The sequence below is a fragment of the Pseudophryne corroboree genome, chromosome 6 (genome assembly GCF_028390025.1).
Source record: "Pseudophryne corroboree isolate aPseCor3 chromosome 6, aPseCor3.hap2, whole genome shotgun sequence".
Lineage (NCBI taxonomy): Eukaryota > Metazoa > Chordata > Amphibia > Anura > Myobatrachidae > Pseudophryne > Pseudophryne corroboree.
In genome coordinates, this window is record NC_086449.1 from 448,100,458 (window position 1) to 448,172,546 (window position 72,089).

Here is a 72,089-nt window from a genome sequence, read left to right on the forward strand (position 1 = left end):
CCAATCAGCTCCTAACTGCCATGTTACATGCTGTGTTTGAAAAATGACTGTTAGGAGATGGTTGGTTGGGACTTTATCACCACACACTTTATCTCCATCCAAGGCTCAGTAAATAGACCCCTTAATCTCGAGTGATGGACGTGTAAGAAAGTTTGCACACTCCAAGTTGCACACAAAGTGGATGTAGTTGTAGGCAGCTGAAATCAACTATTTAATGAAAATACCAATCCAGCCAATTTATGTCTGACACAGAATAGGATGGACATATGCTAAAATCCAAAAAGTTGCTTCTGCACATGAACTGTATGCAAAAACTTGTTAATTGCATCTGTTAAAGAGATCCGTGCAACTCAGAATTGGCACCTAAAAGTAACAGATCCCTCACAAGTCATGATTTCGTTGTATGCCTTATTCCTGTGAATGCATTTTTATTAGAACACAACATGTAAATAGTACTTATTATCAGGACAAATTTAGTTTTAAGTTATGTTTCATTTAAAATAAATGTCATAGCCTGGTCTACAGAAAAGATTTAATAAATAAAGAAAAACAAATATTAAAATCATTGAATATTCAATCTGTACAACAAACTTAATGAAGTACAGTAAATAAAACCAAATTCAAGCTTGGTATTGGCATCTTCACTCTCACCCTGTCTGTGGAGTTGACAAGGGTTATGGCTATTCCTCAATTCTCTCTTTACCTAAGAGATTTTATATGACTTGACTTTTATGTATTCAAATAGCTGCTATTCTGTGTCCTGGGGAGGGGGGGGGAGATAGTTTATGCTCTTCTTTGGAGTCAGGGAGCAGATATCAATCTTGTGCCAGTCGTAAAAAGTTGTGTGTTAAAAGCTTCATGCCTCACTCTAAAAATACCAGAACTATCATCCAGGTCTCCTACGCAAGAGAGGTATCTGACTAGTGGTCCCTGCAGACACCTGATTTACATCTAAGCAAGTCTTGTGGGAAAAAAGGAATTTCTTGCTCAGTCTGGAGGGTGAGGGCTATGGAGGAAAGTGGGCTTGTGGAACCATATCTCCTAGCAAGAGATGCTGCTGGGTGTTCACTCTTCAAGGGATAACTTTCAGGCTAGGTGTGCTTCCATCTTTCTGTTTTCCAGTGGTCTCCCTGCAGTCAGACAACCTGAGCTCAGCATAAGATTGTTAGGTTTTTCTGACTTTTTATTTTTATTTACTTGAAGCTGACTGTGCATACCATAATTGGGTGTCTTGCTTATTACCTATTTTCTAACTCTGGTGATATTTCTCAATAAATCTAAAAACTTTATTAGCATCTCTCTGTACCTTTTATGAATTCATGTTCTTGGAAAAGACGCATGCTACATGTATGTAATAATTGTGTATCTACATTATATATTATACCTTTACATGTATAAGTGTGATTTATGTGTTTTGCAAATTCAGGAATGCTGTTCTAATACTCTTTGTGGTGTCAGTTGAAGTAAGCCATTTCATGACTGCACGTCTACATCAGCTTAATGTATCTGAGCGCAGGCTGGGGTGGGGTGATGTGACACTGCCCATTACAGCCCCAATACTGGCTCCCTATTTGTCGCAACTTATATTTGTTATGAGTACAAACTGCAGCCAAAAATAGGCAAAACTCGTATTTATGACCAGCTCTGAATAAGGCACCTAAGGTTCACATAGAGCAGGCATGTCCAAACTGCAGCCCTCCAGCTGTTGAGAAACTACACATCCCAGCATGCCCTGACACAGCTTTAGCATTCTCTGACAGCAAAACTATGTCAGGGCATGCTGGGATATGTAGTTTCACAACAGCTGGAGCGCCGCAGTTTGGACATGCCTGACATAGAGTCTTAATCAGTATCAATAGCTCACAATCTTAAATACTGTACTAATGCTATGAAGGATTAGCTCTTTCCAATGGAGTAGGTTGCAATATATAGAATAATGCATTGAGTAAAACAAGCACTATCAGAGCGGGTGAATCTAACAATAGAAAATAAAAATAGTTAGGGATGTGCTGCTTCCACTAATCACATTCAATTAACAAGCAACACTCTGAGCGGTCATGTGTTATAAACTAAAAACTTATTTAATCTCACATAAAAGCAGCAGATAACACTAATAAGAAATAATTAAATTCGAAAGAATAATAATCCATCAGCAGGTTGGCGCATATCGTGTTTTATTATATATATATTCTTTGAAACTAACAAAATCTATCAGTTAGGCATCTATTTGACTATAAATCAGGAGACTTATATTTTTGGAGCTTTATTATACTGTACATAGGCATTGGAAAACAGTGTTAGGAAAACAAATTGTACTTTGGGCTTGTTTTTAACAGAGCCTTAGAAGCACATTCATCAAACGATCCCTGCAGCATAGTGTAATAAGTATTTAGTAAGCATTACCACAGAATTCCTTTGTATTTTACCTAGTATTAACACTTCTCAATGCTACAGGCCTCCTCAAACTTGACATAAATCAAATTGAACTCTAGCAGAAAGTTTGTACATATAAGTCCACTCACTTTGGTATATTACTTTTATGTTTTTACTGGCAGGCAAAAGGCACATTTAATAACTTTAAGAACTTGTGGTAAATTTGGAAAATGAACAGCCATTATATTACATATAAAGGGGGGAGTTCAATTAAACTCACTATTGAATAGCACCAGGAAGAGTGCCCAGAACTACTTAATTAGCTTCGGATTTCTGCTCATACCCTCCTGTAATGTGAACAGAAATCCAACAAAAATAGTGATGCAGTGTAAGTTGTGGGCTTTCCGTCTGCGCTAAAGTCAGAGGGTTATATTTACTAAAGTGCAGGTCATGAAATCTCTCCCTATGCAAAGTGTTGTAGCTGGAATCAGGAGCTCAGAGTGCAGAGAAGGAGCAGGATGCACACCTAGTAACAACATTGCAGCGGGAACCCAACAAATGGAAATTGCGATGGTGGATCCACCTTTGAGTGCCACTGGTGTATTTGTAATGGGTGCAGTGTATGCGGTGCACACTTGCCCCTGAGTCCAGGAGCATTCACACTACACATTATACCCATTTTTCTAATACTTAACCTCCGGAGTGCCACGCTGCAGTGCTAGCACTGCAGAAATCACAGGAAAAATGGCCACCGTGACATTTTTCCGGAGATATGTGCATGTGTATTAGGGTCTGAGCAGTCTGAGACTTGGGAGCCCAGATGGAGGAGGCTGCACATGGGCCTTCTCTTTTCTCAAAATGCTCCTGCCGAGGGCATCATGTGCTCTGTGTGGTGGCACTGACCACATCACCTTAGTTATGGCTCTGGTAGTGTGTCTTCCTAAAAATAGGATTTTGGTACTTACCAGGTAAATCCTTTTCTTTGAATCCATAGGGGGCACTGGAGTACTCTAGGGATATGGACGACTTCCGCAGGAACAAGGCACTGAATAAATTAAAATTTAGAACTCTCCTCCCCTCCATATCCCAGAGTACCTCAGTGTTTTTTACTGAGCCGAACAGGAGCTATAGAGAGGTTGACAATGGAGAATTACATATAACATAATGGACAACAATAAAGTTGACACATAACATGACTGACAACTAAACAGTTGGCACTATAACCGCTAGAACTTGAAACTTTGAACCAGTCGGTGAGAATGTGTTACCATAAGATCCACTGAACTTACCAGAAACCAGGTAAAAACTGCTCTGGGTGCCCTCTATGGATTCAAAGAAAAGGATTTACCTGGTAAGTACCAACATTCTATTTTCTTTTTAATCCACTAGGGGTCACTGGAGTACTCTTGGGACGTACCAAAGCATTCCCCGTGGGTGGGAGAGCAGCTTGGCACCTGAAACACTAGGCGGCCAAAGCTAGATGCTGATGCCGCAAACGTATCAAATTTGTAAAAGCGCACAAACGTGTGCACTGATGACCACGTAGCCGCACGGCAAAGCTGCGTCGTAGAAGCCCCACGACCAGCTGCCCACAAAGTTCCCACAGAACGTGTGGAATGAGCTGTTACTGATGTGGGCGGCTGTAACCTAGCATGAAGGTAAGCCTGATGTATGGTCAGTTTAATCCATCTGGATAAGGTCTGCTTAGAAGCTGGCCAACCCCTCTTGGCAGCATCATAGAGAATAAACAACGTATCCATCTTACGAACTGTAGACGTTCGGGATACATAAACGCGTAATGCTCGTACCACATCCAAGGTTACAGAATTTCCTGTCAACACAGGAACTACTATTAGTTGATTGATGTGAAAAGATGACACTACCTTTGGTAAGAAAGCGGGATTCGTCTGAAGTTCCGCTCTGTCATCATGAAACACCAAATACGGTGGCTTGCATGACAAGGCACCCAAATCTGAAACACGCCTCGCCGAAGCTAAAGCTAGTAGAAAAATTGTTTTCCAAGTGAGACACTTAATATCCACTTGTTGTAAAGGTTCAAAATATGAAGACTGTAAGAAACCTAAAACCAGATTCAAGTCCCATGGCGCTATAGGTGGAATGAATGGAGGCTGTACTCTGAGGACACCTTGCAGAAAAGTGTGTACCGACGGCAATATAGCCAATCGTCTTTGAAAGTAAATTGACAACGCAGATACCTGCACCTTTAGTGTAGATAAACGCAGTCCTCCATCTAACCCCGTCTGTAGAAATAACAAAAGATGGGATAGCTTGAAAGATGATGTCGGAAACTTATGATCTTCACACCAAGCTATATAGGCACGCCAAATTCTGTAATAATGAGCTGCCGTAACCGGCTTCCTAGCTCGTAACATGGTTGGTATAACCGATTCTGGAATGCCCTCTTTTCTTAAGAGGGCGGTCTCAACAGCCACCCAGTCAAATGCAGCCGCGCTAAATCGGGGTAAAGGAACGGACCCTGTTGTAACAGGTCCGTACGTAGTGGGAGCGGCCAAGGATTGTCTGCGAGTAGTCCTCGGAGATCCAAGAACCAAGCTCTCTGCGGCCAATGAGGCGCCACTAGTATGACTGTGGCGGACTCTCTTTTGATCCGTTTTAGCAACAGAGGGAGCAGCGGAAACGGTGGAAACAGGTACACGAGGCTGTATGGCCACGCGATGGTTAGAGCATCCACCGCCACTGCCTTTGGATCTCGCGTTCTGGACACATACTGGGGCGTTTTGTGATTGTGGCGAGATGCCATCAGGTCCACTTGAGGGTAACCCCACCTTTGGACCAATATGTGAAACACTTCTGGATTTAATGCCCATTCTCCTGGATGAAAATCCCAACGGCTGAGATAATCTGCCTACCAGTTGTCCACTCCCGGAATGAACACTGCCGACAATATCACTTGGTGACGCTCGGCCCAATTGAGGATTCGAGCTACTTCCCGCATTGCCATGCGGCTTCTCGTTCCTCCTTGTTTGTTGATGTATGCGACCGCCGTCGCATTGTCTGACTGCACTTGAACAGTCTGAGACCGAAGCATGTGCACTGCTTGTCGTAGCGCATTGTAAATTGTCTGGAGTTCCAGTACATTTATACAGCAATCTTTCGTGATCCGTCCAGAGACCCTGGAGCTGACAATTTTGAACTACAGCTCCCCAACCTCTGAGGCTCGCATAGTCGTTAGAATTATCCAATTCCAGGCGCCGAACCGTTTCCCTGTGGTTAGATTGTGTACTTTGAGCCACCAGAGTAGAGACACTCTGGCCCGTGGTGACAAACTCACCCTGTGGTGAATCTGCAGATACGAGCCCGAACACTGTGCGAGCACATACAGTTGAAAAGGACGTGAGTGAAATCTCCCGATCTGATGTGCTTCGAAAGCCGCCACCATTGTGCCTAAGAGGCGAATGCACAAATGTACCGAGACTGTGCGTGGCCTGAGCACTAATTGTACCAGATGACGAATGACCTGCACTTTCTGTTCTGGTAGGTAAATTCTTTGATTTACCGTATCGAAAATCATACCTAGGAATTGAAGTCGTTGAGATGGAATCAGATGTGATTTCTTGAAGTTGACAATCCAACCGTGCTGAACCAGTACATTGTACATTAGCAACGCATGTTGGAGGAGCATCTGTTGAGACGGAGCTTTGATGAGCAGATCGTCCAAGTACGGAACTATTATAACTCCCAGGGATCTGAGATGAGCTATCATCACAGACATCTCCTTGGTGAATACCCGAGGCACTGACGAGAGGCCAAATGGTAGAGCCTGAAACTGATAATGGTTTTGCCATATTGCAAACCGCAAAAAACTCTGATGAGGTGGCCAAATCGGAATGTGTAAGTATGCATCCTTGAGATCCAGTGCAATCATGAATTCCTGTGGCTCTAAACCTGCAATTACTGATTGCAGAGATTCCATCTTGAATCTGTAGTAAGTGACGTACTGATTGAGACCCTTTAAGCCATCCGGCATTGGTACCACAAACAGACTGGAATAATAACCCTGACCTTGTTGGTGTACAGGGACCGGAATCAAAACTGCTGAATCCAGCAGAGACTGAATGGCAATTTGCAGAACCGCCCTCTTGTCGTCCGACAGAGGCAGTCCTGTCTTGATAAACTGCAGTGGCGGGAGACATTCGAACTCTATTTTGTAACCTTTTAACACTAAATTGCGGATCCACCCATCTGTGGACGTCTGGAGCCACGCCAACTGGAACGTCTGAAGGAGTGCTCCCACAATTGGAGATCCGAGATGGGCTGGGAGCCCGTCATGCCACTGGCTTGTCAGTGACCTTAGCGTCCTGACGACTGGTGTTGGTTTGTTGGAAACCACGTCCACGACCTCGTTTACCAGGCGTGGCTGTTCCTCTGCCACGCCCGTGAAAGGACTGAGGTCTAAAGGATTTGAACGCCGGTCCAGAGTATCTCCATCTAGGTACTGTTGGAGGCAATGGTAAGAAAACAGATTTTCCTGCCGTGGCCTCAGAAATCCATTTGTCCAATTCAGGACCAAACAACTTCTCGCCACCGTAAGGTAACGCCTCTATACCTTTTTTGACCTCCGCCTCCACTTGCCAAGACCGCAGCCAGAGTGCTCATCGTGCTGTAACTAGCGAGGATGAAAGGCGAGAAGTGAGCTGACAGACATCAGTAGAAGCTGTACATAGATTATCAGCAGCTTCCCAGATTTGATCAGCGAGAAGTATAAGGTGATCGTCACATAAGGCAGACTTGAGTTCTGTTATCCATACCAATAACGCCTTAGTTACCCAAATGCCAACCAACCCAGGTCTAAGCAACACTCCTGCTGCTGTATACATGGACTTTAGCACAGCTTCTATTTTACGGTCCTACGGGTCTTTAAGCGTAGTAGCAGTTGGTACTGGTATGGTTAATTTCTTTGTAAGTTTAGACACAGACGAATCCATCAATGGCGGATTCTTCCATGTAGCTGTCACAGACTCTGGAAACAGGTAACTAGACTTAAATCTGTGAGGTATAGAAAACCATTTATCCAGATTCTATCGTGTTTCTAATAACATCTTATTAAGAGATTCCGAAACAGGAAAACACATTGGAGTTCTCTGTCGTTTAGTAAAGACGACCTCATCATTTGTCAGCGGCTCCTCAGTTTCTGTAAACTTCAGAGACTGACACACCGCTCTGATGAGATTATCAATGCCCGGGCTGTCAAAATCGTCACTATCTGACTGCTGGTCTACTTCGCCCTCCTCCCTGTCATCTTGCGCAAAGAGGTCTGGCATAGAATCGTCAGAATGCAACATAGCAGAAACTGGTAAATCATAAGACAAATAAAATTTATCCTTTCTCCCCAAAGTGGACTTGGACTTTTGGCAAGGCTGAGACCCCTCCGGTAGTTCTAGCGGTCTCACCCTAGACTCAGATCTTGCCGCTTCCCGCTCTTGTTGAGCGGTGGCCAATTCTGATTGCAATCCAGCCATAACCTGTGTTAGCATAGCCCATGGAGGGTCCGGGGATGAAACCGGCTTTTTAACCGGAGCCGAACTTGTATTCGTAGCTGAATCCACAAAACATACTGTACATGTGGTAGATCCATCTGGTAACACATTCTTACAGACATGGCAGTGAAACTGCTTTTTTGTTTTTGCTGATGCCTTACTCATTATGCAGACAGACAACACAAAATCCAAAGACAGACAACTTGCATGACTTAGTAAAATTGTACTAAGGTGTCTCTCTATATATATATCTGGCCAAGTGCAGTGCACGCCAGTCTATATGAAATCTGATCCCAAATTCCCACTAACACCCCTGTGCCTTCTGTGGAGTAGAGATGTAGTACAGGAACATCTGGAATCACAACAGGAAAAACAGCATGGATAAAATGCCCCCACCATGCTTACAGTATAAACAAAGTGCAGATTATAATTCCCAATCAGACATAATCAGTGCATTTCCTGTTAAAAAAGGCTTAATAGCCTCTCTATCTAAAAACCCATGCAGCGTTCTGCTGCTGCTATGGGTACACTCTCCCCTCCTAATGTGTGTGCTTCCCCCTCCCCCCCCCGTACTCCGTGTACTCTATTACACAGAGCCAGGGATTACCTGTGGGGAGCTGCTTGGGGGAGCCGGGGAGCTGCTGGGGGGAGCCGTGGAGCGCGCTGCATAGAGCCGTGGAGCGGCGGCGATGCACAGTGAATGTGGCCGGCGCGGCTCTATGAGCGGCGGGAGATAGCACAGCGGTGACTAGGTAGCGGCAGCGGGCCATCACGCGGCGGTGTCCTGGAAGCGGCGGAGCGCTCGGCAATTCAACACAGTGTCCCCACACAGCGGGGCGGCAGCGTGAGCTGACCGCCCCGTCCCCCAACATACCTGGACGCTTGTAATGAGGGCTGCGACGGGGCTCCTTCTACAAGCTCCGTCCAGCTTCTCCTGCAGGTAGTCCTGCACGTGGCTGTGAAGGAGCTCTTTTTAGAGAGGCCCGACACGCCAGTAGCTGCTTGTAAGCAGCTTCCACTATCCCGGACCCACACCTATTGGAAGGGGGGAAGGAATGTGGAAAATGTTCAAAAGAAAAGCAAAAATAAAAATATTCAAAAGAAGTGTGGATAATCCACACAAGCCTTGTTGCTACAATGAGCACAGAAAAAACACTGAGGTACTCTGGGATATGGAGGGGAGGAGAGTTCTAATTTTTTATTTATTCAGTGCTTTGTTCCTGCGGAAGTCGTCCATATCCCAAGAGTACTCCAGTGACCCCTAGTGGATGAAAAAGATAGTGTTATCAGCTGGTTTTTTGAAAATACTGTAGAGGGAAACCCACACCACTTTCCCCCTTATTTTCTAATACCAGCCCAGGCTGGGAAGTCCAGAGCTGGTTATAAATTTGGTAGGAAGGTGACACAAAGTATTTATTTTTAAATGAAACCATATATATACTTTTTTTAAATAAAAAAGCCTGCTTATATCATACAGTCAAACTTGCCTGCCACAGGCAGGTCATTTTTTTGTATTGTTTTGCTGGGATGTTTCAGTCAATTTTCCTGGAGGTCGGGATCATGGCGTTCAGCATACAGATGCTGAAACCCTGACACCTGACAATGCCACCAGCAGAAATCCTGATGCACCAGGGCTGTTCCTACTTGTGGGTGTCCACGACACCCATAGAGTGGGAATAGATCCTGTGGTGACCACAGCGAGCCTGTAAGGGGACTCTTAGCACTCACCCTGCTGCTGGCATTCTGGCAGGCGGGATGCCGCAGGATATGGACAGTTGGCATCCCATCCACTAGTAATACATACCGAACATGTTTCAGCTTATGTACTGAAGATATGTGTGCTGTGTGTGTGGTGTGGGCCCCCATAACTGAGGGGACCATGTGCACCACACACTGCATCCATTATAGAAATAGCATTATATATCTTCACATCCTTTTGATTTACTATACATGCAATGAGTATCCTTCCTAAATTATTCATGAATCTATTTATATTTCTTACTACCTCCTTAAACATTTTTTTCTCACTATAAACTGTGGTTTCATGTGTTGTATTGCACATAAAAATATAGATAAAATAATTATTATCATTATTGGTGGTGGGTTTTGCTATATTTTAACTTTTATTGTCTTACTGTCTGATTTTTCTTAATATTTAGTGGCAAGGACAGTTTAACCAAAGTTAAAATCAGGCGTAAGATGGGCTAGTGTTCTAATTTTAACAGCTGCTATGGGTGGTCATTCCGAGTTGTTCGCTTGCTGCCATTTTTTGCAGAATTGCGATCAGGCAAAAAAACGGCAGTTCTGCACATGTGTATGGGCCGCAGGGCGCACGCACTAAGTTATTTCACACAAAACTATGCAATTTTACACACGGCCGAGCAACGCTTTTCAGTCGCTCTGCTGATCGGTGAGTGATTGACAGGAAGTGGGTACTTCTGGGTGGTAACTGAGCGTTTTCTGGGAGTGTGCTAAAAAACGCAGGCATGCCAGGCAAAAATGCAGGAGTGGCTGGAGAAACGGGGGATTGGCTGACCGAACGCAGGGCGTGTTTGTGATGTCAAACCAGGAACTAAACTGACTGCAGTGATCGCAAGATAGGAGTAGGTCTGGAGCTACTCAGAAATGGCATGAAATATTTTAGTAGCAATTCTGCTACTCTTTCGTTCGGACTTCTGCTATGCTAAGATACACTCCCAGAGGGCGGCGGCTTAGTGTGTGTACTGCTGCTAAAAGCAGCTAGCGAGCGAACAACTCGGAATGAGGGCCATAAATCAGGATTAGTCAATCCTGTGTGGACTAAAAACAATATACAACAAACAAGATAGCAACGTTTTGCAATAAATGATGTTAAATGTATAAATTTAATATAATACAATGGAGCTAATTGAGGCACGTGGAGATGAGTGGATTCAACGTGGAAAAAACAAAATTATTTAATAACATGAATAAAAATACAGACAACGTATTTCAATAAAATTTAAAACAACCACAATCACCATTGGGGCTGCTAGTAATAACAGTGTCCGTTCCTTAATTTAAGTGGACTGCAGATGAATATATGGAGAAAAAAATAAATAAGGGCTGATGGCATAGTCCTGATTGCAATATTATCACAGTGGTTGCCGCTGGAGGAAGGGGTCCCCTGGATAGCGTCCCTTTATATGGATGGAATCATTGGGATCCTATATCCTCACCAGTTTGCAGTGTCCTCAATGCTGGGTGGGTTTGCAATATCACCAGTAGGTAAGTCTATTCGCCAAATCAATCTGCAATTTATTTTTTTTTTTTTTTTTTAAAGAGTCCACTAAAGGTCCGGATGTAGCACAGGCAGCTTCCAGTAAATAGTAGGTGATCTGGGTTAAACAACTGACGCGTTTCGCTGCAGGACCTGCAGCTTTTTCAGTATTTTTATTCATGTTATTAAATAATTTTATTTTTTCCACCTTCAATCCATTCATCTCCACGTGCCTCAATTAGCTCCATTGTATTATATTCAATTTATACATTTAACATCATTTATTGCAAAGCACTGCTATCTTGTTTGTTGTATATTTTCTTAATATTTGCCTATGAGTGGCCTGTTAGCCAATCAGCAGTCTGGTTATTGATTGGCATACATGCCACTCACAGCCAATAAGCGGCCTGTTACCATGGTAAAGGCCACTGATTTGCTGGTGGCCATAGAAGGGACACGTAGGTTCCGCCACTTTTGGCAGCCATGCTGTATGTACAGCATGTACATATAGCGCAGCTACAGTATTTCCAGCATGGATCAGATCATGTTGTTTTGTATTTTTTAACCCTTGGGATGCCTACTGGAGAAGAGGACTGACCAGCGCCAAGGGTTAGGTAAGTATGTATATTTTAATTTTAATCCATGCAGTGGCAAGGTGAGTATACTGTAGATGTAAGACTACTGCCTTTATTTTAATATTTCTTTTACAGGTGAACTATAGGTACTATCAACCTTGCACCCACTGTAAATGGGTGTGAGGGGAAAGCCCTAAGCTTCAGACCAGGCCTGGGCTACACTGGAGAGGGATCACCCCTTTATTTGTGTGGCCCCACTTCCTGAAAAAACCCTGGCCTCGGCTGACTAATTAAGGGAGAGTAATTATTTAGCCAGAAGACCCCATCGAGTGTGTTCCTTGTCTGTGGCCTTACCCCCATGCTAGTGGAGTGTAGTGTTCATTCATTAAATATGGGGGACCCCCTACACATTTTTTCCCCTGTATTTTTGTACCCGGGTCAGCTTAAAGAATATGGGGCTGGTTATGCTTTTGGCTAGGCTTGAATCTTCCTATTGGCCAGGATGGTACTTGCCATGGGCATTGGCCAAGGGGGGGCCACACCCGGCAGTGCCACCTACACCAGGGGGTAGAATGACATAGTAGTTCTCACAGACCACATCCCTTAGCAGAGCTCATCCTCTGCCGGACTCTCAGAAGCCTATTGCACTCTGACACTCTCTGTGACTGTGATTACAGTCACAATGATGGTGAATATAGCCAGGGAGTGGGGCACTTCCAGGTATGGGGAGGGGCGAGACACCTCCTCTTCCTCATCCGCTCCTCTTCTCATTGGTAGCATGCAGTCTGTCACCAAACACCAGCCATTACAATCAGCACCAGTCAGCAGTGCAGCCATGAGCATACCTGTAAATTTTCTGCGGTACCATAGCTGCACTGTATGGCCTATCCTGGCAGTCTGGATCACAGCTTACAAAGAGCTCTGTATGGAGAGGTATCTAGACCATTGACTGCCTGTCCAGCTGTGTTGAGACTACAAGTCCCAGCACACTTTGTCAACTGGATTTGCTGAGACATGTAGTGCCATCACACCTAGTCAGGGGTTTTTAACTGTATGTATGTGTGCATATATCCCCTCGGTGTCCCTGCCTGCACCCTCCTTGCAAGTCCTCCTCAGTGTTCCTGCCCGCACCATCCCTGTAACTGCCCCGTCAGTGACCCTGCTCATACACTCATGTAATTCCCTCTCAGTGTCCCTGCCCACACCATACCCATAATTCCCCCTCAGTATCCCTGCCCTCACCCTCCCCGTAATTCCCTCTCAGTGTCCATACCCACACCCTAACCATAATTCCCCCTCAGTGTCCCTGCCCGTACCCTCCCTGTAATTGCCCCTCAGTGTCCCTGCCTGCACACTCCTGTAATTTCCCCTGTGTTCCTACCCACACCCTCCCTGTAATTCTCTCTCAGTGTTCCAGACCTCAGCCTCCCTGTGACTCCCCCCTCATTGTCCCTGCCCCATCAGTGTTCCTGCCCGCACACTCCTGTAATTCCCTCTATGTCCCCTCCCACACCCTTCCCATAATTCCCCCTCAGTGTCCTTGACCTCAGCCTACCTGTAGCCCCTCCCTCTCATTTTCACTACCTGAACCCTCCCTGTAATTCCCCCTTAGTGTCCCTGACCTCAGCCTCCCTGTGACTCCCCCTCAGTGTTCCTGCCCACACCCTCCCCGTAATTCCCCCTCAGTGTCCCTGCCTGCACACTCCTATAAATTCCCCTGTGTCCCTACCCGCACCCTCTCTGTAATTCTTCCTCAGTGTTCCTGACTTCAGCCTCCCTGTGATTCCCCCCTCATGTCCCTGCCCCCTCAGTGTCCCTGCCCACACACTCCTGTAATTCTCTCTATGTCCCTTCCCACACCCTCCCTGTAATTGCCCCTCAGTGTCCTTGACCTCAGCCTCCCTGTAGCCCCTCCCTCTCATTTTCCCTATCCGAACCCTCCCTGTAATTCCCCCTTAGGGGGGGTACACAAAGAGAGATCCATGTTTAAAATCTAAGCAATCTGACTAGATTGCTTAGATTTTAAGCACGAATCTGCCGTGTGTATGCCCCCCAGTGATAAGGATGCGCGGCCCCACACATCGCTATCGCTGGTGCTAGATTGAGCCTGCATGCAGGCTCATTCTAGTGGGTCGCTCACTTCAGTGCTGTGTGAAGTGAGCAGCCCCCCCCTGTTGTCATCCCCCCTCGTTCAGCACATTGTGCTGTGCTGAGCAGGGGGAGAGATGTGTGCTGAGCGGTCTGTGTTAAGATTGCTCAGCACACATCTCTCCCATCAGTACCCCCCTTTAGTATCCCTGACCTCAGCCTCCCTGTGACTCCCCCCTCAGTGTCCCTGCCCACACCCTCCTGTAATTCCACCTCAGTGTCTCTGCCCATACCCTCCATGTAATTGCCCCTCAGTGTCCCTGCCCGCACACTCCTGTAATTTCCCCTGTGTCCCTACCCGCACCCTCCCTGTAATCCTCCCTCAGTGTCCCTGACCTCAGCCTTACTCCCCCCTCTGTGTCCCTGGGTGGGGGAGGTGGGGGGCACCAGTTCCTTACTTTGCCATGGGTGCTCAGACCCCTAGATACACCCCTGCTTTTGGCACACATTTATTTTTTTGAGTTTTAGTTATTTATTTATTTTACAAAGAGAAGCACTGCACATATAACATAGGCTTCTGCAAACACACTATTCTCAGGAACATATAGAAAAGTGTATCTTGTCCTGAATTTGCTCCATGTTTTTAAACATGTTTCTTTGTAAATTTCTGTGTTGGATTCTTTTCTTTTGAAAGTATTTATGAGTTGGTTTAATTGTGTATTGATTTCTATGTTCAGATTTGTCCATGTTTTGCAGTACAAAACATAATTTTACTCTCAGGTTTGCCTTTAGTAAATCTCAGAATAAAATTTAAAAAAAAAAGACTAAATACGCCCGAGGAGTCTAACATGTGCAAACACAATTCTTACCATACACAAACACCAGAAGAAGAAGAAAGAAGACTTCTTTTTTGGCGCTCTCTTAGGAAATCAAAAGAAATATCTTATGTAATTAAAACATCACTTTGAACTTTTGTTATTAAAATATAATCTCCAAACATACAAACAAGGATAGAAATCTTATGGGCGGTAAGAGTTGCAATAAAAAAAGAATATTTCTCACTCAATATAACATCAATGTCCTATTTTGGACAATCTGTAGCGGGAGATTAATAATAATAGTCTTGAATTGGGCTATACTCAGCGTGACTTAGGTTATTACAGCAGCTCCTATAAAAAAAACTTCATATATGGAGTAGACTGGTGATGGCAAAATCTGCATGTAAGGTGGCAAAAGGGAGATTAATAAGGTAAGGATGAGAACAAGCGTAGAGTGAATCTGCTGTCACCGTTAGACTGGAGTAAGGTGATGGACCTACTCCACCTGGTATTCCCTGGAGGTTCCCCACCAGGTACTGACATGGCCTACTCCTGAATGGCTTCCAAGATCAAATGGGATTGGGCATTTACAGAGGAGTGTGACAGTAGGTCCCAATGCTGCCTTGACACCTCTCCTGAATCGATGATGAGAGTTCACGAAAAAGAGTTTAGCTGAAAAAGAAGTAAGGGGTGAATCTGCTTTTGGCATTAGACAGAGGACCAAATCCCACCAGTTGGAAAACTACTGTGAGAAAGGAAGGAATTTATATATACAATATGAGTATTATATCATGGGGCATAGCTACCATAGGTGCAGGGAGTATATTAGAACATGAGGACATTCACTGAAATTGGAGGGAGGTAGGTTCAGGGAAAATTTTAGGGAAAATTACTTCACAGAAAGAGTATTGGACAAGTGGAATAGCCTCCCATCAGAGGTGGTAGATGCTTAGAGAGCAGAGCAATTTAAACATGCATGGGATAGACATAAGGATCAAATAAGATTTGAGGTAAAAATATAATAAAAAAAGGGAAGACTAGATGGGCCAAGTGGTTCTTATCTGCAGTCACATTCTATGTTTCTATGCCATGAGGTCAGAGCTGAGAGGGACCAACCTTCCCTGTCATAGTTACATGTGTTATACACAAGGGTGTAGCTGCCATAGGTTCCGGGAGTGAAGCTGCTATGGGGCACAGAGCCGAGAAGGGCCCACTTTCCTTATCACAGATACATGTGTTATATACATTTTCATCATTGGGTGGTACATAGGGACCCTTACAAACTTTTGCTTTGGGTCTTGCAATATATTTAGGTATGCCCCTGGACATACTCATTGCAGTGTGGTATAAAATTAACTGGAGGGCATTATAATGTCACATAATATGAAATGGAGACACTATATTGAGGCACATTATGAAGTGGAGACACTACAGTGTGGCATAATATGATCTGGGGACACTGTATGTCATATTATGAAGTGGGGACACTGTGTGGAATAATGTGTAGTGCAGCTCTACAGTATGACATAACATGAACTAGGGCACTACTATGGTTCAGAAAGTAAACTAGGGAGCTACTATGTGGCATATAATGAACTGCTGCAGATAGGTGTCTCTCTAGAAGCATTGGAAAATGTAGCTGTGGGGCCCACAAAGGATCTGGCTATGCCCCTGCATTATATAAAATAGGTAAATGTACACATCATAAAAATTCAGTAGTCTAATTTTTCTTGTGAGTAGTCTTACTTTGATGAACAATTCTACTGTACTTTTCATCAAATAACATTTGTTAGCAGTTTAAATACTACTCAGCTGCTGACCATCATCATATAAATCTTTCAATCTGCTGGAAAGAATATGTTTTTCTGTTCACAAATAAACATTAAATAGAATAAGTTGGCTTATACGTTCCAATATTATGCCAATGTGGTTACTATTCATGTTGGGTCATTAACATGTCATAATATCAACATTCAGAAGGGACTCAGTGGCATGTTGGGGGACCTGATATAACACATAACACAGCTTCAGCCATACACAGGCTGTGTCCTAATTTGTGTGAGCCTGTGTACATCGTTGGCCCCCATGGTAAAGCAAAAAGCTGTGAAAGTGGAGGGGGTATGTTTTTGTTATCTAAAGCTATAGAATAATCTTACATAGCAAAGTCAAATGCAAAACTGAGTTGAAATCAATCTCCACCTCAAAATGAATTCAAGCAATCTAAATCAGCAAGATTTGTTTTTCCAAGTTACACTATTTAAATACATAAAAATGTTATGTCCTATGTATTGTGTGTGTATCAATGTGATGAGATAACTCAAACATGACAAAAACTGAATATCAGCAGCTGCACATCACTGCTCCAGTACAGTGTGCTGCAACCCAACATAATTAGTCCCTGCCACCATTTATAGCTAAATACATAATTCAAACTGTATGCTATGTATAACTTGTGACTGTGACTAGTCCAGCATACTGTAATAACTGGAGGTTGTTTTCTCACAATTATACAATTATAATATGGTAAGGTCCCAACATATTACAGTCAGGCATGGCTGCAACTAGAGGGGGATAAGGGGGCATGCGCCCTGGGAGCAGAATCTGAGAGGATGCAGAGATGGGTACCCAGCCTCCCCTCCTTTCTCTCAGCCCTAAGGGGCTACCTTCTGCCAGGTCCAAGATCCCTTGCTGCAGGTACCTACTCCCCAGCACCACCAATGTGGACTCCTAGGAAACTTACCCCTCCCATGGCAACTGGAACACTAATGAATGGGGCAGGAGGGTGACCATGGACTCTCCAGCTGCCCCCTTTCATTTCCTGAGCGCTGGTCTCTGGCCGCTCACACATTCCTGTGCCTGTGTAAGCGATGTCTGCCCCCAGTACTGTCCCCCAGTGCCTCCCCCTTCCTGCAGCTCCACCAGAGGAGAACAGGGCCTTAAGACACTACCTACTGCCAGGTCCCAGACAGAACCCTTGCTGCAGGTCTCTGCTCCTCAGTAACACCAATGTGGACTCCCCAAGAAACTACCGGCGGCACCTCTATATGTCAGAACAGCTGCTGCCTCCCAAAGAGTGGTCCTAGGTCCAACTTGCATGCAGGGCTTTGTAGTCCTACAGCAGTTGGCCAGTTGGAGTAAAACCCTACCCCCCTTCCCCCATGTGTCTGATACAGTGACTGCATGGCTTATATCAAGTATATATCACCAGCCAGTCCTAGGGACTCCTCCCTGCAGCCAGGATGCCCCACATTTTTTATCCCCCCTCCCCAGAAAATTGGTACTCCTCCTCTTTAATTGGCCATAGGTCCTGACTGGCATACTGGGCTATGTAGTCATACAGCAGTTGGTCAGTCAGAGTCCCCCACAATACTGTGTCTGAGGTGCATGTTAGTTTTCTTGTGTGTGCGCGTGCATGGGGGGTGCCAAATTACTGCCTTGCCCCGGGTGCCAAAAATCCTAGTTTCAGCCCTGGTCAGGGACTAGTTGAGGTTTGTACTCACAGTATCTGCAATATCAGTCTTAAAAGGTGTAATCTAGAGGGACATTTCTTATAAAATGTATGTATCTGCTTTCAAGTAAGACCTTAAAAAGGCCTCTAGTAGGATTTAAAAGCATGTAAATAAAGATCTTAAAAAGGGTATCTTACTGAAATCCGTTTTGCTTTATATCTAATATTAAATTTTTCTGTTGGAGTAAGCTTTGTATATTGTAATGATCATATACTTATTATATATTAACAATGAAGGAGAATATTATAGCTTTGAGTAGTGTGGACCAATAGGAGAAACAATGAGCTGATCAGTAAGTGTGGAAGTAGTGCTATTGGCAAAACAAAGCTTCAGTACCATTGATACAGAAATTCCTGACACATGTAAAGTAGTATTTTTTATAGATGGTTGTTGTACAAATTTAAACTTGAATACTTAGGATTAACACATGATAGAAGTGTAGTGTAAATTGCACATAAAAGGTGAAATTGTGTAACTGAAAACATTATTATTTATTTGTTTTTTATGTTCAACATATTTGCCATCTTTGCTAACATTTATCACACAGCTGATCTTTTTGTCTATTGCCAGAACTTTTAATCAGTTGATCAATTTATTAAAAATAAATATCAAAATTGCTTAATCAAAAATTAGTATCACTAATATATAATAAAATATATAACAAACCACTGCAGGAATTTACCTTGTTATATTGTTTACAATGAGCTTCAATTATGTCTACTATAGATGTACTGGTTGTTATCATTGGGGGATGTAGTTATGGAGACCGCCAGTCATACATACCACACCCCTGAAGGTACAGACATATTTCTGATGGTCAGTTGTTTAAGATTAATTTTGCTCAAATGTTAGAAGAGTAAAAGTATGGCGCAGAGTCTTTGCAAAATCAATCCCATTGTTAAAAACATTGGTAATGCCAGGCTAAAGTTCTGCAGGGAGTGGCACATATACTGCTACTCCAGCCTGACAAGTCTAAAAAGGTACAGGTTTACATGCTAATGAATGTAGCTGATGTTGAGACTGTGGATAAATCAGACACTTTTTTTGCAAAGATGGAAAATAATGAGTATCCTGAAATTCTGAAAGGAAGTATAATGGAATTTGTCTGCCTGTAAAAATATAATTATGGATAGGCAAACGGGATCAGTATGAAATACCTCCAATAAAAATCCCGACGGTCAAAATCCCGACAGCAATTGACTGATGGTCAAAATCCCAACAAGGTCAAAATCCTGTAGGTGTCTGTCTCTATATGCTACACCACTGGATCAAAAATAGGGAAAAGAAAAAAAGAGAAGAAGAAAAGAAAAAAAGAGAGGTAGAAATGGAAAGCCTCTCTCCTAAAACTTAACTTTTATTATATCCATAAATATAAAAATTTAGAGAATACATTATCTTTATCTAAAAAGGCGAAATATTGACACACTACATATAATACAACATGTAACAAGATAAAAGGTACAGGTTTTTGGGATCTCCAATGGGCCTTAGCCCTCCCAGTTAATGAAAAATATATTTATGAATGACCCTATTGAAGAATCAGTCAAGACCTTTGGGGCATTTTTCTTGGTTCTGCTGCCTCGTATGTGCTATTGCATTATATACGTAGGTGAGAGACCCTTATTTGTGCCAGTCTCTAGAGTCATAAACAACACCAGAGCTTTAGTGGAGAGTGTCTCATTCACTTCTACTTTTGGTTGATAACCATGGGGTCAGTGCAGCCAATGAGAGAGCTACTGACACTTAACCTGCTCTGGTGTTGAGAAAAGAGTACAGAGTGTATAATAGGCAAGACTATATTGCAAATTTTGTGGTTCTGCTGCCATGCATGTGCTTAAGCATTATATGCATGGTGAGAGACCATTACTAATGCTAGTCAATGGAAATGAAGATACAACCAGACAGTATGCACCGTGTCCCATTCGCCTTAGATACTGGCTGATAATACTATGATCAGTGCAGCCAGTTCGCAGGTTACTGACACTTTACTACTGAGGTGTTGAAAGTATAGAGGCAATATAATTTTCTTCCATAATTACCTGTCACATATTAACACAAAAAATATACATTTATTATTATTCACCGAGCAAATAATACTCTCTCAGCACCTAGCATTGGTGTTTGCTCAAATTATGTTTCATGTGCATAGATAAGTGACAGATATAGTTTTGAAGCCTCTATTATTTCAGACTGTGGCTTCAATGTCCTACTTGCCTATTTATCTCTTTCTCTTATATGGCTACCAAAAATGTATCTATAGACATTCCTCAATTGGATAACACTTGTTTTTTTGTGGTGTAAATCTTGGCTGCATAACACAGAATTTCTTATAAGTATATACCAAAGTAGCCTGTTGCTCCCGGCAACAGTTTTTATAGTGTTACCCTGAGCATATATGATACTTTAGGGTTGATCCCAGATATATGCTCAATCAGAGAGGATTTTAGTAATCAATTATAGCATGCCTATATAATGAATTAATTCTTCTGGATTTATGCCATAATATTTAAGCATCAGGGTTATTCAAAAAATGATTTTTTCGGGAGACATGGAAAAATTTAACGGGATTTTGACCTTGTCGGGATTTTGACCGTCAGTCAATTGCTGTCGGGATTTCGACCGTCTGGATTTTGATTGAAGGTAAATTGACTGCATCCCAGGTAAATATTCTATACAACAGTGAAAGAACCCAGTGAAATCAGGAGTCATATGCTGCATGACACAAGCTGCTGGCAAAAAAAATTGGTAGATAAATTTTTGGTAGCCATATAAGAGAAAGAGATATATAGGCAAGTAGGACATTGAAGCCACAGTCTGAAATAATAGAGGCTTCAAAACTATATCTGTCACTTATCTATGCACATGAAACATAATTTGAGCAAACACCAATGCTAGGTGCTGAGAGAGTATTATTTGCTCGGTGAATAATAATAAATGTATATTTTTTGTGTTAATATGTGACAGGTAATTATGGAAGAAAATTATATTGCCTCTATACTTTCAACACCTCAGTAGTAAAGTGTCAGTAACCTGCGAACTGGCTGCACTGATCATAGTATTATCAGCCAGTATCTAAGGCGAATGGGACACGGTGCATACTGTCTGGTTGTATCTTCATTTCCATTGACTAGCATTAGTAATGGTCTCTCACCATGCATATAATGCTTAAGCACATGCATGGCAGCAGAACCACGAAATTTGCAATATAGTCTTGCCTATTATACACTCTGTACTCTTTTCTCAACACCAGAGCAGGTTAAGTGTCAGTAGCTTTCTCATTGGCTGCACTGACCCCATGGTTATCAACCAAAAGTAGAAGTGAATGAGACACTCTCCACTAAAGCTCTGGTGTTGTCTATGACTCTAGAGACTGGCACAAGTAAGGGTCTCTCACCTACGTATATAATGCAATAGCACATACGAGGCAGCAGAACCAAGAAAAATGCCCCAAAGGTCTTGACTGATTCTTCAATAGGGTCATTCATAAATATATTTTTCATTAACTGGGAGGGCTAAGGCCCATTGGAGATCCCAAAAACCTGTACCTTTTATCTTGTTACATGTTGTATTATATGTAGTGTGTCAATATTTCGCCTTTTTAGATAAAGAGAATGTATTCTCTAAATTTTTATATTTATGGATATAATAAAAGTTAAGTTTTAGGAGAGAGGCTTTCCATTTCTACCTCTCTTTTTTTCTTTTCTTCTTCTCTTTTTTTCTTTTCCCTATTTTTGATCCAGTGGTGTAGCATATAGAGACAGACACCTACAGAGTGCCCCACTTTAGGAGAGTTCTCGTTTACCTTTCTTGGTAAAGTCTTGTATAAAAATTGAACCCAACTCTCAGGGAGCACCCCCCATCATCCTCAAATAAAACATTGGCACAGTAGTGCAGGATACAGAAATTTGGGGTAATAGGTGTCATTTACTTACAATCTCCAGGTTGTCCTCATATAGTGGAAGAAATATTGTCCTTAAGACTGTGCGGCCAGCAAACTTTCCTTTTTCTTCACGACTTGTTATCGAGTGTATCTCGAATTCCTGCTAACCAGAACGTCACATAGGACATATAAGTGACACAACCAATAATAGGACATCAGTTTAACACATAAAGCTATATTGTGCCATCTGGATCATTGAGTATTACTGTCTAATAGGGAATCCTCTATATTTCTGTCATGTCCAACTTCAGCTTGAAGAATGAACTTATTAGCAAACATAAGACACAAGAAGACCTTAGTAATATATTTCCTGAGGAGCTTACAGATTCTATACCCAACACAAATTGGGAAGAAGATTTCAAAAAACTCAAGTTTAATTTGCAGAAACAGCTGCGTACTAATTGGGATTTAACCACCCTTGAAAATTATCAAAGGCAGAAAATTTCACCAAGAGGATTGAGACCTAAATTGTTCCCTAACTTTGAGCTTATTACGGATAACCTTCAGAAAGAGTGGGAAACTACATTATTAAAATGCTCACAAGATATCATCACAATCCTCATTAAACATAATTTACTTGTATTAGAAGGATGTGAGAAATAAATAGACACATTGGGCAAAAAATTACAGGATTGGGAACAGGATCATCAATTCCAAAAGTGTTTTGAACGAAACAAAAAGGATTTAGAGACCTATGAAAAGGAGATTATAGAACGGAAGCGAATTAAATTCGTACGAGACAAAAAAGATTTTGCCTCTGGTAATATATTTAGATGGAAGCGTAATATAAAGAACAAGACAGGTGCCCAGAGGGACTATCATTACTCTTCCTCAGACACAGATCTGTCGGAGGTAGAGGAAGATACTGAGTCCCGTGTATATAATAGAAATTCACCATCTACTTCCTCACGAGGTGACTTTATCCCCAATTCATCCTTGAATTATTCATCCTCCTCATCTGCTACTTTTTTAGAACAAAATCAAGGTACCAGGAGAGGGTACCAAAGAGGAGGAAGACAAGGAGGGGGAAAAGGACAAGGAAGAGGAAGGGGATGACAGACATGGGACACTCCACTACCGCAGAGGCAATCCGTACGGAACAGACAGAGAATCTAAACATGGATGTCAGATTGGATGAGCTGAGGATTATCAATCTGTCAGATATAGAGTTGTCTGCTACTCAAGAAAGTCTATTGAAGAAAGGTTTATCATTCTCACCAACCTCACACTTTGATAGATTTGAATGGGAGAAGGATTTGCAACTATACGGGAGGAAGCTACTCCTCAAAAAGTTTTTTGCGAATCAAGAACGTATAAAGAAGGAAGCAGAACTGTCATCTATGGCATCAATACCTCCCACACTAGTAACAATATCACTAACTCAGTCTGATAGAGAGACCTTACATACTCTAGAAGATCTCCTTGAAGAAACAGGTGAGATACAAACCTTTTGGACGGACACCCATAGACCAATCTGTAAACCCAAATCAGTATTTTTTCCTCAAAGTAGTACATGTCCACCAGTGCAAACCTTTCTTGATTTGGTATCCTCGGATTTTGACGACCTAAGTAAATGTAGGTATCGAACTCAGGGTAACATATCCAAGGATGAGAAAGAAGCCTGGGCAGAAATGCAGACCTGGGACCAGGTCATCATTAAACCCTCCGATAAGGGGGGTAATGTAGTATTATGGCCCAGAGATATGTATATGACTGAGGTAATGAGACAGCTGGGGGATTCCTCCTGTTATAAATCTCTCCCTACAGACCCCACGGAGGTTTTCCTTGCAGCATATAATAAACTTGTCTCTGGCTATCGCCTCAAAGGAACTATTACTAAATCAGAAATGGAGTTTCTGGAGGTTAAGAACCCTAAGATTCCGACTTTTTATGCACTCCCCAAAGTGCATAAGAATGCAGAGGTGCCCCCGGGAAGACCAATAGTCTCGGGTATAGGCAGCCTGACAGAGAAGGCGAGCACCTTCGTTGATGTACATCTCAGGAAACACGTATTAAGTCTCCCATCATATTTACGTGACACAACAGATGTCCTTAAGAAGATCCAAGGGGTTAAATTAGAAAGTCATCAGCTCCTTGTATCTTTGGATGTGGAATCTTTATACACCTCGATTAAGCATTCAGAAGGTCTTAAGGCGGTAGAATACTTCCTCAGCATGGAAGGATCGAATGACTTTAATGTATTCATCATGGAACTCCTAGAATTTGTGCTAAGCAGAAACTATTTTGTATTTGATAACAAATACTTTCTGCAGGTTAGGGGCACGGCGATGGGGGCAGCCTGTGCCCCTACATATGCTAATTTGTTTTTAGGCTGGTGGGAGGCCCTAACTGTTTTCTCAGAACAAATGGAAGAATACACCAAACATATAACACAATGGTTACGCTATATCGATGATATACTAGTGATATGGGACGGAAGTGAACATCAGCTTCAGAACTTTATAAGCCTCCTCAACACCAATGCCTTAAATCTGAGACTCACATGTGAATACAGTCATGACAAGGTAGCATTCTTAGATCTGTTGATCTATAGAGGTGAAGATGGTGAACTTACTACGGATCTTTACCACAAAAAGACAGCTACTAATAGTCTGTTGCTCGAATCCAGCTGCCATTTCTCACCCACAGTTTCCAATATCCCAAAGGGCGAATTTCTGCGCCTAAGAAGAAATTGCTCAGATAGGAAAATCTTCTTACAACAAAGCAAAGATCTTACTATAAGATTAAAAAATAGGGGATATAGTGGACGACTTATTAAAAGGGCTAAACACCATGCCCTGAAGACCGAGAGAGACAATCTGATAATTCCAGTACAAAAAGAAATCAACAAACCAGAAGAGATTCGCTTCATAGGGAAATACTGTCAGGAATGGAGACAGGTGAAAACTATTCTAAACAGACACTTACCGGTTTTGAAAGTGGATCAAGATTTGAGGAACTGTCTAGGTACACAGGTTTCTATGAGCTGGCGAAGAAGCACCAATCTCAAAGATACACTGGTCAGCAGCCACTTCCAAAGAGTACATAATAAACAACCAATACTTAAAGGTACCTACCCATGTGGCAATTGTACAGCCTGCCAGTACATAATCAAAACCAATAAAATAATCACTAAGCTTGGAAAGGAAATTAAAATACAGGACTATATGAATTGTAAAACGATGGGAGTGATCTACTGTCTACAATGCCCCTGTGGCCTTAGATATGTAGGCATGACCTCAAGAACAATGAGAGTACGGATCTTGGAGCATGCCACCAACATCCGAAATGCCAAAAGTGAAATGAAGAATCTGAGGAAAATAACATCAGTAGCCAAGCATTTTCTGTTAAATCATAATGGTGATCCTCGTTGTCTCAAAGCATTTGGCCTAGAACATGTCAAACTAAATATTAGGAAGGGAGATTTGAATAACATACTACTCAGAAAAGAAACTGAGTGGATCTTTCTCCTCAACACAGTTACACCAGGGGGTCTTAATGAATTCAACAGTTATGCCTCGTTTCTCTGAGAATACAGAGGACACATTCAGCGACACTTAGACAATACACATTCATGTACATCACTATGTGCAGTGTACATAATCTCTTTATTCACTGAAACTTAATGCACTATCTAGATATTGATAATTAATGGGGCCTCTTTATACAACATAGAGGACTTCATTCCTTTTATCTGTGAGGGCACACAAAAGAAGTGTCTGGATATATATAGATAGACACATATATATATTTAAATTCTTTATATGCTGAACTTACAAGCCAACGGCACTAATATCTACCAATTTTTTATTTTTTATTTTATCACAATAATCACTCTTTTTTCACATTTATCAGTAAGTTGTAGAAATACTTCACTTATATCTTTTCACTCACTATTTCTAAATAATTTTATAGTAATCACTGGTATCCTTATTTATAAATATCATGTACCATATATACACTATTGACGGAGGTTAATAAATAATAATAAATATATAAAACACTCTATATTCCCATATTGACTTCACAGGATAAACACTTTATTCACCTAAGTCACGTTGAAAAATGATACATAAAAGATGAAATACAAAAAAAAAAATAGTAAAACAAATTATTTCACATTTAACTCATAATAGGTTTTTCCTATTCACAAAAACCCTCCCTTCTCACCCCCTTTTTTTTCCCACCCCCCACTCCCCCTTACCTTCATATATAATTACAGCACAATCAACAGTAAGGATAAAAATGTACTAAATAAAATGATACAGAATCAATGATTAAATAGAAGAAAATATGATGCCCCTGTTTTATCAATCTCAAGTGCGACTTATACTAAATGTTGAATGGTAAATGTATATCTGCATAGTAAAGAATGATTAGGGATAATTGTAAGTGACTGTTACACTCCTGAAGTTCCCTACTAAGAATCTCATTACTATGCAAGATATCCAGGTGTAAGTTTATACATATATAAGAGAATGATGTTTTAAATAACGGCCCTTTTTACAATATAGGATTGAAGATAATAGTTGTCTATTATCTATCTTCCGTAACATGAATGGTATCTGTGTATATTACTACAGTCCTTTTATGCACTATTTAATAATTCCTTTTAGTTTAATATTTTTTTAGTTTATTTTGTTTATAATTATTTGTATATTTACTTCTGTCTTTATTTATTTTTATCATCCTTTATTATTTGGATGCCTGTACATAATTTTAGTTAACATTAGCTGTCACTTGATATGACTATTTTGCATTAATAACAATTTGTAATTACTCAGTAATTATCCTGTTTAATAACTACTCGCTCTCGTATCGTGTCCAATATAGGGGTGAGATAACAATTAATAATAAATATTGAGCTCTAGTTTTCCCTTCTAATGTGGTTCTTATCTATAATAATTGTTACTTTTATACATGTTTGTCCATCTTCACATTGAGTGGATGGCAGCGTGCTTTTTCGTTTTTCTTTATGAGAGAAGGTGATCATACATACGATCCATATAATTAGATCCAGGACAACTGCAATGAATGCAGGTGGTGTCTTGGATCAACTGAACACCTGATGCGAGTAATCAGGAGTCTCTGTGTCTCTGTAGATTTTAAATAAGGTCTACTGACATGTGTTGGAACGTACATCGCTGCAGCCGATATACGTCTTTATGTGGTCATTGACAGTGTGAGCTGACAGCCAGCCGGACTTGGGTCTGTTAGAGAGAGCTGAATACATTAAGCGCACTGGCTGACTGCCGTGAGGGCTGCAGACAATAAAGTTGCAGTATAGGACTTCTGACCAATGCAGCTCCATCGCTTTGAATTGTGTCTTTGCGATCTGCTGATAGTAACCTAGTGATATATACTTAGGTACATTCCAGAGTAGTCAATATATGACTGGAACATAATTGATAATGGTAAAAATCGCTAACCAATCGTATTAGTACCAAAAAAAGATTATTTGTTCTATTTGAGTAAAAATGATTGCCCCGTGTTTAGAGGACGTCATCATTTGCGTCCGCCTTCGGGGGAGTGTTTGAAGGTTTATAAGGAACTTGGACTGACAGTAATCAGAAGCTGTTCCCCCCTTTGTGAACAAGCCACGGCGAAACGTACGTTAAAGGAAGGAAGCGTTATGGCGCCCTGCCAGTGCGCACGGCGGGCGGCCCCCGGTACAGGTCGTATGAGCTAAAATAATATTCTTGTGAAGCCGTCAGCTATCAGTGTTATATTGGTCTAATATCGTAATGAACAGCACACCATTATCTGTATGGTCTATGCACTATGTGTAACTAATTGCCTATCATGATACCTGCTGCTATGAATGTCAGACCACTACAGGCTTTATATATATGTGCTTCACAGAAAAAAATAGTATGCTAAAATAATATTATTGTGAAGCCGTCAGCTATCAGTGTTATATTGGTCTAATATCGTAATGAACAGCATACCATTACCTGTATGGTCTATGTACTTTGTGTAACTAATTGCCTATCATGATACCTGCTGCTATGAATGTCAGACCATTACAGGCTTTATATATATGTGCTTCACAGAAAAAAATAGTATGTTAAATTTGACCATGTCTCCCGAAAAAATCATTTTTTGAATGACCCTGATGCTTAAATATTATGGCATAAATCCAGAAGAATTAATTCATTATATAGGCATGCTATAATTGATTACTAAAATCCTCTCTGATTGAGCATATATCTGGGATCAACCCTAAAGTGAATTGTAGAGGAAGGGGGGTTGTGGATTTGCACCAGCTTGAATAGTATGTGTTGTAATTAGCAAAGAAATAAATCTATTAGATACCAAAATATTGACTATTATTGTAAATCATAAATAGTACTGAGTTTTGGTGGTGCTCCCACAGATTTTGTAGTTTGACTACAAGAGGAAAGCAAGAGAAAGACAAAATACCCTTGTGTGGAAGCACTCTTTGTAAATTATGATTATTAAATGATGAAGAGGAGGACCGTTTGAAGTCCTTCCTCTTGATGGATTGATTAAAACTTAACTTTTATTAATTGGCTAAGAATTCACTGTGGGGTGAACAAAATATAGAATATTAAAAATTATAAATGTAAGAATCTAGATTGCCATTGTAACAAATATGGTTCTAGATATAATAGGTGAAAATATTGTTGTTATAATTATATATGTATAGGAATCATAATGTGTACACGTCACAGAAAGGATCGAAGTATGGAGTAAGCTCTGAAGAAAATAGTACAAGAATTTCCTGAAAGAAAATGGCCCACAGCACCTAGTATTCCCTGGAGGTCTCCCATCCACGTACTGACCAGGCCATACCTGCTTAGCTTCCAAGATCGGACGTGATCGGGCGCATTCAGGATAGTATGGCCGTGGGCCAATTATTATCAAGAAATACTGTTGGTACTAAATGGAGGTCTGTGGGTCTGATAAACCCACTGTATATAATATTGGGAAATTGCGGTGTGATATGAGGATTCTCCTCAAGAAAAATGGCCCACAGCACCTAGTATTCCCTGGAGGTCTCCCATCCAAGTACTGAACAGGCCTTTATCTGCTTAGCTTCCCAGATCAGATGTGATCGGGCGTAATCAGGATAGTATGGCCGTGGGCCAAGTAAATCAGAAAATTGGCAGACACACCTCTAAATTCAGTAATGGTATCTGACAGTGCTTGTAAGCTCCTGTCACTGTAATTCCAAGTGAGGGAGTCTGTGTAAGTAAATACTGCTGCTGTCTTTTAACCGATAGAGCTATGAACTCAGTATAAGCACAATGTCTTTCTCCCAGACTTTCATCAGTCAAATATAGGAGTGGTAAATTGTAGCAATCAGTATCAATCTTTTTTCGTGGATATTAATACAAACTGGGAAAATCTTTTCTATTTTTTGCTGTGAGTAGCCAATATTATCGAAAAGAATGAAAAAAGAAGAAGAAAAAAAGGTAGTCTATGTCCATGTGATAAACAGCAAAAAGACAAAAATTATTATTGAAAGTCTTTAGCCCATATGTTAAACACTTATGGGTAGCTGATATAGCAATTCTTGTGTTTCTGTTACTGAAAAAATCGTTTCCAATGATAATGAAAAAAACTGTATAGAAACAAATGTTGTTATTAGGTTGGGCTGCATGGATACAATGTGAGCAGCACAACACAAGTGCCTTTTTCAGTCTGGTGGAAATATAAATATAAGTATGAATGAGCTTGCAGTATACTTCTGAAATGGCTGTATAAATACAATCAATTCTGAGTATAGTTACGGAGCAAATGCAGGGATAGTCACGCCAAATAGGTTCTGGTGCGCTGCTTGGAAATGAACATATAGTTAGAGGTTACCATTTGCCAATGTTGCAGATGTCACTGCGAACGGTTGCTGGAGTTTATGGCCGAGCTCCGTGCTCCGTGTTCTGTGACCGTGCGGCCGCCCGTTCCGGAGAGGGCGAAGCCGCAGTGACGTCACTTGTTGGACATCAGGTTTCCGACGTACGTTTCACCTGTAGGCTTGTTCACGGAAGCCCCGTGTTCTCTCTCACCTGATGATCCCATAAATAGGATACACGAACCAATGATATAATAAGGGATTGATTATAATAGAATGTGTTGCAGCTTGGTTTGATGGAAGTTTAATTGGGATTGATTACGGATTGAGCAATGCAAGAATGTGAAGATGGTTTGGAAGGGTAGCGGACAGATTTATCCGAATTAATACCTGTTGTAACTAACAGATGAATCAAGGAGGATTAGTAATATCGAATGTCCCAGTAATATTGGGCACCTGTGTGTCCATTTAGGCAGGGAGGATTGGATGATGTGGGGAAAATTGAATGGTTTTGAGTGTGAGATAGAGAAGGTGTTTGCTCTGGTTGAGGAAGAGCAACTGTGTCAAGGGATAACAGGATGATAATGACAGTGAAATAAGTGGATGTTGTAATAATATTATAGTGAAATGAATTAATAAAATATTAAAAATGAAAATGAATGTATAATGAAATAAAAATGAAATGAAATAAAATAAAATGAAATATAAATTATAAGTTATAAAAATTGTAAATGTTATAAAGATATGAAAATAAATGTGTGAATAATTGTGTGAATAGTAATGAAAATATATATATATATATATAATATATAAAAAAATATATATAAAAATATAAATAAAATGAAATGAAAATAAATATAAATATAAAAATGAAAATAAAAGTGAAATGGAATAAATTGATGGTGTGATGGAATTATAGGTGATGAGGTAGTGGGAGGTGGAGGTGGGCTAAGATTGATGTAAGGGGAAAAGAGGGGGAAAAAATGATTGAAATATGAAAATAGAAATGTGGTGTATATGAGATGGGTTATTGTGCTGGGGTGAAGTTTGGAGATGAATTGTGACAGACCTATGGGCGGGGTGAAGGGTGAGGTGGTTATTAGGGGATGAGATGAAAAGGGGGGAAAAGGGGAGGTTGAAGGAAAGAGAATAGAGAGAATTGATGGAATGTGGGAGAAGAGGGGTGAATTGCTGTGGGATAAAGCCTGAGTGCACTGTGTTGGGAGGAAGAGAGGGAATATTGTGTAGACGTGGGGATGGAAAGGGTTGAGAGAGAGGTTGAAGGGGGGTTTTGGTGGGGGGAGGGGGGAAAAAAAGAGAAAGGGGGGGGAAAGAAAAGGGTTAGGGAGAAAAGGTGGTTAAATGGAAAATGGATTGTATGCAATAATTAAAGGAAAACACCGAAATTGATGTACTCATTGAGACCCTTTGGCATAAGCGTATCCAGTTGAAAGATCCATTCTGATTCTCTCTTTTGTAGAGCTTCATTGATATCCCCTCCTCTTAGTCCCAATTTCACATGTTCAAGACAAAAAACAGTGAGTTCCTCCGTTTTGCTGTTGTGATGATGAAGAAAATGTCTAGCAACAGAAGTAAGTTTCCTGAATCTGGCTGTGTCTGATCTGGCATTGCGTACATTTCCTATATGCTCTAAAATTCTTACTTTGAGCATACGTGATGTCATGCCCACGTATTTAAGTTTGCATGGGCATGTAATGCAATAAATCACATTTGTTGTTTTACAGTTGAAGTAATCTTCAATCTTGATCATTTGGTTGAATTTATCTGTAATGTCTGTACAGTTCTTAACGTGTGGGCAGGCTCGGCAATCGCCACATGGGTAGCTGCCCTTTAGGGTGGTTTTATGTTTGGATGGATATGAGAAATGACTCCTAACCAGTTTGTCTTTTAAATTTGGTGCTCTTCGCCAACTCATGCTAACATTGTCTCCAATATATTTGGCTAGATCTTCGTCCATTTTCAAAATGTGCCAATGTGATTGTAATATTTTTCTGGCATCTTTCCAATTCCTGCAAAAATCACCTATAAATCTTAATGTAGATTTGTTATCCCTTGATTTTCTTTCTTGAAATATCAGAGAGTCACGTGGCACTTTTTCAACTTCAAATCTTGCTTTCTTGATTAGACGATTACTGTAACCCCTTTCCTTTAATCTTGCAGTTAGTTCGAGGCTTTTAGACTTGAAAGTAGACTCCTCCGAGCAATTTCGTTTCAATCTAAGAAATTCTCCTTTGGGGATGTTCCTGATGGTAGGGGGAAAATGTCCACTAGATGAATGTAGGAGACTATTGGTTGAGGTTTCCTTTCTAAAAATCTCAGTTGCTATATTGTTCTCTAAGTCCCGATATATCCTGAGATCTAGGAAAGGAATGTTATCTTTGCTGCTAACATAAGTGAATTTGAGATTTATATTATTCTTGTTCAAAGATGAAATATATTGATCCAATTTCTGCTGTGTACCATCCCAAATCAGGAAGATATCGTCAATGAACCGTATCCAAATGACGATATGATTGGTATATTCCTCTTGATTGTCATGAAAAACTATTTCGCGCTCCCACCATCCCAAAAAAAGATTCGCATAGGTGGGGGCACATGCTGCCCCCATGGCAGTGCCTCTGATTTGAATGTAAAATTGATTATTGAACAAGAAATAATTATGATTCAATACAAAGTTCAGTAATTCCAATAGGAATTTATGAAAATCACATAACCCTTCCATTGATAGAAAATACTTGACAGCCTGTATGCCTAAATCATGCTTAATGGATGTATATAATGATTCGACGTCAAGACCTACCAATAGATAGGATTCCTCCAGATGTATTCCCTGGATTTTTTTCAGGGCATCAGTTGTGTTTTTGATGTAAGAGGGAAGACTCAAGACGTGTTGTCTTAGGTGAACATCTAGGAAGCAACTTGCTTTTTCCAGTAGGCCTCCATTACCCGAAATGATGGGTCGGCCAGGTGGGTTATCCAGATTTTTGTGTATCTTAGGCAGTAAATATAGAGTTGGAGTTCTTGGGTGTGGTGTATTCAAGTAATCCCATTCTACTTTTGTGATTGTTCCAAGTTGTAAATGTTTATTGATGATTTTGTTATATAGAGTTTGGAAATTAGATGTTGGATTGAATAATGTGGTTTTGTAACATGTGGCATCTTTCAGTTGTTTATTGGCCTCTTTGAGATATAATGTTGTCGGCCATATTACTATGTTGCCACCTTTATCCGACATTTTGATTTGGACATCATCCCATTTTTGAATCTCTTTGAGGGCATCCTTTTGGTGTTTTGATAGGTTACCTGCAATTCTGTGTGTTTGCTGTTGTCGATAAAGTGTGTCAAAGTCACGAGAGACTAAATTGAGAAAAACTTTTACCTCAGGGCATGTATTGTCCTGGGGATAAAAAGTGGACCAATTTTTACATATTGGCCTTGTTTTAGAGGGAGATTGTTCATCAGATAATTCTTCTAGATTAAGCAGCGCTTCCTGTTCTTGTGAAGATAGAGCTGATAATTCATTAGTAGATGAGGATTGTCCGATGTCAATCTTGCTGAAGTGTTTTTTCAAGAGAAGTTTGCGACCAAAGAGTCTAAGATGAGTTTCCCATTTGAAACGATTAAAGTTGGTAGTGGGTGAGAAAGAGAGACCCTTCTCCAAGACCTCTATTTGATCATTTGTTAAATTATGATCAGATAGGTTGATTATTTTTAGGTTTGAAGTGGTGGATATTGTTATTTCCTCCTTCTGGACGGATAACGACGGGGTTGTGGAGATCCCCATCTTTCTCTTGTGTTTCTTCCTCCTGCCCCGCCTTGTTTTTGTTTTGCGGGGTGGCCTCGGGGTTTGCCCCTGTTTTCCTCTAAAAAAGAGGAAGTGGTGGAGGAAGACGAGTGAAGACTGAAGTCTCTCCTTCGTTGGTGGGATTCTCTCAGATCAGTATTTGAGGAGTTGTTATCCTCATTATCAGATGGTTCAATTTCTGAAGAAGATGGAGTGTAGTCTTGTCTTGTTTGTTCCCTCCTGCGTGGTGGATTAGTCCATTTAAAGATATGTCCTGAGGTAAAATCCCGTTTATCTCTAGAGAACTTGTTTTTCTTCCGATCTATGATACCATCTTCGTAGGTTTCCAGATCTTTTTTAATTTTACTAAAACAAGTCTGGAAGGTGGAGTCTTTCTCCCACTGTTCTAATTTGAGTCCTAATCTATCCACTTCTTTGGTGCATTCTTCTAGGACTATGTGATTGTGTTTAATCAGCACACTAATCAATTCCTGAGAGCATTTCAGGAGGCATGTCTCCCAATCTCTTTTCAAATTGTCAGTGGAAAGTTCAAAGGAAGGAAAAAGTTTGGGTCGTAGACCCCTGGGAGTGATCTTTTGTTTGAGGTAGTGTTCTAAACTGGTCACGTCCCAGTCGACTCTGATTCGACGTTGGAGAACTCTCTTTAGATGGAACAAATCATCTTCCCAATTAGTATCCGGTGTCAGCTCCGTTAATTGGATGGGAAAGATGGTGTCCAAATCTTCTACTGGTCTCTTACTCAGTAGCTCTGTTTTTAGACTGAAGTTACTCATTGCAGGATTTGTTTTAATGAATGAAAAAGGTATTTTTGACAAATCTATTGTATAGGTGGAGAAAAACACGGGGAAAAAAAGGTGATTGTCAGTGAAATTATTGATGATGGCTGTTTTAGAGCCTGAGTAGCTGTGCAAAATCCAAGAGCTGAGGAAAACCTCAGTACCAAAGTGAATTGTAGAGGAAGGGGGGTTGTGGATTTGCACCAGCTTGAATAGTATGTGTTGTAATTAGCAAAGAAATAAATCTATTAGATACCAAAATATTGACTATTATTGTAAATCATAAATAGTACTGAGTTTTGGTGGTGCTCCCACAGATTTTGTAGTTTGACTACAAGAGGAAAGCAAGAGAAAGACAAAATACCCTTGTGTGGAAGCACTCTTTGTAAATTATAATTATTAAATGATGAAGAGGAGGACCGTTTGAAGTCCTTCCTCTTGATGGATTGATTAAAACTTAACTTTTATTAATTGGCTAAGAATTCACTGTGGGGTGAACAAAATATAGAATATTAAAAATTATAAATGTAAGAATCTAGATTACAATTGTAACAAATATGGTTCTAGATATAATAGGTGAAAATATTGTTGTTATAATTATATATGTATAGGAATCATAATGTGTACACGTCACAGAAAGGATCGAAGTATGGAGTAAGCTCTGAAGAAAATAGTACAAGAATTTCCTGAAAGAAAATGGCCCACAGCACCTAGTATTCCCTGGAGGTCTCCCATCCACGTACTGACCAGGCCATACCTGCTTAGCTTCCAAGATCGGACGTGATCGGGCGCATTCAGGATAGTATGGCCGTGGGCCAATTATTATCAAGAAATACTGTTGGTACTAAATGGAGGTCTGTGGGTCTGATAAACCCACTGTATATAATATTGGGAAATTGCGGTGTGATATGAGGATTCTCCTCAAGAAAAATGGCCCACAGCACCTAATATTCCCTGGAGGTCTCCCATCCAAGTACTGACCAGGCCTTTATCTGCTTAGCTTCCCAGATCAGATGTGATCGGGCGTAATCAGGATAGTATGGCCGTGGGCCAAGTAAATCAGAAAATTGGCAGACACACCTCTAAATTCAGTAATGGTATCTGACAGTACTTGTAAGCTCCTGTCACTGTAATTCCAAGTGAGGGAGTCTGTGTAAGTAAATACTGCTGCTGTCTTTTAACCGATAGAGCTATGAACTCAGTATAAGCACGATGTCTTTCTCCCAGACTTTCATCAGTCAAATATAGGAGTGGTAAATTGTAGCAATCAGTATCAATCTTTTTTCGTGGATATTAATACAAACTGGGAAAATCTTTTCTATTTTTTGCTGTGAGTAGCCAATATTATCGAAAAGAATGAAAAAAGAAGAAGAAAAAAAGGTAGTCTATGTCCATGTGATAAACAGCAAAAAGACAAAAATTATTATTGAAAGTCTTTAGCCCATATGTTAAACACTTATGGGTAGCTGATATAGCAATTCTTGTGTTTCTGTTACTGAAAAAATCGTTTCCAATGATAATGAAAAAAACTGTATAGAAACAAATGTTGTTATTAGGTTGGGCTGCATGGATACAATGTGAGCAGCACAACACAAGTACCTTTTTCAGTCTGGTGGAAATATAAATATAAGTATGAATGAGCTTGCAGTATACTTCTGAAATGGCTGTATAAATAGAATCAATTCTGAGTATAGTTACGGAGCAAATGCAGGGATAGTCACGCCAAATAGGTTCTGGTGCGCTGCTTGGAAATGAACATATAGTTAGAGGTTACCATTTTCCAATGTTGCAGATGTCCCTGCGAACGGTTGCTGGAGTTTATGGCCGAGCTCCGTGCTCCGTGTTCTGTGACCGTGCGGCCGCCCGTTCCGGAGAGGGCGAAGCCGCAGTGACGTCACTTGTTGGACGTCAGGTTTCCGACGTACGTTTCACCTGTAGGCTTGTTCACGGAAGCCCCGTGTTCTCTCTCACCTGATGATCCCTTAAATAGGATACACGAACCAATGATATAATAAGGGATTGATTATAATAGAATGTGTTGCAGCTTGGTTTGATGGAAGTTTAATTGGGATTGATTACGGATTGAGCAATGCAAGAATGTGAAGATGGTTTGGAAGGGTAGCGGACAGATTTATCCGAATTAATACCTGTTGTAACTAACAGATGAATCAAGGAGGATTAGTAATATCGAAGGTCCCAGTAATATTGGGCACCTGTGTGTCCATTTAGGCAGGGAGGATTGGATGATGTGGGGAAAATTGAATGGTTTTGAGTGTGAGATAGAGAAGGTGTTTGCTCTGGTTGAGGAAGAGCAACTGTGTCAAGGGATAACAGGATGATAATGACAGTGAAATAAGTGGATGTTGTAATAATATTATAGTGAAATGAATTAATAAAATATTAAAAATGAAAATGAATGTATAATGAAATAAAAATGAAATGAAATAAAATAAAATGAAATATAAATTATAAGTTATAAAAATTGTAAATGTTATAAAGATATGAAAATAAATGTGTGAATAATTGTGTGAATAGTAATGAAAATATATATATATATATAAAAAATATAATATATAAAAAAATATATATAAAAATATAAATAAAATGAAATGAAAATAAATATAAATATAAAAATGAAAATAAAAGTGAAATGGAATAAATTGATGGTGTGATGGAATTATAGGTGATGAGGTAGTGGGAGGTGGAGGTGGGCTAAGATTGATGTAAGGGGAAAAGAGGGGGAAAAAATGATTGAAATATGAAAATAGAAATGTGGTGTATATGAGATGGGCTATGGTGCTGGGGTGAAGTTTGGAGATGAATTGTGACAGACCTATGGGCGGGGTGAAGGGTGAGGTGGTTATTAGGGGATGAGATGAAAAGGGGGAAAAAGGGGAGGTTGAAGGAAAGAGAATAGAGAGAATTGATGGAATGTGGGAGAAGAAAAAATTAGTATGTTAAATTTTACCATGTCTCCCGAAAAAATCATTTTTTGAATGACCCTGATGCTTAAATATTATGGCATAAATCCAGAAGAATTAATTCATTATATAGGCATGCTATAATTGATTACTAAAATCCTCTCTGATTGAGCATATATCTGGGATCAACCCTAAAGTATCATATATGCTCAGGGTAACACTATAAAAACTGTTGCCGGGAGCAACAGGCTACTTTGGTATATACTTTTAAGAAATTCTGTGTTATGCAGCCAAGATTTACACCACAAAAAAACAAGTGTTATCCAATTGAGGAATGTCTATAGATACATTTTTGGTAGCCATATAAGAGAAAGAGATAAATAGGCAAGTAGGACATTGAAGCCACAGTCTGAAATAATAGAGGCTTCAAAACTATCGGCATTTTACATGTCGGTATTGTGACCTTGTCGGTATTTTGTCCATGTCGGGATTTTGACCTTGTCGGGATTTTGACCGTCAGTCAATTGCTGTCGGGATTTTGACCGTCGGGATTTTGATTGAAGGTAAATTGACTGCATCCCAGGTAAATATTCTATACAACAGTGAAAGAACCCAGTGAAATCAGGAGTCATATGCTGCATGACACAAGCTGCTGGCAAAAAAAATTGGTTTTGGTGGACTTATAAATTAATTTGTCAGAGATAGGATTTCCTGTGGGATGATACATTGGCCTGGAGTTTGAACATCGAGGTGCATGACCAAGACCATACTGAGTACTTCAAACATGAAGCTTAATCCAAAAAGCTAAATAATCTATCTATTATCTGTGTAATGGTCTTCATGCTCTCATGCCAGTGAGCCTTTCCAACTCTCCACAAGATTCCCGACCTTCTCTGGTCCATAGTGGTGGATGACATCTCTGATTGGCGGAACAAGGAACACTAATTCCTGGTGGACTTGTATTAGGGAATATTCAAAGGGAACTATTTGTCCAACATTACATGCACCTCAGTGTTCAACAAACTGAAGAGAAATTTATTGGTTCATGGAATACCTTAGCAACAATTCACTGATAATGCAATGCAGCTCCTAAGCAGAGAGTATAAGAATTTCACATTATAGTGGGACATCAACCACAAGATAAATGCTAAATGAACAGTTCATACTGCTAAGGACCTGCTTTAAAATGTTCTAGAATTGGCACAGAAATGTTCCTGGCACTCCTAAATTTAAAAAATATTACAAGGGATGAACTTCCCTCTCCAGCACAGCTCATTTTCACCAGACATACTGTACATGTACAGTGATTCTCACATCCGAGTGTCAACTACAGTAAAAGGCAGAGGACAATGTACAAAGTGGTTTGGAACACTCAAGGCAATTGTTAAAAGTTAGTGATCACTGATCGGCACATTGTCTGTGCCAGCTACATCTTGGTCATGCTTTGTTGCGCTCGACCCCCCCCGTCGGCCATCTCAAAGCCGGTATCCCGGCATCGGTATGATGACCATCGGTCTCCTGTATTCAAGCACAAACATAAGTTCCAGGACTAAATGGGCAGATGTATTAAGCCCGGAGAGGTCATAGAGCATTGATAAGTGGAAGGTTATAACGCATTAGTCAATCATTATGAGTTTGAAAAATGACAGGAGCTGATTGGCTCGTGCATTATCACCTTCCAATCATCACTTCTTTATCACTTCTCCAGGCTTAATACATCTGCCCCCTTGTCCATTATCACCCTCCACACACAGTTGGAATATTTTCCATGTTTGTATATACAGGTTGAGTATCCCATATCCAAATATTCCGAAATACGGAATATTCCGAAATACGGACTTTTTTGAGTGAGAGTGAAATAGTGAAACCTTTGTTTTTTGATGGCTCAATGTACACAAACTTTGTTTAATACACAAAGTTATTAAAAATATTCTATTAAATGACCTTCAGGCTGTGTATATAAGGTGTATATCAAACATAAATGAATTGTGTGAATGTACACACACTTTGTTTAATGCACAAAGTTGTAAAAAATATTGGCTAAAATTACCTTCAGACTGTGTGTATAAGGTGTATATGTAACATAAATGCATTCTGTGCTTAGACTTAGGTCCCATCACCACGATATCTCATTATGGTATGCAATTATTCCAAAATACGGAAAAATCCGATATCCAAAATACCTCTGGTCCCAAGCATTTTGGATAAGGGATACTCAACCTGTATATATATGCATGCATGTAAACTGTATTAACTGTTCTGCACCTACAGTACATTGTTAGACTGTTTTTCACTCAGACACCTGTTATGAGTCTAATATTGAAAAAGGGGATGTACAGTAGATGTCCATGTTGATGGCAGTGGATTCAATCTCATACTTTCCTAATCTTTGCTCTGGAAGTTTTCCCTGGTACTGGTTTAGCAGCCTGATACTAATAACACAGTTTTAACAGGTGTCTAATTGTTCCTGATTTGTTTTGCAAGCATGTACTTTACAAATACAGCCAACATTATTACAGTTTAAGATGATGAACACTGTAATGATTAATTATATATACTATTGTCATGTAATGTTTCCATATTTCAGGGGTTGTTTTTTGTACTTTTTGGCACATCATGCTCAGCAGTAAACATTATATTACATCCAATATTGTATGTACTCAAAAGACTCCAGAACAATTTAAACGTCCTAACATCTGATATTGTGATTCTGTGAGGAGACCTGGAAAACATGAACAGTTGGTGGTCCTTGAGGACCAAGTTTGGGAACCATTGGTCTAGAAGTGAGAGCTCAAGGGAGGCCCTTCTCCTTTCACAACTCTTACTGGATGCTTGAATACCAGTCTCAGCCTTTCTTCTCTCCCACCCAGCACTGTTTGGATGCATAGGACTGCTCCCTAAATCCTGTCAGCACCTGAAGCCATCAACTTCCTCACAACACGGCCCCCTCCCTTGAATATGTGGGAGAAGAAGTACAGGAGGGACAGAGACAATGAATTGGGAGAGAATAGGAGGGTAGGGATAGAGGGGAGAGAAATGTGAGAGAGTTGACAAAGGGGAGAGAGTGATGGAGGAAGGATAATGATGAAAGAAAGAGATGGACAGGGAACAGAGTTAAAACAAAGAGTGAAAAGGTGAAGAAGACAGGATAAAAATCCTGCAATACCATACACAATAGCTACTATGGCAACTTGGTGAGTGATAGGTCCAAAATAGTCATTTATGATTGACCTTGTGTGGTGACAGCTGAAAAGTTTCCAGCTACAGTATCAATAAAGTTATTCATGAACTGGCAATCTTTCCACTCTGCCTAAACACAAAGCGGACAAAAAATAAAAAGGGGAGGGAAGGAGAGTGCAGAACCAAGGGGAAAAGGAACTGTAATAAGAAGAATAGCAAGCCATTTCCATGCTACAGGTCCTTCTCCCTTGTTGAGCCTATCCAGTCTTTTGTCTATTAAAGGGGGTCATTCTGAGTTGATCATTCACTAGCTATTTTTTGCAGCGCTGTGAAAAGATAGTCGCCGCCTATAGGGGAGTGTATGTTTGCTTTGCAAGTGTGCGATTGCATGTGCAGCCGAGTGGTACAAAAAAGTTTTGTGCAGTTTCTGAGTAGATCAGAACTTACTCAGACACTGTGATCACTTCAGCCTGTTCTTGCCCGGAATTGACGTCAAACATCCCCCCTGCAAATGCTTCGACATGCCTGTGTTTTTCCAAACACTCCCAGAAAAAGGTCAGTTGACATCCACCAACGCCCTCTTCCTGTCAATCTCTTAGCGATCGATTGTGCAAATGGATTCTTTGTAAAATCCATCGCTCAGCAACGATCCGCTCTGCACCCATATGACGCACCTGCACATCGCGGTGCATATGCATGGGCAGTTCTGACCTGATCGCAGCGCAACAAAAAAACCTAGTGTGCAATCAGGTCAGAATGACCCACATAGTTATATACAGTGCATCCGGAAAGTATTTGCAGCGCTTCACTTTTTCTACATTTTGTTATGTTACAGCCTTATGCCAAACTGGAATACATGCATTTTCCCTCAAAATTCTACACACAATACCCCATAATGACAACGTGAAAAAATATTTTTTGTGATTTTTTTTTTCTTAGTTTTTTATGTTTAACAAATTTGCAAAAATCACAAAAAAAGAAGGTTTTTTTCACGTTGTCGTTATGGGGTATTGTGTGTCTAGAATTTTGAGGGGAAAAAATAATTTATTCCATTTTGGAATAAAGCTGTGACTGTGGAAAAATGAATTGCTGTGAATGCTTTCCGGATGCACTGTATTTTGGCATCCTATGTGTCTGAATCTGAGTTGAAAGCAGCCTGCACATGGATCTTTGAGAACATATGCACAATTCAGTATAGTATGCATGAAATTTTATTATGCACATCTAAGAAGCAAGCCCAATGTCTTAGGTGTTTTTGCCTCCTGGTATTGGCTATGCTCACTTTCTCCTTGCCGCCATATGAGTTTGGGTTTAAGGTTGTACTCAGTAGCTGCATATTCCATAAAGCTATTTAAAGCATTCCTTTAGTTCAGGTGTAGTAGGGTATGCCGGCAGCCGGGCTCCCGGCGACCAGCATACCAGAACCGGAATCCTGACCGCCTGCATACCAACAGCTGGGTGAGCGCAAATGAGCCCCTTGCGGGCTCACTGTGCTCGCCATGCTATCTATTCTCCCTCCAGGGGCGTCGTGGACCCCCAAGAGGGAGAAAAGATGTTGGTATGCCGGCGGTTGGGATTCCGGCTCTGGTATGCTGGTTGTCGGAAGCCTGGCCACCGGCAAACAGAAGACCACCTCTTTAGTTCATGTAAAATGAGCAATGTGTTTATTGCATTACAAATACATCCCACAAATAGCATAATTGTACAAATAATGGCATTCAATAATGTATACACATGAAAACATGATAGACATATGACAGTTATCCATGAGCATGTACCCATACATAAGATCAGGACACACATGTTGAATTTTAAAGTATTGTGAACACATAACACAAGGCATGCTTGTAAAAATGGAAGGGGATAAGAAAACTTTTTGACACTTATTAGAATTTTATTAACATTTATTTTGCAAAAGTTGTTTTAAAATGTATTATGTAAAAGTTTCAAGTGTACTGTTACACATTGAATCAATATCAAATGTATTTATCTTTCTAGGGATGTGTTGCTTTTAAACTGAAATATTTATAAAGACAACTTGAAATTCACTGCACTGTTGCACCTAATAAAAAACGTTGTCGCTTGTTAATATAAAGATCAAAAAATTAATTATTGCAATAAATTACTTTGCCGTAAGATGTAACCTTTTCAGTAGACAGTATACCAGGAAAATGTCACAGTGCATGCTGTTTTTTGTGTACTGGCAACAGTATTTACTACAGCTGGGGAAGCAGAATCACCTGTCATCAGAGCTTTGTTATCTAATTTGCCCTGTTTGATATTATTGACCCTGCTCTTTACTGATCTGTTAAAGAATCTTAACACTTTCGACATTGCAGCATGCCATACCAATTTCCTTTCCAGTGCTGAATTGTTTTTGTCTGCTATGTAAGTGTTAATTTCCTCTATAGATTTTTAGGTGAGTATTGAAGGTTTAACTTAGCACAATTTCATTTATTTATTAGCTTTAGGATATGGACTCTCTTGCCGCAGCAGTGAGAAAAAAACAAGTTTTCTTAAATGGCGTTTGCTAATTTGTCACATAAGCGTCCCCAATGTCTGCATCCCTAGAGCAAATATATGATCTTGTTACAAATTCTGCCTTTAAGATAATCTTTTCTACTGAAGTGGAAAGAACTTTTAAGGAGATGACTCGGAAAGGGATAGCAACAAATAATGGAAATATAGAAAAAATACAAGTTGACCCAGTATAAAAATCATTTTGTAATGTCTGCATAGATGAACTCTGCTATGACCATATATAAATATTTTAAATTGCATTATGTTCTTTACTTCACTCATGAGTGCCCTTATGTTAAGTACAGTAGTTCCATAATTTTATAAAAGGACTTAAGTTACACATGAAGCAATAAAACACTTCACTCACATTCCCCAAGTTCAATTCTGCTAAATTCCAAAAAACTTATAAACACAGCTTAAATACAAATTATAATTTAAGTATGTAAGTAAATATAAGTAAGTTTTTGTATTGATATGTTTCTGACTGTAGGCAGCCAATCTCTGTTATCCTGCATCTCATTTTCTATTTTAGGTAACATCATGTTACAAATAAAAAAATCAGGACCAAAACACATTGATACAGTATATAGCAAGTTGCTCCTATATGGTTACATAAAAATGTAAGCATTTGCATTTTATTCCCCTATCATTTTTGTATTATATACTGTATGTGGCAAATGCATCTTGTTCTTTGAGGGTTTATTTACTACAGTATGTGTCAGGTTCCAAAACCCAGCACTTCAATTCATGTTTACTGTATGCCCAAAATGTAAAAGGGCAATTATTTCATTAGCAAAACACGGCTATTAAAAATATTGTACTGTTACATTTCAGCCATAAACTGGATCAGAAGCACCAGGTTAGAAAACTTGACATCTAGTAAAAAAAAAACATTCAGTCGCTACAGCTTGGACAGTTTTTACAGTAGATTATCATTGATACCAATAGAGAAAACAAATCAGTATAAGGACATTTTTAAAAAAAGCTTAACATTTATTGTGAATCAAGTATAAAGGTAAGTATCAGTGGGTACTTGTCATAAAGGTTGGATTCCTACCATAACAGTTTGCAGGGGACATACTGTATGTAGCAAAGGTTTAAGAAAAATGGTAGTGGGAATTATCACCAGAAGTATGGATGATAGCATGTGTCAGGTAAAAGCAAGGTCTTATACTGTATATATACTACAGGGTGGGTGCACCATAATCAGCTGGCAAGGCAGCATTTACATAGAATTCAGTACACATAATCAAAATCACTACATAGAGGATCTATACAGGAATGTGGTGAGCAGTAGTAATACAAATTAACACTTGAAATCACCTAGCACTGAATACTAGGTCTTACACTTCTTTACAGTGAAGGAAAACAAAAAAAAAAGGTCCCTCAGCACATTGCAATGGACCAACAAAAGAGATGTGCATCTTACATGGTAAAAAAAATGCAGAGATCTCAGTTACATACATTTGCAAACATATGTTTAGTCACCAGTTACAGCAAGGTATCTCTGCTTTGGTGGTCCTTCAGTACATGACAATAGCCCCACTTTGGGTCATACATTTATGTATTTCTAAACTGAGCACACACCTGGATGCACCCTACGATGCTTCAATATAGCGCTACAGGGATCAGCATACCCTCCAGCTACAGATTCCATATATGCCTTTCAGAACAGTGATACATATAATAGCAGTTGCTCAATCAATTCAATGGCCCATCACAGGCACATGTATAGTGTAAATAGTTGGACTTCTGAGGCCACAAGACATTTCCAGCAGTCTGTGCATGTACAGTGTGATTTCCCCAACATCAGATACTTGTGCTGGGGAACACCTTCCTATTGTCAGCCTGCAGGCATCTTGCTAAAAATGTGTAAGCTGAATCTTTTAGCCAGTCTTTCATTGCTGGATCCAAGAACAAGGAAAGTGCGCTGAGCATCTTCATTCAGAGTATACAGCTTGACAGTACTGAAGAAGTGTTAACTATAAAGTACATTGAGCTCTACTTTAACTGGTGTTCCAGCTTTCAGCACTGGCTGAGTGTATTACAAGCACACATGAAAAAGACATCTATAAAACCTAGAGCACCCTAACTTAAAACTTTCATTTTAGATACATTTTAACTTTTTTTTCAATTGCAGCATGTAATTTCATGTAATAAAAAAGGCACAACAATGTATTTAGGATTGAAGAAATTTAATTTGAGTCTAATTTAACTATAACAAATTAAAAAATATGAATAATAAAAAATAAATTGTGTTAATTGCATATCTAACCAATATTATGGTCACAATTGTGGTTTTTGAAAAATCTTACAATTATATGTCATTTAAAAGTAGTGTCAGATGATTGAACATTGCATGGTTTAAAAAAAACTGATGTCAGTGAAATTAAATCAATTTACACATCATGTATGGTGTGAGTATATTAAAAATAAAATCTTCACATTAGAATTGTGTGACAGGTAAGTAGGGTGTATTTTAACAGTACAAAATTACACATCTGATGCTGTTTTAGTGTCTCCATTAAATTAGAAAAAGACTAAACTAACAAGTGGACAAGTAGCTACATAAAAAAACAGCATTTACAGCTCTTTGCTGTTCATCAGTTAAGCTTACTATTGTTAAATAGTTGCTATTGTTTTTGTGTTAAGCTAGTCAAATAATTTTCATAGTAATATCATAATTAAGTTGAAAGTATTTTTCCTAAATGCAAAGAGTTATATTAAGAAATGGGATGGTCTCCAGTTTTCATTTAATGGAATTGATTTAATGTAATTACAAAAGTTTATAGAAAATAACAAAAAAACATAATTCTGGGGACATAAAAAGAGGGAACTAATAAGATGTTTACTGTTATTTTCTAATGTATAGCAGAACAATCAGAGTAATAATCTCATTGATTCATATAGTTTAGAGCACCCATATAATAGTTTACTCATTTTCAGAAATGAACCACTACGTTTCAGTATTTGGTTTCCATTGGCACCGGAGGAAAAGGCTATGTACACACTGTTGTTTTTCCTGGCATGCAGAGAGCATTGGTGCATGTGCACTAGGAGCATGAAAAATGATGCAAGCATAAACCTTTCACGCTTCAAGACATTCTAATTAGCTGCTGCAAGTAAATGTCTGAAAAAACTTCTGTATGGGTATATCCTATCTACTTGGCTGCATTGGTTAACTTATCACATCACTATTTACCACCTCTAATCAATAGCTGAGAGGATGAAATATAAATAGAAATGTCTGGGGCCTATAAAAAATTGTGATAATGCCCTCTGTGCACACCAAAAAGTCATACCCACCTCAAGGTCTGCTCCATTGCTTTATCTCCAGTAAGGCAGGGCATTTATTGCACTAGTAGCAATTGCATTGTATACAATAGTTTGAATTATATATAACATCGTATCCTAATTATTTTCCAAATTGCCGTCTACCTGGATACATTTATTATGAAGCCATATTAGGTTTTGCCTTAATATATTTATTTATCAGTGCCCCTGATAAATTATTGATCAGTGCCCCTTGTGCTAGCAGACTACATATAAAATGCATATATGGTAATTGTTAGGCAGCTTTGAATGCACATTAGCAGAATACTGGTGTGATTAATAAAAATGGATGCATGAAGTTAAATTTATATAGAGGTGTGTTTACCACCACCAGTTTGAAAGGAGTCTCACATCCCTAATTTTGATGTTGGGAAATACTATTCATTTCACTATATCTCTCAGATTGTGGCCCTTCTCATGATATTGCCCATATCACATGCATCCCTGCTCTCAATTACACAAACACACAAGAGATCGGTCATTGAATACCACAAGATCAGTATAAACAACTCTTGGTGCTGTAAATACTCTAATAATTTTACTGTTTGAAACCTGTTTTCCAACTTGTAGTCTATGCTAAATTGAGGACTTATAGGACAGTAGGTAGTGAAGCATGTGTAACATGGAGTGCTCAGATTCTAGTCAAATGAACATGAAATAACTACCATCTGCACAAAGCAGTGACATGCAATGAGGTGAGGCAGGTAATCAGAGCCTTTCCTGTCATACTAACATTTGTGCCAGAGGTTTGACTCTATAAAGTATATGAAATATACAAAGAATATGTTTGAAATATCTTCTTTGCATTATTCTAATCATTTTTATAGCCAAAACTCTGGAGTAAAAAGTCTATGGCAGGTAAAGCAGTGCCTCACCTGACTATCTTTTCCACACATCTCTGTTCAAAACTCACCAAATTTCCAGGAGTTTATACTGCTGCAACTCTGTATAATGACCAGATGTACCCTTTGGCTCATATATTGCATGTAAATCTGGCTCTGGTGCTAGCCAGTGCCTCCTGAGCCATTTAGCTCACCACACGTCCCTGGCACATAGATGTCAGCCTTAATCAACAGTGAGGCAGCAAGCTACTTTAATTCATCAAGAGGATGTCTCTAATTTCCACTTAACTCTATACCTTTGGGAACTGCCATCTCCATTGTTGAGTTGGACAATAATTAACTCAACAGCAGCCAATTAGGTTCAAGACTGCTCCTCTTACTCTGTCTTTTAACTATTTATATTCAGAGCCCATTTCTTCTTACAATTTAATCCCCAATAACCTGTGATGTTAGGATTTCATTGATTATCTGTGCATAATCCAACAATTGACTGGGCTGTTGCAACAATTATTTGATGGGTTGTTCAGACGGGCAATGCCAAAGGTTGTCTGGCATTGCCCACCTGAACAGTCTTTGGGTATATAATGGGCTTTCTTAGGCTTACCAGGAATTTTCTGATGTCTTCAATAAAGAATAGGCTGATTCACTCCCCACACATCAGTCTTGTTCCTGGAGAAAAACTCCCCAAGGATCATTTGTTCTGTCTCTGTCCATACTTGAATATGGAGAAGAGGTTTATTCAACCATCCAAATCTCATTAAGGGGAATAGTTGTTCTTTGATACCAAGAAAGATGAACATCTTAGACCAAGTAGAATTATTGGGGTCTCACAAAATCACAGTAAAAAGAAGAAACTCTTGGTTTTGATTCCTGAAATGTTTGACCAATTGAAAGGCACTATTGTGCTTTCCAGCATTAAACTTAGAGGAGCATACAATTTAATATATATTTGTGCATGGGATGAGTGGAAAACTGCCTTTAGCCTGAGCCATTTAACTGCAGTGTTTCAAAATGTCAGAGATTTTATATTAAGGGCTTTTATTTGTTGTAGACTTTTTTGATGACATTCTAATGTACTCATTATACATGAAGTAGCACTATCAACAAGTACATCAAGTCTTATCAAATTTGTAGGATACCAACTTTTTTATAAAGCTCGAGAAGTCTTAGTTCAGCTCAAGGTTTCTCCATGGAGACATTTATGGTCCAAGCTATACAGGAGTGGTTGAAACCTTTGAACTTTAAATCAATCCAGATACAGGTTGAGTATCCCTTATCCAAATATTCCGAAATACGGAATATTCCGAAATACGGACTTTTTTGCGTGACAGTGAGATAGTGAAAACTTTGTTTTTTAATGACTCAATGTACACAAACTTTGTTTAATACACACAGTTATTAAAAATATTGTATTAAATGACCCTCAGGCTGTGTGTATAAGGTGTATATGAAACATAAATGAATTGTGTGAATGTAGACACACTTTGTTTATTGCTCAAAGTTACAAAAAATATTGGCTAAAATTACATTCAGGCTGTGTGTATAAGGTGTATATGTAACATAAATGCATTCTGTGGTTAGATTTAGGTCCCATTACCATGGTATCTCATTATGGTATGCAATTATTCCAAAATACGGAAAAATCCGATATCCAAAATACCTCCGGTCCCAAGCATTTTGGATAAGGGAGACTCAACCTGTATTTCTGGGTTTTACCAATTAATACAGGCACTTCATTATGTCTTTTTCCGTTGATGCTGCTTCTCTCACTGCTTTGAAATGGAATGGCTGATCCACCTAGTTGGTCTGAAGCAGACTTTCAATATTTCTCACAACATTTCTTACTCCCAGAGAAGAATTATGACAGCAATATTAGGGAATTGCTAGTTATCAAATAGGGTTTTGATCAGTAAAGGCACTGATTAGAAGGGGCTAAGTTTTGCATCACTGTTATTGCAGATCACAATATTTTGGTATATCAGCTAAGAGGCATAGTATAATCAGCTGTAATATAATATTTGATATATTGTAATCAGCTAGAATCAACTAAGAGATCAAGTCATAGGCAAACCTGGTGAGCTTTGTTATTTTCTAAATTTGACTTCCTGATATCTTATCTGCATTTCTGCAAGAACCTAAAAGCTGACACCCTTTTGAAGTATTTTCTTCGCCTGCATCTCCACTTTCCTCCACAAACCCCTATTATTCTATTCATGGTTGGTTTAACCAGGGATCTGTGTCCTGGAATCTGTTCGGAATCAACACTGAAAGAGTACCAGCCAACTTACTACTTGTGCTGAAAGAGTTAGGATATGCATATGAAGACAAAATGTACACTGGGCAACTCCAAGACAACCATTTGATATGCCGCCTGTCAGGATCCCGGCACTAACCATACCGATGCCCCTCCCCTGGAGGGAGAATTAATAGCATGGCGTGCATATCACGCCACCATGCCCACAGCGTGGCGAGCACAGCAAGCCTGCAAGCAGCTTTTTTGCACTCACCCTGCTGCCTGCATGCCAGCGGTCAGGATACCGGCGGTCAGGATCACGGCGCTGGGATGCTGGGCGCCGAGGTCCCAAGTGGCGGCATAACATACTGCACCCACTATGACAAATACCCCCTTACATCCCATATTGATAATAATCTCTGATGCAAGCATAAGCTTTTTGGAAAACACAAAGAAAAAAGTCTGTTATAGGTAAACAGCATAATATGGTCATCAATGAGGTTTATCAACAGGCTATGGATGCAGACATGACACATGCACTGTATGTTTGAGATCTCCCCACAAATTTCAATGATATTCATGATCATGTCATTTTAAAACCCTTATTGCTATCTACAGTAAGGTCCTGATGTTTGAAGTTATATTGTGTAAAAATAGTATAAATCATGTTAAAATATAGATTTTAATATACTTTTAATAATCTAATAAGATAATATAAAATATGTGCCCACACACAATCTTTAATTAAAAGCAGTTTCACCTCTACTTGCTAAGTAAAAAATAGACAGATGAGTCATAGTTCATATCAATTCATATTATGTATACACAGTAATCTAAAAGTAATAAGTCCATTTCAAAGGTATTAAAATGGAGGTGCAACATGCATGCAAACAGTAGCACTTTAGGAGTGTTGTAAAGAGGGGAAATAAAAACTCAGACAGACATTGTTTAGAATAGATATGGCTACCATAGGTCACAAAGTAGAGAATGCTAAATAATGCTGTCCAATTACAGACAGTTATCAAAAGCAAATGAATGAAAGTGTGTGTGTGTGTGTGTGTGTGTGTGTGTGTGTGTGTGTGTGTGTGTGTGATAATGAAAATTAGCAGCAAAACTAGATGCATGTCTGCATTGTGTTTGTTCCTAAGAAATTGCCTCATACACTGTACTAAGGGGGTGATTCCGAGTTGTTCGCTCGCTAGCTGCTTTTATCAGCATTGCACACGCTAAGCCGCCGCCCTCTGGGAGTGTATATTAGCTTAGCAGAAGTGCGAACGAAAGATTAGCAGAATTGCGAATAGAAATTTCTTAGCAGTTTCTGAGTAGCTCCAGACTAACTCAGCCATTGCGACCAGCTCAGTCCTTTTCGTTCCTGGTTTGACATCACAAACACACCCAGCGTTTGCCCAACCACTCCCCCGTTTCTCCAGCCACTCCTGCGTTTTGCAACTCGAACGCCTGCGTTTTTCCGCACACTCCCACAAAACGGCCAGTTTCCGCCCAGAAACACCCACTTCCTGTCAATCACACTCCGATCAGCACAGTGATGAAAAAGCTTCGTTATGCCGTGAGTAAAATACCTAACTTTTGTGTAAAATAACTAAGCGCATGCGCTCTATGAAACTTGCGCATGTGCAGTATGCGACTAATCGCAGTATAGCGAAAATCGGCAATGAGTGAACAACTCGGAATGACCCCCTAAGTGTAAGCATATTTATATTAAATGAGACACAGTGGTTATAGTACATTTGCCTGTTATCCAGTTAGCTATTGAATGTTTATCAGTATATTTAAAAAAAATTCTGAGACATTGGAAGTCAAAAGTACACCAATGGCTTTTCTTTCATAATATAGTTCAACATTCACTCTGGAAATAAAACATGAACACATGTCTATTGTGCTCATAATAATCATTCAATGGGAACGCTACAATAAAACTGAAATGATTACTATATATGCTGTGACTTTGTGGGTGTATCATTGCTGCTACCAGTGCTATAAAAATGATATTAGCCCTCTCCCGAGAAAGTAAACAACAGCTGGGAGTGTCAGGGAGTGTACCAAGTACCATTTCCTTCCTTAACAATATTTCTCCTAGTAGAAAGCATTCCAAAGACAATGCATTAGGCACATGAATCAGAACCCTTCTGTTTGCTAGCACTGATTGGGGTATAGGGCCTAATTCAGATGCAGCAGCAAATTTGTTCGTTAATTGCCAAAACCATGTGCACTGCAGGGGAAGGTGGAAAAGGTATAAAATGTGCAGAGAGAGTTAGATTTGGGTGTGGTGTGTTCAAACTGAAATCTAAATTGCAGTGTAAAAATAAATCAGCCAGTATTTATCCTGCAGAGAAACAAAATAACCCACCCAAATCTTACTCTCTCTGCACGTTTTATCTGCCCCACCTGCAGTGCACATGATTTTGCCCATTAGCTAACAAATTTGTTGCTGTGATCAAAACTGAATTAGGCCCATAGTTACTAAAGTGAGGGCTTTTAGAAGTGGAGATGTTACCCATAAAAACCAATCAGGCTCTAGCAAGTATCTTCTAGAAGGCGCAAGATGAATAGTAAGTAGAATCTGATTGCTATGTGCAACATTTCCACTTCTAAATACCTGTACTCTAGTAAATATACCCTATACAGTCATGGAAACTGGATCTAATGGGCCCTACACACTGGGCGATAATACTCAAAGATATAAACGATCTCGTTCCTTAATGATCGAGATACCATTCATATCTTTCATTGTGGAGGCACCAGCAATGAATGATGCGCGGCCCCGGGCAGCTCGGCGGCGGATCGAGCAATGTGTAGGGCCCATAAAAGCAGATTTATTACATCTAGGTTACACTGAACACTTCAGCATTAGCAAAAGTTTAACCAAAAGCAATCCAGAGTCAGGTATTCAAAAGTAAAAATGTAAAAAGAAATATTGTAAGCAATGTGAAAAACTAAAAACATGTGAGCATTAACATTCCCCGCTCAAGTTTAAAATAAATCATACATGTTAAGTATTGCTATACGAGAGAGCGAGAGAGAGCTAGCTGACTACATATTTAGATAATTTATTACACTTGTGCTAACTGTGTAAACATTTCAAAAGGTAAACTATTAAAAATTGGATTTTCTTCCCTAGTTTTGCCTATTTATAGAACATCAATAAAAAAATATATAGTTATTTCAATACATTAAAAAGCTATTACTACACAATACATTTAAGTTGGCAAACAAACAAAAAATGTTATCCCAAATTAACAAGATGAATTTGAAGCTTAAAATATGAATGATAAATAAAATGTAGGACACCCAATAATTAAGAAGTTGAAGAAAAGAGTAAGCATTCTCACAGTTACAGTAGGTGTGCCCTTAATGAGAAAAAAAGTCACATTGGTAATTAATTAAATATAATTAGATCATTACAGTAGCTAATGATCAGCTAAAATCTATACCTGGAAGTCAAGCAACTATGAAATAACATTAAATTATATTTACATACCTCCAAACTAAGCAGGATTTTTTTAAATTATGGTAAAATGCTTAAAACACTTTGTGAAGTCAATAAATAAAAAAAACTCCCAGATTTTAAATGTAATTTGCTGCTGCTCCTGTGCTGGCTTTGAGCTCTAACAAAATAGAAGCTGTAACACCAGGACTGTACAACCAGCAACTTCTGTGACCCACAACTTTTATGTAAACCTCAGGCATTTCTGTATTTACATACTGTATTTGTAATAGTATTGGTCTGATTCAGACCATGCATAATTGTGAATTACAAAATACATACTATAACTTCACAACTTTACATATTAAATATTGGGCATTGATAGTCAATGTACAGTATTACTTTAATACTAGACACCGATAAAATAAATAAAAAATAAATATTAAATAAAAATGCACAGAGAACTGAATTTCCATTGTATCATTATTATGTAATAGCTCACCTTGCCATTTTTAATAATGTATAATTGTGTAAGGACAATTATGGAAGAATCAATACTGAACTCCTAAATATGTGGTAAATGATCAAGAGCCATCTTTATTGTAGCACAGTATTTGCTGGGAGAGATCTCGCTGACAGGGTGCAATTTGACAGTAAATGATTTAGACTTTCCTTGAACCATATATCATATACTGCAGTTTACATAGTTACAAGGCCAAATGTCACAAAGCATAGCTAAAAGTAATGATTGGATAATGAATATTACATTCTTGTGGTTATATGGTTACAAAATTAAAATCATGGAATTAATGCTGTCTGTGACGGTATGTCTGCTCAGCATAAAATATGCAAACTTTAACTTTATTTGCCAACAAAAATATTACATGTATACACCATCTGTAGTGCAGTACGGATCGTGTAATGGTTAGCATTACTGCCTCACAGCATTGAGTTCATGGGTTTGATTCCTGAGTTCATGTGTTTTTCTGTTGCTATTTTTTAATAATTTATGCATAAAAAATAAAATATATATAAAATAACAAACCAAATTGGTTTCATGTGACTTCACCCAGTTTGATGCCGAGTATTTAGTATTAGCGCAGAGTGACATTTGGTAATGTTTCATGTGTTTTATTCCTACCACAGCCCTAACTATGGTATGTGCAGTTTGTATATTCTCTCTCTGCTTGCATGGTTTCCCCCACGGGTACTCTGGTTTCCTTCCGCAATCCAAAAATATACTTGTAGGTTAATTGTAGAGATGAGCGGGTTCGGTTCCTCGGAATCCGAACCCTCCCGAACTTCAGCCTTTTTACACGGGTCCGAGGCAGACTCGGATCTTCCCGCCTTGCTCGGTTAACCCAAGCGCGCCCGAACGTCATCATCCCGCTGTCGGATTCTCGCGAGGCTCGGATTCTATCGCGAGACTCGGATTCTATATAAGGAGCCGCGCGTCGCCGCCATTTTCACACGTGCATTGAGATTGATAGGGAGAGGAAGTGGCTGGCGTCCTCTCCGTTAGAATAGATAGAGACACTTGAGTTGATTTACTACTAACTTAGTAATTTTGGGGAGCATTAGGAGTACTCAGAGTGCAGAGTTTTGCTGATAGTTACTAGTGACCACCACCAGTTTTATTTATTATTTAATATAATCCGTTCTCTGCCTGAAAAAAAACGATACACAGTCACATACCATATCTGTGCTCAGCCTCAGTGTGCTGCATGATAATATCATCTATGTATATCTGACTGTGCTGAGTGCACACTGCTCACACAGCTGAATTGTGGGGGAGACTGGGGTGCAGTTATAGCAGGAGTACAGTGCACACTTTTGCTGCCAGTGTGAATGACCAGTGACTACCAGTATATTGTCTGCCTGAAAAAGTTAAACACTCCTGTGGTGTTTTTTTTTTATTCTATAAACGCATTCTGCTGACAGTGTCCAGCAGGTCCGTCATTCATTATATTATATAAATATTTACCCGCAGTAGTGTTATATTTTTTTTTGTTCATCTCTATCATCTTTATCATCTCTATATTAGCAGACGCAGTACGGTAGTCCACGGCTGTGGCTACCTCTGTGTCGTCAGTGCTCGTCCATAATTGTATACCTACCTGTGGTGGTTTTTTTTTTTCTATCTTCTTCATACTAGTAGTTTAGGAGTCTGCTGACAGTGTCCAGCAAGTCCGTCATTATATTATATATACCTGCAGAAGTGATATATTATATTTTTTATATCATTATCATCTCTATACTAGCACACGCAGTACGGTAGTCCATGGCTGTAGCTACCTCTGTGTCGTCAGTGCTCATCCATAATTGTATACCTACCTATGGTGGGTTTTTTTTTTCTATCTTCTTCATACTAGTAGTTTAGGAGTCTGCTGACAGTGTCCAGTAGGTCCGTCATTATATTATATATACCTGCAGTAGTGATATATATATATTTTTTATATCATTATCATCTCAATACTAGCAGATGCAGTACGGTAGTCCACGGCTGTAGCTACCTCTGTGTCATCAGTGCTCGTCCATAATTGTATACCTACCTGTGGTGGGGTTTTTTTTTCTATCTTCTTAATACTAGTGATATATATATATTTTTTATATCATTATCATCTCTATACTAGCAGATGCAGTACGGTAGTCCACGGCTGTAGCTACCTCTGTGTCGTCAGTGCTCGTCGATAATTGTATACCTACCTGTGGTGGGTTTTTTTTTTCTATCTTCTTCATACTAGTAGTTTAGGAGTCTGCTGACAGTGTCCAGCAGGTCCGTCATTATATTATATATACCTGCAGTAGTGATATATATATATTTTTTATATCATTACCATCTCTATACTAGCAGACGCAGTACGGTAGTCCACGGCTGTAGCTACCTCTGTGTCGTCAGTGCTCGTCCATAATTGTATACCTACCTGTGGTGGTTTTTTTTTTTCTATCTTCTTCATACTAGTAGTTTAGGAGTCTGCTGACAGTGTCCAGCAGGTCCGTCATTATATTATATATACCTGCAGTAGTGATATATATATTTTTTTTATATCATTATCATCTCTATACTAGCAGACGCAGTACGGTTGTCCACGGCTGTAGCTACCTCTGTGTCGTCAGTGCTCGTCCATAATTGTATACCTACCTGTGGTGGTTTTTTTTTTTCTATCTTCTTCATACTAGTAGTTTAGGAGTCTGCTGACAGTGTCCAGCAGGTCCGTCATTATATTATATATACCTGCAGTAGTGATATATATATATTTTTATATCATTATCATCTCTATACTAGCAGACGCAGTACGGTAGTCCACGGCTGTAGCTACCTCTGTGTCATCAGTCACTCATCATCCATAAGTATACTAGTATCCATCCATCTCCATTGTTTACCTGAGGTGCCTTTTAGTTGTGCCTATTAAAATATGGAGAACAAAAATGTTGAGGTTCCAAAAATAGGGAAAGATCAAGATCCACTTCCACCTCGTGCTGAAGCTGCTGCCACTAGTCATGGCCGAGACGATGAAATTCCATCAACGTCGTCTGCCAAGGCCGATGCCCAATGTCATAGTACAGAGCATGTAAAATCCAAAACACAAAATATCAGTAAAAAAATCTAAAATAAAATCGTCGGAGGAGAAGCGAAAACTTGCCAATATGCCATTTACCACACGGAGTGGCAAGGAACGGCTGAGGCCCTGGCCTATGTTCATGGCTAGTGGTTCAGCTTCACATGAGGATGGAAGCACTCAGCCTCTCGCTAGAAAAATGAAAAGACTTAAGCTGGCAAAAGCACAACAAAGAACTGTGCGTTCTTCGAAATCACAAATCCACAAGGAGAATCCAATTGTGTCGGTTGCGATGCCTGACCTTCCCAACACTGGACGTGAAGAGCATGCGCCTTCCACCATTTGCACGCCCCCTGCAAGTGCTGGAAGGAGCACTCGCAGTCCAGTTCCTGATAGTCAGATTGAAGATGTCAGTGTTGAAGTACACCAGGATGATGAGGATATGGGTGTTGCTGGCGCTGGGGAGGAAATTGACAGGGAGGATTCTGATGGTGAGGTGGTTTGTTTAAGTCAGGCACCCGGGGAGACACCTGTTGTCCATGGGAGGAATATGGCCATTGACATGCCTGGTGAAAATACCAAAAAAATCAGCTCTCCGGTGTGGAAGTATTTCAACAGAAATGCGGACAACAGGTGTCAAGCCGTGTGTTACCTTTGTCAAGCTGTAATAAGTAGGGGTAAGGACGTTAACCACCTCGGAACATCCTCCCTTATACGTCACCTGCAGCGCATTCATCATAAGTCAGTGACAAGTTCAAAAACTTTGGGCGACAGCGGAAGCAGTCCACTGACCAGTAAATCCCTTCCTCTTGTAACCAAGCTCACGCAAACCACCCCACCAACTCCCTCAGTGTCAATTTCCTCCTTCCCCAGGAATGCCAATAGTCCTGCAGGCCATGTCACTGGCAATTCTGACAAGTCCTCTCCTGCCTGGGATTCCTCCGATGCATCCTTGAGTGTAATGCCTTCTGCTGCTGGCGCTGCTGTTGTTGCTGCTGGGAGTCGATGGTCATCCCAGAGGGGAAGTCGTAAGACCACTTTTACTACTTCCACCAAGGAATTGACTGTCCAACAGTCCTTTGCGAGGAAGATGAAATATCACAGCAGTCATCCTGCTGCAAAGCGGATAACTGAGGCCTTGGCATCCTGGGCGGTGAGAAACGTGGTTCCGGAATCCATCATTACTGCAGAGCCAACTATAGACTTGTTTGAGGTACTGTGTCCCCGGTACCAAATACCATCTAGGTTCCATTTCTCCAGGCAGGCGATACCGAAAATGTACACAGACCTCAGAAAAAGACTCACCAGTGTCCTAAAAAATGCAGTTGTACCCAATGTCCACTTAACCACGGACATGTGGACAAGTGGAGCAGGGCAGAATCAGGACTATATGACTGTGACAGCCCACTGGGTAGATGTATTGACTCCCGCCGCAAGAACAGCAGCGGCGGCACCAGTAGCAGCATCTCGCAAACGCCAACTCTTTCCTAGGCAGGCTACGCTTTGTATCACCGCTTTCCAGAATACGCACACAGCTGAAAACCTCTTATGGCAACTGAGGAAGATCATCGCAGAATGGCTTACCCCAATTGGACTCTCCTGTGGATTTGTGGCATCGGACAACGCCAGCAATATTGTGTGTGCATTAAATCTGGGCAAATTCCAGCACGTCCCATGTTTTGCACATACTTTGAATTTGGTGGTGCAGAATTATTTAAAAAACGACAGGGGCGTGCAAGAGATGCTGTCGGTGGCCAGAAGAATTGCGGGACACTTTCGGCGTACAGGCACCACGTACAGAAGACTGGAGCAACACCAAAAACGCCTGAACCTGCCCTGCCATCATCTGAAGCAAGAAGTGGTAACGAGGTGGAATTCAACCCTCTATATGCTTCAGAGGTTGGAGGAGCAGCAAAAGGCCAGTCAAGCCTATACAACTGACCACGATATAGGAGGTGGAATGCACCTGTCTCAAGCGCAGTGGAGAATGATTTCAACGTTGTGCAAGGTTCTGCAACCTTTTGAACTTGCCACACATGAAGTCAGTTCAGACACTGCCAGCCTGAGTCAGGTCATTCCCCTCATCAGGCTTTTGCAGAAGAAGCTGGAGACATTGAAGGAGGAGCTAACACTGAGCGATTCCGCTAGGCATGTGGGACTTGTGGATGGAGCCCTTAATTTGCTTAACAAGGATTCACGGGTGGTCAATCTGTAGAAATCAGAGCACTACATTTTGGCCACCGTGCTCGATCCTAGATTTAAAACCTACGTTGTATCTCTCTTTCTGGCAGACACAAGTCTGCAGGGGTTCAAAGAACTGCTGGTGAGAAAATTGTCAAGTCAAGCGGAACGCGACCTGTCAACATCTCCTCCTTCACATTCTCCCGCAACTGGGGGTGCGAGGAAAAGGCTCAGAATTCCGAGCCCACCCGCTGGCGGTGATGCAGGGCAGTCTGGAGCGACTGCTGATGCTGACATCTGGTCCGGACTGAAGGACCTGCCAACGATTACGGACATGTCGTCTACTGTCACTGCATATGATTCTCTCACCATTGAAAGAATGGTGGAGGATTATATGAGTGACCGCATCCAAGTAGGCACGTCAGACAGTCCGTACGTATACTGGCAGGAAAAAGAGGCAATTTGGAGGCCCTTGCACAAACTGGCTTTATTCTACCTAAGTTGCCCTCCCACAAGTGTGTACTCCAAAAGAGTGTTTAGTGCCGCCGCTCACCTTGTCAGCAATCGGCGTACGAGGTTACTTCCAGAAAATGTGGAGAAGATGATGTTCATTAAAATGAATTATAATCAATTCCTCCATGGAGACATTCACCAGCAGCAATTGCCTCCACAAAGTACACAGGGAGCTGTGATGGTGGATTCCAGTGGGGACGAATTGATAATCTGTGAGGAGGGGGATGTACACGGTGATGAATCGGAGGATGATGATGAGGTGGACATCTTGCCTCTGTAGAGCCAGTTTGTGCAAGGAGAGATTAATTGCTTCTTTTTTGGTGGGGGTCCAAACCAACCCGTCATTTCAGTCACAGTCGTGTGGCAGACCCTGTCACTGAAATGATGGGTTGGTTAAAGTGTGCATGTCCTGTTTATACAACATAAGGGTGGGTGGGAGGGCCCAAGGACAATTCCATCTTGCACCTCTTTTTTCTTTCATTTTTCTTTGCGTCATGTGCTTTTTGGGGAGTGTTTTTTGGAAGGGCCATCCTGCGTGACACTGCAGTGACACTCCTAGATGGGCCAGGTGTTTGTGTCGGCCACTAGGGTCGCTTATCTTAGTCACACAGCTACCTCATTGCGCCTCTTTTTTTTCTTCTTTGCGTCATGTGCTGTTTGGGGAGTATTTTTTGGAAGGGCCATCCTGCGTGACACTGCAGTGCCACTCCTAGATGGGCCAGGTGTTTGTGTCGGCCACTAGGGTCACTTATCTTAGTCACACAGCTACCTCATTGCGCCTCTTTTTTTTCTTCTTTGCGTCATGTGCTGTTTGGGGAGTATTTTTTGGAAGGGAAATCTGGCCTGACACTGCAGTGCCACTCCTAGATGGGCCAGGTGTTTGTGTCGGCCACTAGGGTCGCTTAGCTTACTCACACAGCTACCTCATTGCGCCTCTTTTTTTCTTTGCGTCATGTGCTTTTTGGGGAGTTTTTTTTGGAAGGGCCATCCTGCGTGACACTGCAGTGCCACTCCTAGATGGGCCAGGTGTTTGTGTCGGCCACTTGGGTCGCTGAGCTTAGTCACACAGCTACCTCATTGCGCCTCTTTTTTTCTTTGCGTCATGTGCTGTTTGGGTAGTGTTTTTTGGAAGGGCCATCCTGCGTGACACTGCAGTGCCACTCCTAGATGGGCCAGGTGTTTGTGTCGGCCACTTGGGTCGCTGAGCTTTGTCATCCAGCGACCTCGGTGCAAATTTTAGGACTAAAAATAATATTGTGAGGTGTGAGGTGTTCATAATAGACTGAAAATGCGTGGAAATTATGGTTATTGAGGTTAATAATACTTTGGGATCAAAATGACCCCCAAATTCTATGATTTAAGCTGTTTTTTAGGGTTTTTTAAAAAAAACACCCGAATCCAAAACACACCCGAATCCGACAAAAAAAAATTCGGTGAGGTTTTGCCAAAACGCGTTCGAACCCAAAACACGGCCACGGAACCGAACCCAAAACCAAAACACAAAACCCGAAAAATTTCCGGTGCACATCTCTAGAATTGGTTCCAACAAAAAAAACCTTAACCCTAGTGTGTAAGTGTGTGCACGGCAGGGCATGTGTTTAGGGCAGGCTAGGTTCTTATCTGCTGTCAAATTCTATGTAGGAGTCTATTGTACCATTTTTCAAACACAGCCTGTAACATGACAGTCAGGAGCTGATTGGCTGGTACGTAATCTCTGTCCGCTTTATCTCCCTTCAAGGCTTAGTAAATAGGGGCAGATTTAGCAATGAGTGATATCAGTGCCGTTTCTAGGGCCGGGCAAGCTGTGCGATCGTGTCTGCAGTATTCCATGCAGTCTGGTCATCCACAAGGAATACTGTTGAAAATGTTCCTCCCAAAATTGCCACCACCTCAGAGGAGACATTTGTGAAGGACGCTAGAGGAGGTGGTGGCCATTTTGGGAGGGACAGTTACTAGAGCTTCTGCTGCTTCTGAAGAAATGGCATGAGCCGAGTAACCCATCAAAGCTAGCCCCCTGGATAATGTTTGAGGAGGTAGACAGCACGGAGATCTAGCCTTCATGCTGGGTATGGGAGTGGGTGGGATTACTGCTGTATGCAGCAGTGAACCACAGGGCATTGTTCAGCTTCACTGGTCTATTTCATCTAATCTACACCACAGACACATAAGATTACTGCAGGCAGTACAGACCATTGGTGTGGTTGCCCCATACACAGAGGGGCATTACAATGTGGTGCATAATGTGTAAGGGTCATTACTATAAGGAGGAAAAATTAATCAGGAGAGAAAAATTGGGCTGTTAGGCAGTCTTTTACTGTAAAGTCATACCCCTTGCAGTGAGGCCATACCAATTACAGCAAAGTCGCCACTCTTTTTAAAAAATAAATAAATCATTTTTAAAATGTCAATGGAGTGGGGGAGCAATATTCACTGTTTGCACTGGGAGCCAAATTGTCTTGAAATGGTCCTGAGTGATACTGTATTCTTGTTATCGCTCGTTATGAATGTTAAATGGTGCTCCATCCAACCAGCTCCTAACTTTCATTTTTTAAACACATAACAGTTAGGAGCTGATTGGTTTGAGTACCATTTAACATTCATCATGAGTGATAATAAGAACATCACTTGTCCATAAATTTTCCCCATAGGCCCTTATGTTTCTATGCATACATTCAGATCAAACAAAAAGAATAGAAAATACAATAACACTACCAGGAGTGAAAAATAGAATAAATAAATTATAAACACAGTACAGACATAGGACACAAGTAAATTAGTCTCATAAACACGAAACTGATAGCTTGATTAGAGTCACTGAGCGTTTGCTAATAGTAACTGTTGCCACAAAAGAAATGACAAAGTTTCATTAATCATCAAGCAGATATTATGTATTAGTTGTACTGTAGTGAAAAACAGTCAGTGTACTGTAGGGTTAGTGACAGTCATAAAGCATATTTACCATGGAGACTCTTAATATTATCCCATCAGTCTCTACATGGCCAGTGCACTCACCAATGTTGTGCTCTGCTCTGGTACGATCCATTTCAGATACTAATGACGATGAGTACCCTGGCAGACAGACCCTATTGTACAAAGTGAAGGTGATAGGCTTACTACGTGAAGGCAGACAGCATTAGTACAAAGTGCAGGTCCACAGGCACATTTGAATAATATAGAAAACACACAACCAAAGTGCCCTGTGTGCTGGGACGGACTGGGGGCTGAATCGGCCCTGGCATGTGCATGAATGCGCATGGCAAAGGCATGTGCACGCACATGACAGGGGCACGCATGCTGCAAAAGGGGGCGTGTGGACACTACTGATGGGGGGGTGTAAAGAGTTAGGGGGCATGCTCCATTTCCATAGAGATGGGCGGGGTTGTGCTACAAGTCAGGGGGCGTGGACTTACAGCATGCCTCCATTTCCATGAAGTCGGGCAGGGAGGCGGGGGTGCGGCCAGACCAGAGAACCATAGGCTGCACTGTGCATGGCCTTCCTGGCTCTCTGTGTGACAGGACTGGCACATCGGCCCTTCTGGCATTTGCCATAAGTGCCAGATGGACAGTGTGGCCTTGCCTGTGTGTGCCCTTCATACACCTACCTCTGATTGAGGTGAGTAATGTATTTTGCTTTACAAAGTATAACCAAGTATAACTGCTACATACGGCAGTTGGGATGGTATCAGTATCCCAATGCTTGGGATAGCAATGGTCAGAAGACCAATAGCGGCATTGTGAGGTGCAGAAACCCGACACCTGCCAGGTAAGTATTCTAACCATTCCCCTTTACTCCCTAACACTTACCCCCCTACAGCCTATCCTTAACCCTCCCTCTTAGTGCCTAAATGTTACCCTCCTTCTCAGCAACCTAACCCTAACCTCTTCCCCCTCCCGCGCAGCCTAACCCTAGTGCTCCTTCTAGTGCCTAAACCTAACCTCACCTGCAGGCTAACTCCAGCCCTCCCCGGCATGCTGAATGTCAGAATTCTAGCACAGGCATTGTAATCAATTTCAGAATCCCAGCATCAGCCTTCTGACCAGTATGTTATTCCAGCAGGAGGAATCCAACTGCCAGCATCCCGAATGCCGGTATGCTAACCGGATCTCAGCCAGTATTGTATTGCCAATTGCATAATCCAAAAGTATATACAGTAAGCATTGATATAGAAAACAAAAGTGTTTTTTTTCAACCAAAATTATGTATGTATTTTGTAATTATGGAATATTTATTTAAATAAATAAAATTATATATTTTCCCTTTTCTCATTCACAGATGCTGTTGAGGAACTTCTTCCACAAAAAGACAGTTCACTCAAAGTTATTTTAATGACCTACCTCCGTAAACTAACATCATAAATTATTGCCTACATACTACAGTACCTAGATGTGACAGGAAAAAAAAGACATTTTAATCTTCAGTAATAATATTTATTGGCAGTTATTTATATAGTGTAGCGCAAAGATATTCCACTTTTAAATATTTTGCCATTCTCATCAATCGCTGTTATAGTGGAGTTTATGATCTATATTCCCTACCACATGTACATGCACACATGTATACACTAGGGTTCATTCAGGAGCGGCCCCCGGAAGTAGGTTTTACCGGATGTCAGGCAGAAGTGCAATGCGTTCCAGGGAATTGGAGCGCACAACGATCTGCATAAAACGAGCCTTCATTTCTATACTGTTTATATTTTACAGCGTCATGTATAATTTATTTATTGTATATATTCATTGCCTACAGCACCACTGTTGTAATTACACCTATTCTGAAGAACTATCCAATTAGCTCAACTCCACCCAGGAAGGGGTGGTTACACCCATACCACAGGGTATAAAGCAAGGTAAAGCCACCTTCTCACATGCACCTTGGAAAAGACTAATATTATAGTTGAGACGCATTGGTGGAGCATGTGAGAATTGGAGAATCACCCCATACCAGTGTATTCAACTTAATAGTGAGATATCCTGCGTTACCATATTCTCCCATTTTTTTTGTTGCGCGATATAACATCTGCACCACTGGCAATGTTGTGTACAAAGTTATATGTTTAATTTTTTAAAAAAAAGTTATATATATTTTTTATTAATAAATTGTGTGCAAATCCTCATCAATTCCATTGCTTTTGTGCTTATTATTGAGCCTAAACAAGTTCCTGGGATTATTGAGGACGACAATTGCAAATGCAAAAAGAAACCGTTATATGAAAGTACTATGCCTTCTGAAGTAAGCACTGATGTGAGCATCAAATGAGTTAGAATTTTAGTATAAATTCATGGTGACATGAAATTTTAAGATAAGAAGTTTTCCGTGTGAGGAAAAGAAACCTTTATAGGTGTGACCCAGTGTATATGAATGTAAGCTCACATGTAAGCAGCATTTTATTGCTGGCTTCAGGGTGAACCTATACAAACAAAAATTTCACGTCCCGGATTACTCATAGAAAAGAAGCTTGGGTGGAAATTGCATTTTAATTGAAGCATTCACAAGGATAGAAACTGAACATCTGTATATAATGTGTTTTTTTACATATCACCCATTGAGACTGTACTTCCACACGGACTGCTCCCTGTGAAGCTGATGATCTTTGACCCATATGGGTAACAAATAGAGCACATTTTTTAAAGTACGAGTGCCACAATAGGGTCTCATCCAACACTGTTTGCCTAACCTACCAGTATATTTTTGAATTGTGGGTGGAAGCAGGATCATTGATCATAATTTGCATAGTGTTTTTCAAATTCATTGAAGGCTTTAAAAAAGTTTGTTAGAAAAGGTACTATTTCATCTATCGGACAACTGAATACAGTTAGAATTCATGCCTTATAGTATTAAAAAGGATTGCGGGGGAGTATAACTATAGAAATGATTCCCACTACTGTTGACAGTAGGGAAATGCTGTTGGTGCTAGAGTTAAATCACATTCAGATATAAAAACTAGAAACTAGATGCACAGATGATGCTTTAAATGATTAGTTAGAACTCACAGGAACAGTGAGGCAGCACAGATTAAATCTAGGTAGAAGAACTGGTGGAATAACTGACTGTGGTTGAAGACTATGAAAACCTATAACACGTGAAGGTGTGTGGTGCTTTAAGAACTGTATGATAACACAGTGAAGAACAGGTTACACTCTATTACATGTGCCCTCTGCAGATAGGATCTGTAATGGAATCTGGATGTCTGTATACAGCACAGGTGCTGAGATGTAATCAGTCAGCTAGAGTTTTAGCTGAATTGGAAGCACGCTGAAAGGCTATAGAAACTTGTACCAGATTAGCAGACAATGGTAGCTGTTTGCAGGAATATACTGGTGAAGAACAGTGTACAGGGAAACTGTAAGCACATGGGTTGGTAGGAGCAGGAAGTTCCTGGAGTAGCTGATAACAATGGTAATACACAGGCAAAGCAACAAGGCTTCCCACAGGTCTTGGAATATTGGAGGCAGGAGCACACTGGTGTGTGGTAAGGCTGAGCACCACAGGAAAGCACGAGCACAGTGCTGAGACATTTGCACAGGATAGCTTAATACGCTCAAAGAGTCTATTCTGAACACTTTACAGCTCACAATATTGTTTTTAACCTGTTTAGGCCAAGAGGTTGCCTAAAAAGCTGGATGACTAAACTAAATGACAGCAGTGGGGACTTCCGGTTCCGGGACCCATGGAGTGAGCCGCACGCTACAGGAGCTCCATCCCGCCCCCCACCGCAAGAAACCTTTTCAAGGCTGTTACAGCCTCCACGTCCCCCAGCCCACCCTCGGCAGGACCCGCGGTCAGCATGGACCGCTATGTGACGCCCGTAGCCGCCGCTCCCCAGGCTCCCGCCGGCGCTAACACGAGGCTGGAGAAACGCAGCGCGGGTAGCAACATGGCGCCTGGCGCCGGCCCAGAAGTCACCTCTCCTGCCTCCAAGAAAGCCACGGCTGAGGGGACAGACATTACAGGATCACAGGCATGCCACGATCCTGAAGCCTCTGTAACATATGGGGACGTAGTGGCAGCAATAAAAGCCACCATGGCCCCCCTGCTATCACAGGCTGCTTCTGATATAACTATGCAGCTGCAGCATCTACAGCAGAGATTCTCTCACACTGAATCCCAGCTGCAAGCAGCTACACATGACATAGAGGGGCTGCATCACTCAGTGAAATCTCTTACTACAGAGAACTATCAAATATGGAATAAACTAGATGAAATTGAAAATCGTTCAAGAAGAAATAATATCAGATTGGTGGGTTTGCCGGAATCACTTAAAGGCACAGCGCTGGCTCATTTTGTACGTGTCACTCTTCCTGCAATTTTGGGCATAGAACGGGACTGCAGCGATCTAGTTATTGAGAGGGTTCACCGTGTGGGCCCTGTCCCCACCCCCAACAGGCCACGTCCACGTGTGACTCTGTTTCGCTGTCTGAACTACCTTCAAAAACTGGCATTCTGGTCCGCATCCCGCAAAATGAAAGATATCCAATGGGAGGGTAATAAGCTTTTCATATTCCAGGATTATTCGGTGGAATTGACCCGGGCCCGTAAAGCGTTTTCCCCTATTTGCACTCAACTTGTATCAGAGGGTCGCAAGTTTGGTTTACTCTACCCCGCACGCTTGCGCATTTATGAGGGTACCTCCCACAAAGACTTTCTGTCGCCTGCTGACGCTGTGGCCTACCTCCGTAACATCTCTAGAGAAAACTACACGGATATTACAGACCTCCCTTCAGCGGCAACTGGATCATAATACACAGGTTTTCCCCCTGCGGTCTCGTCATTTATTTTACGTGAACTGCCTTGATTCTCTTTGCGATTGCTCTCTTACACTATAATGGCTGCTGCCGCTCTATATATACATGCTTCTGCTTCATTATACCTTTGATATGTTTTCATATATAAATATATCCTACAATTGTTTACCATGTTATCCACACATGCTGGGGGCTGCCCCACTATCATGGACTTCCGTGGTTAGGTTTGCTTATTTGTAATCTTTTACATGGGTTTTCTACAAAACTCTACTCACTATATTCCCCCAATGAGATGTTGTTCTTCAGAGTATACTGTTATCCTGTTTATTTTTGTGGGATTCTGGGTGGGTATAGTTAATTGCATTATGGCGGTGGGGAGGGGCTCCTCCTTTTCTGTTGGTGTCCGCCACTGAACATTCATGTGTGGGTCCACCATCACTGGTGCTTGCCATGCTCATTGACCGGAGGTCGCTGGTCATTGGTGTATTGTTATTTTTACAGTAATACTTCTTCGATTGTACGACCTGTTATTTAGGATTGCCTCCTCTTTCTCTTTTTCTTCTCTTGTTTTGTCTCTTCCCTCCCACCTCTCTCCCACCCCCATCCATCAGGATGTGATTATGTTGCTGTTCCTTGTGAAGGTAGTAAAGAATGCATCTGTTTTGCCTTTTCCTCTGACATATGCCTGATCTGACGGTAGGATCCTGGAATGTTGGGGGTTTTAATTCCCCAGCAAAGAGACGGAAAGTACTCCTCTATCTTAGTAAACAACGGGTTGACCTGGCATTCCTCCAGGAAACACACCTGACTCCAGAGGAGACGGCAAAATTAAATGCTTTGAACTGGCGGTTATTGGGTTTTAGCTCTTTCAATTCTAAGGCCAGAGGGGTCGTTATATTAATCAAACGTTCTATTCCAGCGGAAGTCCTCTCCACTGTTACTGACCCTGATGGTCGTTATGTGATAATATCTGCTAAGATTAATGGTAGAATTTATTCAATGTGTAACGTATATGCACCTAACGTTTATTCTAAGAAATTTTTTCAGTACTTACTGGCTAAACTGACTCCCCTCCTCACAGACCCCTTGATCCTCTGCGGGGATTTCAACCTTTTCTCCTCCTCCTACCTAGATAGATCACAAGCACCAGCAAGGCCTCTTTACTTGCCCAAATTTGGGGTACCCCTATTGGCTGAAAGACTGGAGGTGGTGGATATTTGGAGAGCCTTACATCCCACAGAAAAAGAATACACCTGCCTCTCTGCGGCCCATCATACACTATCTAGGATAGACTATATTTTATTATCCCATTCTCTCTTACCGCATATATCAGACTCCCAAACTGAGGCGATATCCCTGTCGGACCATGCCCTAGAAACTGCGACCCTTCACTTTCCAGACGCTTCCTCCTCTCCTAAATTGTGGAGATTCCCCTCATATCTCACCAACTCCCTAAAATTTCAACAAAGACTGGAATCATCTTGGGAAACTTTTAAAACTAACAATGCCTCCCATTTGGATGAGGATCCTATATTATTCTGGATGACCGCAAAGTCGGTCCTCCGGGGTGATATTATATCCTATGTCTCCGCCACTAACAAGAAATATGCCTCTAAGTATCTAGAGTTTCAGAGGCCCCTGTCGACAGCCTATCAGCAATACAAATCTCTTCCCACTTCACATAACCGTCTTATATACATGGAGGCCAAAACGCATTTCGATGAATTTATGTCTTCCATGGGTAATAGGTTCTCCTTTTCAGTGAATTATAGGTTTTATAAGTTTGGCAATAGAACTGGAAAATTGTTAACGACTCTTCTCACTGGTTCCCGCCCTCCCATGGTTACTCATCCTTACGTACCTCCACTGGCATATTAACTACTAACAACCAGGAGATCTCTGATGTAATTAAATACTTTTATGAAGACTTGTACTCCTCATCCCCACGCCCCTCCCCTGCCACAGCCCCCACCCCTCCACCATGGCCCAATGAATTTTGGAACAATCTTTCTGTCCCTCAACTTCAGACCTCCATGGTCCAATCATTGCTCGATCCTATTTCGTTAGAGGAAGTCCAGAGTGTCATTGGTCAATTTGCCAGGGATAAAGCACCGGGCCCTGACGGCTTTAGTGCCGATTTTTAGAAAATTCTATTAACCCGAATAGGGGACACCTTGGTGTCTGTCCTAAATGCGATTTTGTCTTCTGACACTCTTCCCAGACATTTTAATACTGCTGTCCTCAAAGTACTTCCCAAACCTGGTAGAGATCTGTCCCAACCGGGATCATATCGCCCGATCTCGCTGTTAAATCTTGATTACAAGTTACTCACTAAAATATTGGCAAACCGAATTAAATTATTACTCCCCCATATTATACACAAGGATCAAACTGGATTCATCTGGGGTAGACACTCGGAGATCAACGTACAGAGAGTTTTAACTGCCATTTATGCTTCTTCTTCTTCTTCTCCTTCTTTATCTACCCCTTCCTCTCTTCCAGTTATTCTCTCCCTTGACGCTGAGAAGGCGTTTGACCTTGTGGATTGGGACCATCTTTTCTCTACTCTCCTGCACTTTGGTTTTCCTGCCGATTTTGGGAATCTTCTAAAACTTCTTTACACAGCTCCACAAACTCAGATTTCCTGTAATAGGGTACTATCCTCATCCTTTGAGATTCAGCGCAGTACTAGACAGGGCTGCCCCTTATCACCCCTACTATTTGCAATAGCACTGGAGCCCTAAGCAATAGCCTTACGCCAATCGAGAGTTTTCAAGGGAATTAAAATTGGAGACATTGACCTCCGTCTTGCTCTTTTTGCCGATGATATGCTATTATTCCTTTCTGATCCATCGACCTCCATCCCGGAGATCCTTGGATTGATACAAGCATTCGGAATTAGGGCGGGATATAGGATTAATGTGGCCGAATCAGAACTTCTGCCCTTGGGTCCTTCTACTCATACCATTTCCGAACTCCTCCCATCTCTTTCTTTTAAAGTTGCACACACGAAGATTACCTATTTGGGGATTCAAATCCCAGCAAATCTCTCCAGACTGTATGAGGAAAACTACACTCCTGCCTTAGCACGTGTAACCTCGTTGTTAGATAGTTGGAAACTACTACCTCTGTCTCTGTTGGGGAGGATAGCTGTTTTACAAAGCATAGTCTTTCCAAAATTATTTTATCTTATGCAGATGCTCCCGATCCGCCTTACGAACCATGACATTCAATACTTATGGAGGATTATGTCAAAATTCCTGTGGAAGGGGAAAAAAGCGTTTATTGCTTTGGATAAATTGATGGCCCCTAAATCTGCTGGTGGCTTTGGTGTTCCTGATTCCTGATTATATGTCCTATTCTATGGCGACTTTGTTCCGATGTGCTGCTGACTAGCTGTTTGACAGGGAACTCTTTACAGACTCTGCTCTGGATGAGGCCTTATTTACTCCCTACTCTCCGGGAGCATTGCTCCAGTCTAAACCCTCCCTGATCCCGATTCATATCCTTAACAACCCCCTTTTTCATGATGTTTATTACAACTGGCGCTCTTTACACAAGAAATTTAAATGTAACCCTGAGGTGTCCATATGCATTCCACTATGGGGTAATCCCGCCTTTCCCCCATCTCTAATTAACTCCAATTACTGGCTCTGGAAAGAGAAGGGTCTGTCTAACTCTTCCAAAGTGTTTGACCCGGGAGGTTCTATGTATCCATTCTCATCACTCCGAGAGAAATTTGACCTGCCTCACTCTCATTTTTTCATGTATCTCCAGACCCGACATTATTTAGACTCAATCACCCGCATGCGCATCATACCACATGACACACCCCCTTCCTCTCACCCATTGTTAGTCTCGCTTAATATTCATAAGGCTGGCCCAACACGTATTAGACAGATTTATACCATCCTGACATCTAGTGCAACAGAGTGTAGATGGGATAAACTACTTAGCCAATGGCGTAAAGATATACCTAGCCTGACTAGTCACCATCAACTTAGTGATCATTACGTTTCTACCCTGAAAACCCTGGCTTCACCTTATCTACAGGAGGTCCACCTCCGTACTTTGCAGAGAGCCTATATCTCCCCAATTCAACATGCTCGGTTTAACCCCACGGAAACGGGGGAATGCCCCAAATGTCATATCCGTACAGCTTGCTTCTACCATATGTTTTGGGAGTGTGGTCTGATCCGGCATTTCTGGCACAAATTACTGGCCTACATTAATCAACTGCTCCATATACGTGTATCAGCAACGCCCCTTTCCTGTTTATGGGCAAACTTTTCTGAATGGAATTTAGGTCCTGGGAAACAGCGAATTATACAATTTCTCACTATTTTAGTCACTGTCTCAAAAAATAATAATTCTATCCCACTGGTTATCATCCTCTTCCCCTACATTAGTAGAAGTTCATAGTAAGTTATTGTAGATATTATATTATGACAGAAAATCGGCTCAAGTCAATATAGAGTTGGGTGTCAAATCTTTTTACAAAAAATGGGGCCTTTACATTGATTCACGGGATCAGTCCACACAGGCCCAAATATTTAAGGTGTTTGAGCATACTGAATGGTCCTCCACAGGAAGATACTGGAAGAGTCCATGTTATGATACCATTATCCCTACCTTATGATAAGCCCTAGGGTTGAAGTCTAGTGCTCTCCATCCTGATATTGATGTATCAATTGCTACCATTCATCGTTTTATGGATAAGAACGTCCTGACCCTCCTTCCCTATTTACCCTTATGTGTATCCCTACCCCCCCTCTTTCTTTCTACAACTCTCCTTTCTCCTCTTTTCTTATTGATATGTGTTTTATATAATGTTCCTAATGTTATACTTCAGGGAATGACTTCCTGAGGGTTAATTCTTGGAATACTGGATATACAAAAAAATTTAATATCATTGACAAATATATGACTCCAATGCATAGTGTTCTTACTGGTGAATCACATCTGCTCCACTACTCCGAAGATATCGTAGATTTACTTCCCGATATTGATTGATGTACACACCTATGTTGTTTTTCTGCTTTATTCATCAAATACTTGCTATTTGTTTCTGTTTTACATTATATTCCATGAAAATCATAATAAACAGATTTTAAAAAAAAATGACAGCAGTGGGCATCAAACA

At 40.7% G+C, this 72,089-nt stretch overlaps 4 pseudogenes; all 4 read right to left on the minus strand.

Moving 5' to 3' along the window:
- Positions 1-28,817: 28,817 nt before the first annotated feature.
- On the minus strand, positions 28,818-28,935 carry LOC134937727 (5S ribosomal RNA; annotated as a pseudogene).
- A 116-nt stretch (positions 28,936-29,051) lies between these two features.
- Positions 29,052-29,170, minus strand: LOC134937872 (5S ribosomal RNA; annotated as a pseudogene).
- Positions 29,171-35,176: 6,006 nt separating this feature from the next.
- Positions 35,177-35,294, minus strand: LOC134937740 (5S ribosomal RNA; annotated as a pseudogene).
- Positions 35,295-35,410: 116 nt separating this feature from the next.
- Positions 35,411-35,529, minus strand: LOC134937847 (5S ribosomal RNA; annotated as a pseudogene).
- Between the last annotated feature and the right edge of the window lie 36,560 nt (positions 35,530-72,089).